Below are 72,089 nucleotides of genomic sequence, written 5' to 3'. Positions count from 1 at the left end.
CCTCATACACTAACTACTCTGAGTGCAGGCATCTCCTCATACACTAACTACTCTGAGTACAGGCACCTCCTCATACACTAACTACTCTGAGTGCAGGCATCTCCTCATACACTAACTACTCTGAGTACAGGCATCTCCTCATACACTAACTATTCTGAGTGCAGGCAAGGTAAAAGAGAGTGTATGATTAGACAATAACTTGTTACTGTTGTATCAAGGTAAAGAGAGTGTATGATTAGACAATAACTTGTTACTCTTGTATCAAGGAGGTAAAGAGAGTGTATATGATTAGACAATAACTTGTTACTCTTTGTATCAAGGAGGTAAAGAGAGTGTATGATTAGACAATAACTTGTTACTCTTGTATCAAGAGGTAAAGAGAGTGTATGATTAGACAATAACTTGTTACTCTTGTATCAAGGAGGTAAAGAGAGTGTATGATTAGACAATAACTTGTTACTCTTGTATCAAGGAGGTAAAGAGAGTGTATGATTAGACAATAACTTGTTACTGTTGTATCAAGGAGGTAAAAGAGAGTGTATGATTAGACAATAACTTGTTACTCTTGTATCAAGGTGGTAAAGAGTGTGTATGATTAGACAATAACTTGTTACTCTTGTAATCAAGGAGGTAAAGAGAGTGTATGATTAGACAATAACTTGTTACTCTTGTATCAAGGAGGTAAAGAGAGTGTATGATTAGACAATAACTTGTTACTCTTGTATCAAGGAGGTAAAGAGAGTGTATGATTAGACAATAACTTGTTACTCTTGTATCAAGGAGGTAAAGAGAGTGTATGATTAGACAATAACTTGTTACTGTTGTATCAAGGAGGTAAAAGAGAGTGTATGATTAGACAATAACTTGTTTACTCTTGTATCAAGGAGGTAAAGAGAGTGTATGATTAGACAATAACTTGTTACTCTTGTATCAAGGAGGTAAAGAGAGTGTATGATTAGACAATAACTTGTTACTCTTGTATCAAGGAGGTAAAGAGAGTGTATGATTAGACAATAACTTGTTACTCTTGTATCAAGGAGAGGTAAAGGTTAGAGAGTAAAGATAGATGATTAGACAATAACTTGTTACTCTTGTATCAAGGAAGGTAAAGAGAGTGTATGATTAGACAATAACTTGTTACTCTTGTATCAAGGAGGTAAAGAGAGTGTATGATTAGACAATAACTTGTTACTCTTGTATCAAGGAGGTAAAGAGAGTGTATGATTAGACAATAACTTGTTACTCTTTGTATCAAGGAGGTAAAGAGAGTGTATATTAGACAATAACTTGTTACTCTTGTATCAAGAGTAAAGAGAGTGTATGATTAGACAATAACTTGTTACTCTTGTATCAAGGAGGTAAAGAGAGTGTATGATTAGACAATAACTTGTTACTCTTGTATCAAGGAGGTAAAGAGAGTGTATGATTAGACAATAACTTGTTACTCTTGTATCAAGGAGGTAAAGAGAGTGTATGATTAGACAATAACTTGTTACTCTTGTATCAAGGAGGTAAAGAGAGTGTATGATTAGACAATAACTTGTTACTGTTGTATCAAGGAGGTAAAGAGAGTGTATGATTAGACAATAACTTGTTACTCTTGTATCAAGGAGGTAAAGAGAGTGTATGATTAGACAATAACTTGTTACTCTTGTATCAAGGAGGTAAAGAGAGTGTATGATTAGACAATAACTTGTTACTCTTGTATCAAGGAGGTAAAGAGAGTGTATGATTAGACAATAACTTGTTACTCTTGTATCAAGGAGGTAAAGAGAGTGTATGATTAGACAATAACTTGTTACTCTTGTATCAAGGAGGTAAAGAGAGTGTATGATTAGACAATAACTTGTTACTCTTGTATCAAGGAGAGTGTATGATTAGACAATAACTTGTTACTGTTGTATCAAGGAGGTAAAGAGAGTGTATGATTAGACAATAACTTGTTACTCTTGTATCAAGGTAAAGAGAGTGTATGATTAGACAATAACTTGTTACTCTTGTATCAAGGAGAGAGTGTATGATTAGACAATAACTTGTTACTCTTGTATCAAGGAGGTAAAGAGAGTGTATGATTAGACAATAACTTGTTACTCTTGTATCAAGGAGGTAAAGAGAGTGTATGATTAGACAATAACTTGTTACTCTTGTATCAAGGAGGTAAAGAGAGTGTATGATTAGACAATAACTTGTTACTCTTGTATCAAGGAGGTAAAGAGAGTGTATGATTAGACAATAACTTGTTACTCTTGTATCAAGGAGGTAAAGAGAGTGTATGATTAGACAATAACTTGTTACTCTTGTATCAAGGAGGTAAAGAGAGTGTATGATTAGACAATAACTTGTTACTCTTGTATCAAGGAGGTAAAGAGAGTGTATGATTAGACAATAACTTGTTACTCTTGTATCAAGGAGGTAAAGAGAGTGTATGATTAGACAATAACTTGTTACTCTTGTATCAAGGAGGTAAAGAGAGTGTATGATTAGACAATAACTTGTTACTCTTGTATCAAGGAGGTAAAGAGAGTGTATGATTAGACAATAACTTGTTACTCTTGTATCAAGGAGGTAAAGAGAGTGTATCAAGTGATGTAGACAATAACTTGTTACTCTTGTATCAAGGAGGTAAAGAGAGTGTATGATTAGACAATAACTTGTTACTGTTGTATCAAGGAGGTAAAGAGAGTGTATGATTAGACAATAACTTGTTACTGTTGTATCAAGGAGGTAAAGAGAGTGTATGATTAGACAATAACTTGTTACTCTTGTATCAAGGAGGTAAAGAGAGTGTATGATTAGACAATAACTTGTTACTCTTGTATCAAGGTAAAGAGAGTGTATGATTAGACAATAACTTGTTACTCTTGTATCAAGGAGGTAAAGAGAGTGTATGATTAGACAATAACTTGTTACTCTTGTATCAAGGAGGTAAAGAGAGTGTATGATTAGACAATAACTTGTTACTCTTGTATCAAGGAGTAAAGAGAGTGTATGATTAGACAATAACTTGTTACTCTTGTATCAAGGAGGTAAAGAGAGTGTATGATTAGACAATAACTTGTTACTCTTGTATCAAGGTAAAGAGAGTGTATGATTAGACAATAACTTGTTACTCTTGTATCAAGGAGGTAAAGAGAGTGTATGATTAGACAATAACTTGTTACTCTTGTATCAAGGAGGTAAAGAGAGTGTATGATTAGACAATAACTTGTTACTCTTGTATCAAGGAGGTAAAGAGAGTGTATGATTAGACAATAACTTGTTACTCTTGTATCAAGGAGGTAAAGAGAGTGTATGATTAGACAATAACTTGTTACTCTTGTATCAAGGAGGTAAAGAGAGTGTATGATTAGACAATAACTTGTTACTCTTGTATCAAGGAGGTAAAGAGAGTGTATGATTAGACAATAACTTGTTACTCTTGTATCAAGGAGGTAAAGAGAGTGTATGATTAGACAATAACTTGTTACTCTTGTATCAAGGAGGTAAAGAGAGTGTATGATTAGACAATAACTTGTTACTCTTGTATCAAGGAGGTAAAGAGAGTGTATGATTAGACAATAACTTGTTACTCTTGTATCAAGGAGGTAAAGAGAGTGTATGATTAGACAATAACTTGTTACTCTTGTATCAAGGAGGTAAAGAGAGTGTATGATTAGACAATAACTTGTTACTCTTGTATCAAGGAGGTAAAGAGAGTGTATGATTAGACAATAACTTGTTACTCTTGTATCAAGGAGTAAAGAGAGTGTATGATTAGACAATAACTTGTTACTCTTGTATCAAGGAGGTAAAGAGAGTGTATGATTAGACAATAACTTGTTACTCTTGTATCAAGGAGGTAAAGAGAGTGTATGATTAGACAATAACTTGTTACTCTTGTATCAAGGAGGTAAAGAGAGTGTATGATTAGACAATAACTTGTTACTCTTGTATCAAGGAGGTAAAGAGAGTGTATGATTAGACAATAACTTGTTACTCTTGTATCAAGGAGGTAAAGAGAGTGTATGATTAGACAATAACTTGTTACTCTTGTATCAAGGAGGTAAAGAGAGTGTATGATTAGACAATAACTTGTTACTCTTGTATCAAGGAGGTAAAGAGAGTGTATGATTAGACAATAACTTGTTACTCTTGTATCAAGGTAGGTAAAGAGAGTGTATGATTAGACAATAACTTGTTACTCTTGTATCAAGGAGGTAAAGAGAGTGTATGATTAGACAATAACTTGTTACTCTTGTATCAAGGAGGTAAAGAGAGTGTATGATTAGACAATAACTTGTTACTCTTGTATCAAGGAGGTAAAGAGAGTGTATGATTAGACAATAACTTGTTACTCTTGTATCAAGGAGGTAAAGAGAGTGTATGATTAGACAATAACTTGTTACTCTTGTATCAAGGAGGTAAAGAGAGTGTATGATTAGACAATAACTTGTTACTCTTGTATCAAGGAGGTAAAGAGAGTGTATGATTAGACAATAACTTGTTACTCTTGTATCAAGGAGGTAAAGAGAGTGTATGATTAGACAATAACTTGTTACTCTTGTATCAAGGAGGTAAAGAGAGTGTATGATTAGACAATAACTTGTTACTCTTGTATCAAGGAGGTAAAGAGAGTGTATGATTAGACAATAACTTGTTACTCTTGTATCAAGGAGGTAAAGAGAGTGTATGATTAGACAATAACTTGTTACTCTTGTATCAAGGAGGTAAAGAGAGTGTATGATTAGACAATAACTTGTTACTCTTGTATCAAGGAGGTAAAGAGAGTGTATGATTAGACAATAACTTGTTACTCTTGTATCAAGGAGGTAAAGAGAGTGTATGATTAGACAATAACTTGTTACTCTTGTATCAAGGAGGTAAAGAGAGTGTATGATTAGACAATAACTTGTTACTCTTGTATCAAGGAGGTAAAGAGAGTGTATGATTAGACAATAACTTGTTACTCTTGTATCAAGGTAAAGAGAGTGTATGATTAGACAATAACTTGTTACTCTTGTATCAAGGAGGTAAAGAGAGTGTATGATTAGACAATAACTTGTTACTCTTGTATCAAGGAGGTAAAGAGAGTGTATGATTAGACAATAACTTGTTACTCTTGTATCAAGGTAAAGAGAGTGTATGATTAGACAATAACTTGTTACTCTTGTATCAAGGAGGTAAAGAGAGTGTATGATTAGACAATAACTTGTTACTCTTGTATCAAGGAGGTAAAGAGAGTGTATGATTAGACAATAACTTGTTACTCTTGTATCAAGGAGGTAAAGAGAGTGTATGATTAGACAATAACTTGTTACTCTTGTATCAAGGAGGTAAAGAGAGTGTATGATTAGACAATAACTTGTTACTCTTGTATCAAGGAGGTAAAGAGAGTGTATGATTAGACAATAACTTGTTACTCTTGTATCAAGGAGGTAAAGAGAGTGTATGATTAGACAATAACTTGTTACTCTTGTATCCAAGGAGGTAAAGAGAGTGTATGATTAGACAATAACTTGTTACTCTTGTATCAAGGAGGTAAAGAGAGTGTATGATTAGACAATAACTTGTTACTCTTGTATCAAGGAGGTAAAGAGAGTGTATGATTAGACAATAACTTGTTACTCTTGTATCAAGGAGGTAAAGAGAGTGTATGATTAGACAATAACTTGTTACTCTTGTATCAAGGAGGTAAAGAGAGTGTATGATTAGACAATAACTTGTTACTCTTGTATCAAGGAGGTAAAGAGAGTGTATGATTAGACAATAACTTGTTACTCTTGTATCAAGGAGGTAAAGAGAGTGTATGATTAGACAATAACTTGTTACTCTTGTATCAAGGAGGTAAAGAGAGTGTATGATTAGACAATAACTTGTTACTCTTGTATCAAGGAGGTAAAGAGAGTGTATGATTAGACAATAACTTGTTACTCTTGTATCAAGGAGGTAAAGAGAGTGTATGATTAGACAATAACTTGTTACTCTTGTATCAAGGAGGTAAAGAGAGTGTATGATTAGACAATAACTTGTTACTCATGTATCAAGGAGGTAAAGAGAGTGTATGATTAGACAATAACTTGTTACTCTTGTATCAAGGAGGTAAAGAGAGTGTATGATTAGACAATAACTTGTTACTCTTGTATCAAGGGTAAAGAGAGTGTATGATTAGACAATAACTTGTTACTCTTGTATCAAGGAGGTAAAGAGAGTGTATGATTAGACAATAACTTGTTACTCTTGTATCAAGGAGGTAAAGAGAGTGTATGATTAGAGACAATAACTTGTTACTCTTGTATCAAGGAGGTAAAGAGAGTGTATGATTAGACAATAACTTGTTACTCTTGTATCAAGGAGGTAAAGAGAGTGTATGATTAGACAATAACTTGTTACTCTTGTATCAAGGAGGTAAAGAGAGTGTATGATTAGACAATAACTTGTTACTCTTGTATCAAGGAGGTAAAGAGAGTGTATGATTAGACAATAACTTGTTACTCTTGTATCAAGGAGGTAAAGAGAGTGTATGATTAGACAATAACTTGTTACTCTTGTATCAAGGAGGTAAAGAGAGTGTATGATTAGACAATAACTTGTTACTCTTGTATCAAGGAGGTAAAGAGAGTGTATGATTAGACAATAACTTGTTACTCTTGTATCAAGGAGGTAAAGAGAGTGTATGATTAGACAATAACTTGTTACTCTTGTATCAAGGAGGTAAAGAGAGTGTATGATTAGACAATAACTTGTTACTCTTGTATCAAGGAGGTAAAGAGAGTGTATGATTAGACAATAACTTGTTACTCTTGTATCAAGGAGGTAAAGAGAGAGTATGATTAGACAATAACTTGTTACTTAGTATCAAGGTAAAGAGAGTGTATGATTAGACAATAACTTGTTATCTTGTATCAAGGAGGTAAAGAGAGTGTATGATTAGACAATAACTTGTTACTCTTGTATCAAGGAAGTAAAGAGAGTGTATGATTAGACAATAACTTGTTACTCTTGTATCAAGGAGGTAAAGAGAGTGTATGATTAGACAATAACTTGTTACTCATGTATCAAGGAGGTAAAGAGAGTGTATGATTAGACAATAACTTGTTACTCTTGTATCAAGGAGGTAAAGAGAGTGTATGATGATTAGACAATAACTTGTTACTCTTGTATCAAGGAGGTAAAGAGAGTGTATGATTAGACAATAACTTGTTACTCTTGTATCAAGGAGGTAAAGAGAGTGTATGATTAGACAATAACTTGTTACTCTTGTATCAAGGAGGTAAAGAGAGTGTATGATTAGACAATAACTTGTTACTCTTGTATCAAGGAGGTAAAGAGAGTGTATGATTAGACAATAACTTGTTACTCTTGTATCAAGGAGGTAAAGAGAGTGTATGATTAGACAATAACTTGTTACTCTTGTATCAAGGAGGTAAAGAGAGTGTATGATTAGACAATAACTTGTTACTCTTGTATCAAGGAGGTAAAGAGAGTGTATGATTAGACAATAACTTGTTACTCTTGTATCAAGGAGGTAAAGAGAGTGTATGATTAGACAATAACTTGTTACTCTTGTATCAAGAAGAGTGTATGATCAAGGTATTGTAAAGGTAAAGAGAGTGTATGATTAGACAATAACTTGTTACTCTTGTATCAAGGAGGTAAAGAGAGTGTATGATTAGACAATAACTTGTTACTCTTGTATCAAGGAGGTAAAGAGAGTGTATGATTAGACAATAACTTGTTACTCTTGTATCAAGGAGGTAAAGAGAGTGTATGATTAGACAATAACTTGTTACTCTTGTATCAAGGAGGTAAAGAGAGTGTATGATTAGACAATAACTTGTTACTCTTGTATCAAGGAGGTAAAGAGAGTGTATGATTAGACAATAACTTGTTACTCTTGTATCAAGGAGGTAAAGAGAGTGTATGATTAGACAATAACTTGTTACTCTTGTATCAAGGAGGTAAAGAGAGTGTATGATTAGACAATAACTTGTTACTCTTGTATCAAGGAAAGAAGGTATGACAATAACTTGTTACTTGTATCAAGGAGGTAAAGAGAGTGTATGATTAGACAATAACTTGTTACTCTTGTATCAAGGAGGTAAAGAGAGTGTATGATTAGACAATAACTTGTTACTCTTGTATCAAGGAGGTAAAGAGAGTGTATGATTAGACAATAACTTGTTACTCTTGTATACAAGGAGGTAAAGAGAGTGTATGATTAGACAATAACTTGTTACTCTTGTATCAAGGAGGTAAAGAGAGTGTATGATTAGACAATAACTTGTTACTCTTGTATCAAGGAGGTAAAGAGAGTGTATGATTATAAGACAATAACTTGTTACTCTTGTATCAAGGAGGTAAAGAGAGTGTATGATTAGACAATAACTTGTTACTCTTGTATCAAGGAGGTAAAGAGAGTGTATGATTAGACAATAACTTGTTACTCTTGTATCAAGGAGGTAAAGAGAGTGTATGATTAGACAATAACTTGTTACTCTTGTATCAAGGAGGTAAAGAGAGTGTATGATTAGACAATAACTTGTTACTCTTGTATCAAGGAGGTAAAGAGAGTGTATGATTAGACAATAACTTGTTACTCTTGTATCAAGGTAAAGAGAGTGTATGATTAGACAATAACTTGTTACTCTTGTATCAAGGAGGTAAAGAGAGTGTATGATTAGACAATAACTTGTTACTCTTGTATCAAGGAGGTAAAGAGAGTGTATGATTAGACAATAACTTGTTACTCTTGTATCAAGGTAAAGAGAGTGTATGATTAGACAATAACTTGTTACTCTTGTATCAAGGAGGTAAAGAGAGTGTATGATTAGACAATAACTTGTTACTGTTGTATCAAGGAGGTAAAGAGAGTGTATGATTAGACAATAACTTGTTACTCTTGTATCAAGGAGGTAAAGAGAGTGTATGATTAGACAATAACTTGTTACTCTTGTATCAAGGAGGTAAAGAGAGTGTATGATTAGACAATAACTTGTTACTCTTGTATCAAGGAGGTAAAGAGAGTGTATGATTAGACAATAACTTGTTACTCTTGTATCAAGGAGGTAAAGAGAGTGTATGATTAGACAATAACTTGTTACTCTTGTATCAAGGAGGTAAAGAGAGTGTATGATTAGACAATAACTTGTTACTCTTGTATCAAGGAGGTAAAGAGAGTGTATGATTAGACAATAACTTGTTACTCTTGTATCAAGGAGGTAAAGAGAGTGTATGATTAGACAATAACTTGTTACTGTTGTATCAAGGAGGTAAAGAGAGTGTATGATTAGACAATAACTTGTTACTCTTGTATCAAGGAGGTAAAGAGAGTGTATGATTAGACAATAACTTGTTACTCTTGTATCAAGGAGGTAAAGAGAGTGTATGATTAGACAATAACTTGTTACTCTTGTATCAAGGAGGTAAAGAGAGTGTATGATTAGACAATAACTTGTTACTCTTGTATCAAGGTAAAGAGAGTGTATGATTAGACAATAACTTGTTACTCTTGTATCAAGGAGGTAAAGAGAGTGTATGATTAGACAATAACTTGTTACTCTTGTATCAAGGAGGTAAAGAGAGTGTATGATTAGACAATAACTTGTTACTCTTGTATCAAGGAGGTAAAGAGAGTGTATGATTAGACAATAACTTGTTACTCTTGTATCAAGGAGGTAAAGAGAGTGTATGATTAGACAATAACTTGTTACTCTTGTATCAAGGAGGTAAAGAGAGTGTATGATTAGACAATAACTTGTTACTCTTGTATCAAGGAGGTAAAGAGAGTGTATGATTAGACAATAACTTGTTACTCTTGTATCAAGGAGGTAAAGAGAGTAATGATTAGACAATAACTTGTTACTCTTGTATCAAGGAGGTAAAGAGAGTGTATGATTAGACAATAACTTGTTACTCTTGTATCAAGGAGGTAAAGAGAGTGTATGATTAGACAATAACTTGTTACTCTTGTATCAAGGAGGTAAAGAGAGTGTATGATTAGACAATAACTTGTTACTCTTGTATCAAGGAGGTAAAGAGAGTGTATGATTAGACAATAACTTGTTACTCTTGTATCAAGGAGGTAAAGAGAGTGTATGATTAGACAATAACTTGTTACTCTTGTATCAAGGAGGTGTATGAAGAGACAATAACTGTTACTTTGTATCAGTAAGAGAGTGTATGATTAGACAATAACTTGTTACTCTTGTATCAAGGAGGTAAAGAGAGTGTATGATTAGACAATAACTTGTTACTCTTGTATCAAGGAGGTAAAGAGAGTGTATGATTAGACAATAACTTGTTACTCTTGTATCAAGGAGGTAAAGAGAGTGTATGATTAGACAATAACTTGTTACTCTTGTATCAAGGAGGTAAAGAGAGTGTATGATTAGACAATAACTTGTTACTCTTGTATCAAGGAGGTAAAGAGAGTGTATGATTAGACAATAACTTGTTACTCTTGTATCAAGGAGGTAAAGAGAGTGTATGATTAGACAATAACTTGTTACTCTTGTATCAAGGAGGTAAAGAGAGTGTATGATTAGACAATAACTTGTTACTCTTGTATCAAGGAGGTAAAGAGAGTGTATGATTAGACAATAACTTGTTACTCTTGTATCAAGGAGGTAAAGAGAGTGTATGATTAGACAATAACTTGTTACTCTTGTATCAAGGAGGTAAAGAGAGTGTATGATTAGACAATAACTTGTTACTCTTGTATCAAGGAGGTAAAGAGAGTGTATGATTAGACAATAACTTGTTACTCTTGTATCAAGGAGGTAAAGAGAGTGTATGATTAGACAATAACTTGTTACTCTTGTATCAAGGAGGTAAAGAGAGTGTATGATTAGACAATAACTTGTTACTCTTGTATCAAGGAGGTAAAGAGAGTGTATGATTAGACAATAACTTGTTACTCTTGTATCAAGGAGGTAAAGAGAGTGTATGATTAGACAATAACTTGTTACTCTTGTATCAAGGAGGTAAAGAGAGTGTATGATTAGACAATAACTTGTTACTCTTGTATCAAGGAGGTAAAGAGAGTGTATGATTAGACAATAACTTGTTACTCTTGTATCAAGGAGGTAAAGAGAGTGTATGATTAGACAATAACTTGTTACTCTTGTATCAAGGAGGTAAAGAGAGTGTATGATTAGACAATAACTTGTTACTCTTGTATCAAGGAGGTAAAGAGAGTGTATGATTAGACAATAACTTGTTACTCTTGTATCAAGGAGGTAAAGAGAGTGTATGATTAGACAATAACTTGTTACTCTTGTATCAAGGAGGTAAAGAGAGTGTATGTGACTACTCCCCAAGCAGACAGGAAGTGACTGATGTAAACAAACCATCGCGTCCTTACCCCAAGTTTCTCCTTCACTATTGAACAAAAGATGAAAACAATGGCTTAATTTAGACATACAGACAGAAAACACAAATGATAACAATAACCTCTAACCTTTAAGTTATATGTGACGTATTTTTCATTCTCACAAATCAACACGAGCTTTTAATATGTTATCTATTACCAAAAGTTACCAACATTTTGAGAATTACAGTCATTTTTAATGCTTACGTTTTAATTTTACAAATACATTTAAGAGCTGAAAATGATTTTTGGTAGTTCTGCCAAAAATCATTATATTAACATCTGTAGTGAAGTGAAATGAGTCCATACGGTCGGACCATGAAGCCAAATCGTGGTCTACAATTTCATTTAACATTTTTATAGCGTTATTATAGTCATTGTAAAGTGATTTCTTCAGGTAACTTTCCATAGAAATATATATAAGGTATAAAAACAACAGTTTTAAAAGTACATAATTTCTGTGTTGCAACTAATGTTTATCACACATTTGAAGTCATTTGAATGATTTTCACAGCTTTATTCATCAAACTTTATGGTTTTCAATAGATTAGTGAAGAAAAAATAGCATGTCAAAATCTTCACCCAGTTACGGCACATACAACATTTAACTTTTACAAACAATGAATGTTTATCACATTGACAATGAATGTTTATCACATTTACAATGGATGTTTATCACATTTACAATGAATGTCTATCATATTTACAAACAATGAATGTTTATCACATTTACAATGAATGTTTATCACATTTACAAACAATGGATGTTTATCACATTTACAAACAATATATGTTTGTCACTTTTACAAACAATAGATGTTGATCACATTTACAAACAATGAATGTTTATCACATTTACAAACAATGGATGTTTGTCACTTTTAAAAACAATGGATGTTTATCACATTTACAAACAATGGATATTTATCACATTTACAAACAATGGATGTTTATCACATTTACAAACAATGAATGTTTATCACATTTACAAACAATGAATTTTTTATCACATTTACAAACAATAGATGTTTATCACATTTACAAACAATGGATGTTGATCACATTTACAAACAATATATTTGTTTGTCACTTTTACAAACAATAGATGTTTAACACATTTACAATGACTACGGATGTTTCTCACATTTACAAACAATGGATGTTTATCACATTTACAAACAATGAATGTTTATCACATTTACAAACAATGGATGTTTATCACATTTACAAACAATGGATGTTTATCACATTTACAAACAATGGATGTTTATCACATTTACAAACAATGAATGTTTATCACATTTACAAACAATGAATGTTTATCACATTTACAAACAATGGATGTTTATCACATTTACAAACAATGGATGTTTATCACATTTACAAACAATAAATATTTATCACATTTACAAACAATAAATGTTGATCACATTTACAAACAATGGATGTTGATCACATTTACAAACAATGGATGTTTATCACATTTACAAACAATATATGTTTGTCACTTTTACAAACAAAAGATGTTGATCACATTTACAAACAATGGATGTTTATCACATTTACAAACAATGAATGTTGATCATATTTACAAACAAAATGGATGTTTATCACATTAACAAACAATGGATGTTTATCACATTTACAATGGATGTTTCTCACATTTACAAACAATGGATGTTTATCACATTTACAAACAATGGATGTTTATCACATTTACAAACAATGGATGTTTATCACATTTACAAACAATGGATGTTTATCACATTTACAAACAATGAATGTTTATCACATTTACAATGGATGTTTATCACATTTACAAACAATGGATGTTTATCACATTTACAAACAATGGATGTTTATCACATTTACAAACAATGGATGTTTATCACATTTACAAACAATGGATGTTTATCACATTTACAAACAATGGATGTTTATCACATTTACAATGAATTTTTATCACATTTACAAACAATGCATGTTTATCACATTTACAATGGATGTTTCTCACATTTACAAACAATGGATGTTTATCATATTTACAAACAATTGCTGTTTATTATATTTACAAACAATAGATGTTTATCATATTTACAAACAATAGATGTTTATCATATTTACAAACAATAGATGTTTATCACATTTACAAACAATGGATGTTTATCATATTTACAAACAATAGATGTTTATCACATTTACAAACAATGGATGTTTATCATATTTACAAACAATAGATGTTTATCACATTTACAAATAATGGATGTTTATCATATTTACAAACAATAGATGTTTATCACATTTACAAACAATGGATGTTTATCATATTTACAAACAATAGGTGTTTATCACATTTACAAACAATGGATGTTTATCATATTTACAAACAATAGATGTTTATCACATTTACAAACAATGGATGTTTATCATATTTACAAACAATAGATGTTTATCATATTTACAATGGATGTTTATCACATTTACAAACAATGGATGTTGATCACATTTACAATGGATGTTGATGACATTTACAATGGTTGTTTATCACATTTACAATGGATGTTTATCACATTTACAAACAATGGATGTTTATCACATTTACAATGGATGTTTATCACCTGTTTGTTCCTTTCTCCATGTTTTATAATCCTGTTTAAAACCTGTTGTCCAGGTAAAACTATTTTCTCCGTTCTCGTCAACACTACCCTCATTTCCCAACAAACTGGCTTCTTCCTCCCCTTTATGTTGAAATGGCATGCTTGACTAAGTTTGGTGTAACCAGTATAGTCAATGTTCGGGTTTGTTAAGACTTATGGGCTCACATACAATTAGATCAGATACTGTCTGTACTACTAAGGCCAAGTAAAAACAAAATTTGGTTCAATCTCAGACCAACATACAGTTTATTAGAAAAGTGATGACAACATGTGACAAAAGAAAACCATAAAATATTGACAAACTATCTCGGTAGTAAGCCATGTGCTTTTCTCGTTAATTTTTCATAACAAATTGCGCGTTCTATTTTTTTCAATTTTTTTTTATTAGTGATTATCTGTTATCCTGTACTGACACACTGACTCTCCACCTATGGGTCTGATATTCTAACTCACTTAAAAGTAGTAGCCAGGTACTGACATAACTGGATGTACATGTAATTAATATTCTCTTGGACGCTAACTTTCCATCACTTCCTAAACCCGACACCTTGGCCATTAATAGGTCACAAAACAACTTAGGTTGTTCTTTAAAAGTCCAGCCAATCTAATGGTGTCCAATAAGTCTTTCAAACACATTGAATTAGAAATTGGTTTAACAGTTTTCTGAGAATCATCTTTTTACAATATAAATTGTTTTAACGGAGTTTTCTGAGAATTTTATCATCATAATTATTTCAAACTTGATTTAATTCATTTTGATGTTGAAAATTTTAATAACACAATAAAAATATAAATATGCAACAACAGTTTTTAATGAAACACAAAATTAAAAATCTTTGCCCTTTTAGCAAATCTAGATCGTAACGTTATCACAAACCAAGACTACCCCCAACAGGCTAAATAGCTATACATAATGATATGCTTGATACATGCTCATGCATATTGAAGCATTAATCTTGATCGCTTAATTCTGCTGTTGTTCTACGCACTAGCACCTGCTATGAACATTCATATAAAATATATCTACAAAATTTTAACAAATACTTATTTGTTTTATTGTAAAGAAATAAGCCAAAATGTTTGTTGGTTGAGTATATGTCACAATAAATAAATAATCTAACTGTTAACAGACATTATTTTTAAATCATGAATTTGTCCACCTTTATGACATGGTAGCCACCTAACCAACACTTATGTACATTATGCATGCTCATCCGTATTAATGTACAATCATGTACATTTTGTATATAGACACCTGGAGAAAGAGTAGCTAACACATACAAAGATGCCTGGGAAACATTTAATTACTGTCTACAATGTTATTACTTATTGAACTCAATTGTCAGTTGGGTTACTTCACATAATTTTTGTTTTTATTGAAATTTGGACACTGCCAGGCAGGAGGAACAACTAATCCTACCCTGCTATTACTACAGTGAGAATAACCATCTGTCAGAAGTAATCCATCATTCATTCAATGCTACATTAGGAGAAACCATTAGCCTAAGGTAAGTGTAACTTTGATGTAAGTATAAATTTGATGTAAGTATAACTTTGATGTAATAATGACTTTGATGTAAGTATAACTTTGATGTAATAATGACTTTGATGTAAGTATAACTTTGATGTAAGCATAACTTTGATGTAAGTATAAGTTTGTAAGTATACGAAGTATAACTTTGAAGTATGACTTTGATGTGAGTATAACTTTGATGTAAGTATGACTTTATGTAAGTTTGACTTTGATGTAAGTATGACTTTGATGTAAGTATAACTATGATGTAAGTATAACTATGATGTAAGTATCACTTTGATGTAAGTATAACTAAGTATATAACTTTGATGTAAGTATAACTTTGATGTAAGTATGACTTTGATGTAAGTATAACTTTGATGTAAGTATAACTTTGATGTAAGTATAACTTTGATGTAAGTATAACTTTGATGTAAGTATAACTTTGATGTAAGTATAACTTTGATGTAAGTATAACTTGATGTAAGTATAAACTTTGATGTAAGTATAACTTTGATGTAAGTATAACTTTGATGTAAGTATAACTTTGATGTAAGTATAACTTTGATGTAAGTATAACTTTGATGTAGTATAACTTTGATGTAAGTATAACTTTGATGTAAGTATGAATATTTGATGTAAGTATAACTTTGATGTAAGTATAACTTTGATGTAAGTATAACTTTGATGTAAGTATGACTTTGATGTAAGTATAACTTTGATGTAAGTATAACTTTGATGTAAGTATAACTTTGATGTAAGTATAACTTTGATGAAAGTATAACTTTGATGTAAGTATAACTTTGATGTAAGTATAACTTGATGTAAGTATAACTTTGATGTAAGTATAACTTTTGATGTAAGTATAACTTTGATGTAAGTATACTTTGATGTAAGTATAACTTTGATGTAAGTATAACTTTGATGTAAGTATAACTTGATTAAGTATAACTTTGATGTAAGTATAACTTTGATGTAAGTATGACTTTGATGTAAGTATAACTATGATGTAAGTATAACTTTGATGTAAGTATAACTTTGATGTAAGTATAACTTTGATGTAAGTATAACTTTGATGTAAGTATAACTTTGATGTAAGTATAACTTTGATGTAAGTATGTAATATATTTGATGTAAGTATAACTTTGATGTAAGTATAACTTTGATGTAAGTATAACTTTGATGTAAGTATAACTTTGATGTAAGTATAACTTTGATGTAAGTATGACTTTGATGTAAGTATAACTTTGATGTAAGTATAACTTTGATGTAAGTATAACTTTGATGTAAGTATAACTTTGATGTAAGTTAACTTTGATGTAAGTATATTTTGTGTAAGTATAACTTTGATGTAAGTATAACTTTGATGTAAGTATAACTTTGATGTAAGTATATTTGATGTAAGTATAACTTTGATGTAAGTATATCTTTGATGTAAGTATGACTTTGATGTAAGTATAACTTTGATGTAAGTATAACTTTGATGTAAGTATAACTTTGATGTAAGTATAACTTTGATGTAAGTATGATTTTGATGTAAGTATAACTTTGATGTAAGTATGACTTTGATGTAAGTATAACTTTGATGTAAGTATAACTTTGATGTAAGTATAACTTTGATGTAAGTATAACTTTGATGTAAGTATAACTTTGATGTAAGTATGATTTTGATGTAAGTATAACTTTGATGTAAGTATAACTTTGATGTAAGTATAACTTTGATGTAAGTATAACTTTGATGTAAGTATGACTTTGATGTAAGTATAACTTTGATGTAAGTATAACTTTGATGTAAGTATAACTTTGATGTAAGTATAACTTTGATGTAAGTATAACTTTGATGTAAGTATAACTTTGATGTAAGTATGACTTTGATGTAAGTATAACTTTGATGTAAGTATAACTTTGATGTAAGTATGACTTTGATGTAAGTATAACTTTGATGTAAGTATAACTTTGATGTAAGTATGATTTTGATGTAATTATAACTTTGATGTAAGTATGACTTTGATGTAATTATAACTTTGATGTAAGTATCACTTTGAAGTATGACTTTGATGTAAGTATAACTTAGTAAGTATATCTTTGATGTAAGTATAACTTAGTAAGTATATCTTTGATGTAATTATAACTTTGATGTAAGTATAACTTTGATGTAAGTATGATTTTAATGTTAGCATAACTTTGATGTAAGTATGACTTTGATGTAAGTATAACTTTGATGTAAGTATAACTTTGATGTAAGTAAAACTTTGATGTAAGTATGATTTTAATGTAAGTATAACTTTGATGTAAGTATAACTTTGATGTAAGTATAACTTTGATGTAAGTAAAACTTTGATGTAAGTATAACTTTAATGTAAGTATAACTTTGATGTAAGTATGACTTTAATGTAAGTAAAACTTTGATGTAAGTATAAATTTGATGTAAGTATAACTTTGATGTAATTATAACTTTGATGTAAGTAAAACTTTGATGTAAGTATGACTTTAATGTTAGCATAACTTTGATGTGAGTATAACTTTGATGAAGTATAACTTTGAAGTATGACTTTGATGTAAGTATAACTTTGATGTAAGTATCACTTTGAAGTATGACTTTGATGTAAGTATAACTTTGATGTAAGTATCACTTTGAAGTATGACTTTGATGTTAGTATAACTTTGATGTAAGTATCACTTTGAAGTATGACTTTGATGAAAGTATAACTTAGTTATTATATCTTTGATGTAAGTATAACTTTGATGTCCTTTGTACGAGTGTTAAAACTTTCGGGAGTAAATCATCTGAACATCAACATATTTGCTACTTTATAATGAGATAAGTTGTATAGCATGGAGAGCATTTAACATGATTTTTCCTGGTCATCATCACTCCTGAAATGTTGATATTTGTACAATGGTGAAACGTTTGCATATTTGGAAAATATTTTCTCAGTACAGTCATGGCCAGCAGATATTTAATGCATGACAAAATTCAAACATTACTTTATCAGTCAAGGGGCCATAAATCTATAAAACAGATACATTTAGCCAAAGAGGTAATCAATTGTAAGACATCTAATATCAATAAATTTAATGAATATTAGCTGAAAAGGACAGTTGTATGAGAAACTTCGGCATTTATCCTTGTTATCAAGTTTGAAGAATACTGGTTCACATTTGTTATAAATATCAAAATAGGATATCATTGATTGCAAAACACAATGGTTTTAGTCAAGGGCAGTAACTCCACAAATTATTGTCCATCGAAAATGCCAATAAAACTTGGGAAAACCCCTTACACACCAAGCATGTTCAACCACAGGTTTACGACGCGCAAAAAAAAAAAAAATAACTAAAAATACTGAAAGGTTGTTTACTTAGCCCTGTATCCCATTTCCAGAAAATTATCACCGATTGGTCCACTCGCTCCAAGGAGTCAATCAGAGAGCTTGTATCAAATCGGAGACGACAGACACAAAATGGCCGAGATCGGTGATCATCTGTTCTGGATGACAATAAATGGAGCGTGGGGATCGCTAAGGGATACCAATGTGCAATTTTTATAAGTAAGTGAGTTTATATTGCGGATCTGCACTTCAGGGATACATTCATTGAATGAATGGCGATTTTATTCGGCCTGTGCTCATTAGGGAATCGTGACCTGGGGATGTAGCGTGTACTTTTCCGACTAACGATTTTTACACGAATCCTCGTAATTCAACTTTCGATATGAAATAAAATTCGCCCATAATCCTAACATATCATATAACATAGTGACCAGTAAGTAATTGTCTTCAATGAAAGCTACTAAATATTCAGATCGGATGATTTTTGTGGTGTTCAGAGCATTTCAAAATTAATTACCCCATTTTCTGGAAATGGGATACAGGGCTAAGTAAACAACCTTTCAGTATTTCTAGTATTTTTTTTTTTTTTTTTTTTTTTTTTTGCGCGCGTCGTAAACCTGTGGTTCAACCATGTTACCAAATTAAAAGAAAGCCTTTTGCCATTGGATGCATTTATTGTTGGCCATTGGAAACAAGAGTGTGATGGACTGATTCAGCAGAGGATTAAAATATTAAATATCATATATGAACATCATTATTTTTTATCATTTTAGTGGAATAGACATCCTTGATATATACCAGTATACCTCAGAGATAAAAACATAATCCTTCGGTAGCAGTGTACAGTAGATTTTAAAAATTCAGCAAAAGAATGTGCAGGCTTTAATTATATATGTACACACTGCTACATAATTGAGTTTTTCTGTCTTAGATGCACATTCGGATACCCTCTTAACCATTAATCTGGAACCCATTTTGTTGAATTTCTAATCTTTATGCAAATGTGAAGCCTGCATATAAGTCTCTAGATTGAATTCACCAATTTTAGGATATATACTTTTTTATTTTTTATGCATATATTAAAACAGGGGCTTTCTGCTTAATAAAAATCTCATCCATGGCCATTCGGTCTAACTGTACACTGCTACCTTAACATGAAGACTTAATGATCATAGTTTTGTTTGGCAAATATTTTATATAAACTATAGTAATTTTGTTTGCAAATATATTATATAAACTTTAATGTTAGTTTGGTGGACATGTAACAGAAAAGAAGAAAATGAAGAGGCCAGAACTGTGTTATATTCAGACACTCATCCTGTGTTTTATGAATCATCAACTTGCAATCCAGCTTATTTGAAATGATTATAAGGCTTGGTTAAACAGACACCAAGTTTGACCTGAGAATGAAAGCCAGAAAAGAGCTCAAACCCAGGAGATGAATAAATAACCACCTTGGCTACAAGGAACTTTGTAGAGTTTTGTAGGTAGGTTAATTAGCACATCCAGAACTTGTAGTCATTAAGACCATCAGATCTACAAATGTACACCAAGACTCAGGGTCTAGGGCTTGGAAGGCCTTGAAGACAGGATGACACTGAAATGCATCGTAGATTTCATTGATAAAACTGTAAATGAAGGGACATCCAGTTATTTAGAGAAATTGCTGAGGTGTTAGTTGGGCATGGTTGTTTCTTCTATGCCGCCTTGCCAAGTTAGTCCTGTCATCAAATTCAGTGAAGAGTTCATCTATCTGTGAGAAGTAAGTTGAAGCATCCTTGTTTTCTAACAGTGGGATCAGAGCCTCCAACTCATTTGTTGTTGCTTTAACCTTTATGTCCACATTCACAAAATTCAAATCTGCATCTTGTAGAAAAAGGCTGAGTCTGTTCACAGGCTTGAGAACATCACAGAGCAGAAGGACCATGCAATGAGGTCTTTTTGCATGATGCAGTTCCGTAAACCATAAATTTCAGGTTCATTTCTATCCTCAAACAGGATATCTAGAGTATCTATTATAGATTGAAACCTGTTGATGAAGCGAATGTATGCTTTTCCATGGGAAAGCCATCGGGTTGTTGCTGCACGAATTGGTGACAATGCTTCCTCCCCATACAATTCTTGTACACTTTTTAATACATCGAATCTACGGGGAGAGTAGTGGAACAACTTCCAAACAGCTAAAAGCATCTCGTCCACCTGTTGCAGCAACTTGTATGTTTTCATGAGATGGCGCAAGCACAATGCAAGTCTATGATTTCTACAATTCATATACAGACACATTGGTGTGAGGTGCCTCATCCTCCTCTAGATCTGCAATCCCAGAAAATAAAAATAATGGATTATTTATTATGTAATTTCCTTTTTCTCTTTAAATTGTTTAAAATTATTATTAATCTATACTACAAATCCACTAATTATTATGAAATTTATAAGCATTCTGCTTTTTCAAAGTTTATAAGCTTAAGAAGACATGAATGAAAAAGACTTAGTAGCTAAAAAGATAGTATTATTATTTAATTTTTAAAATTTATTATAGTACTGACTGCACTTTTATAGTACTAACACCAAGATATTGTTAAAAAGTTCTATTGATGAAAATTTATTTGATGTCTTACCAGATATTTCGCCACTCATGGCATTTGTCCCATCGAACCCAACAAAACGCCATTTTGTGACGTCTACATTTTTGGCCTGAAGAAATTGCTGGATTCTCAATGCTAGAGTTTCACTATCCGTTTTCTCCACATGAACTATACCGAGAAAATGATCCACTGGTTTTTTCTCATGATCATCACCAACCCATTTTGCAAATATTGATAGCTGTTCCCTGTTTTGCTCATCAGTAGATTCATCTGCTAACAAAGCAAAATACTTGGCAGCCCTAAGTGATTCCAAAATCTCATTTTCTAAAACATCCCCAATGATGTACAGGAATTCAGTCACAGAGTAATTTGACATGTAGTGAGCCATGGATGGTGCATTGTCAATATGATACTGAAGGTCTTCAACCCCTAAGGAAGCAATGAACTTGACAAAATCACTAAAATTTGACTGGCCCCAATGTTTCCGTGTGATGAAATATGTTATACGGAATAGTTTCTTGAGAATTTCTCTATTTCTCTGTCCTTCCTTTTCATCATTTGTTCTTTTCATTGACACTTGCTGTGAATAAACTGATGGACTATTGTACACAGCTGACTTTGCAATTGCTAATTTATTGCAAGCTTCTTGATGATGACTACTGTCTTGATGTTTACTAAGTTTTCTTGTGGGGTGGTCCCCAAGCACCATTCCTATATCCACCCATTCTTTGATTCCAGATGGGAAAACTTCACAAGTTTTACAAAGGTAGCCAGATTTGACAACATTCCAGTATAGCCAGGGGTAAAGTACTTCATACTTACCAGCTGTAACAAGCCTTTGGTCTGTAGAAGGTTTGAAAAACAGGTTTCTCCGACTCGTCATCCGAAACAAACTTCCGTTTCAGGTTTACGTTAACGTTGATCCCACATTTATCATGATCGCTGTGAGTGACAGTCTCACTCTGACACGATCTATCGCGATCGTCAGATGCCAATGCAGATGGACATTCAACATCCAATAGCTTGTCAGACTCAGCATTTTGTTTGGTTTCACAAGATGAAAGTTCTGTCACATTACTAGATGTAGGAACATGTGTTGTTGGACACCCAGTTTCTGTTTGACTTTCAGGACAAGGATTGTCGGAATGTGGAATATTAACATCAGAACTTGACGTGGTGACTGGTTTAAAAAACGTAGTAACCTTCGCTAAATCCTTCGAGTCTTTCTGTAAAATCTTCTTAGTATAGTATTTCGAATTATGTGACATTTTTTCACATTGCGTTAACACTGTTTGACACGAGTAAAAGATCGACTCGACGTTACATGAACGCTTTGCACTATAGCATTTACCAAACCAAGTGATTCAAATGCAAACATGATTAGACTACCAAGCGCATCAATCAGAACTCATCGGATATATGGTACAACGGTTACATCCAAAACGTTCTGAATAGAGCTTGCATGTCAGGCTTCAGGAAATATACACTGAAAAAAAGTCGCGGAAAAATATACAGTGTCCGGTCTCTTTTACAAGATATTTATAACCGATGTCATAGGATGTGTAAGACATCATTTGGGTTTTTATTTTTTTACTGCGATTGGGAAAATACTGGCGGAATGTGGGAAAATACAGTATGTTTTTTCAATTGGGAATGGGTCCGTTTACCGGCCATATAAAGGCCTGGCAAAAACCCTGTCTTTGGTGTGGTTATAAACAACAGCTCTAATTTCTGTGCCAAAGAATCGAAGCTTCATTAGCTGATCAGTGATAACAAATCTTCACGTATCTATGACTCTATACTATGTATATATATATCAAATCAACTCGACCCTTTTTTTTACATATCAAGTTCAGGTGCCAAAAACAGTAAAGATACAAGTTTTGTTATTGCAAAGACAGACTTTAAAGTACAAAATAATTGTGTTGGTAGTGTGTATGCAGACCACCATGGTAAAATAAAGGTTGCGGTAACGATTATCACAAACACTGTCTCTCACTTATTGTTACATGTACAGTAGTAACTTAAAAGTAAGGTCATAATCACATGCATAACGTTACAGACTGACAGAAGATGGACCGCCAATGCCTTGTACTAGTCGTGTCCATGTGACTGTCATTGTGAACTTACCCATTATTATTGTGCTTCGTTGTCACCTGGATATGTGTGCATCGTAAAAAGGCGTTCAAATCTACAGGAATCGTTCTTTTTCTTTGGAGCAGGGCTTCAATCACTTTTCCATTTCGTGTGCATTAAGTAAACGATCAATGTCAAACAAACGCTTTAAATCTTAATCACGCAAACGCTTGCTGTTTTGCGACGAACAGCTAGAGCCCGCGAAAATTTAACATCACTGTGAACTGTGCACACACTGGTGACGACCATCAAAGATGGGTGCCGGCGAAATCGCTAAGTTTCGGTTTTTGGCTGATATTGATGGTTTAAGATGATTTCATTGCTCTTCGAAGGAAGAGTTTAACCTGCTGTATCTGAAAATCATATCGGTTTTTACTTTTAGTTTTAAAACGCAATAGACGCTAGAAAAGTACAATTTTTGTATATCCGAGATGACCGTAATGACCGTAATTATGCAATATAGATGACCGTAATATGCTTTGAAAGGTTTTTCCAACTGAAGTTTTTGATAGTTGTATTTCGATAGTTAAGGATTAACTTGATTATATGTTTTATGTTATGGAGATATAACACAAAAATCTGAGTGTAGGCCTACTCTAAATAAACCGCGAAGATGAGAGTACACTCAGAGTTTTGTGTTTTATCTCCATAACATAAAAAAAATCTATTCAAATTAATCCTTATAATTCAATTTACCTAAGATAATCTCTTCAATATTCGAAATTCATTTCGGAACTCTTTTGTCTATGAAAGCTTACCTGGTCCGAAGGACCAAAGTGAGCTTATGCCATACGTTGGCGTCTGCCGTCCGTCGTCCGTCCGTCCGTCCGTCAACAATCGACTTCTTCTTCTCCATAACCGCTGGTCGGAATTCAACAAAATTTGACTGGTAGCATCCTTATGGGTTACTGACTGAAAATTGTACAAATAATAGGGCTGACCCCCAGGGGCCTGAGGGGCGGGGTCAAAAGGGGTCAATTTGGCTATATCCATATAAACGACTTCTTCTCTGAAACTAAGCAAGGGATAGTACTCATAATGCAATGGTAGCATCCTTATAGGGTGGGGGATTCAAAATTTTACAAATGATGGGGCTGGCCCCCCGGGAGCCTGAGTAGCGGGTCAAAAGGGGTCAATTTGGCTATTTCCATATAAACGACTTCTTCTCTGAAACTAAGCATGGGGTGGGGCCAGGAGCCTGAGGAGCGGGTCAAAAGGGGTCAATTTGGCTATTTCCATATAAACGACTTCTTATCTGAAACTAAGCATGGGGTTGGGCCAGGAGCCTGAGGAGCGGGTCAAAAGGGGTCAATTTGGCTATTTCCATATAAACGACTTCTTCTCTGAAACTAAGCATGGGGTAGCACTCATAATGCAATGGTAACATCCATATAGGGTGATGATTCAAAATTGTACAAATGATGGGGCTGACACCCCCCTCCTTATTAATCATAATTGGCTGTGTAATATGGAATTTACTAAACAAGTTTTATAATTCGATATACTACGAGCCTTAATCAATTCGACTGACACATTAAATATCCAATGAGTATAATGAGTAGCACAGTATACAGGAGGAAATTTACACCAAGGACTTTTTAGTGCTTGATTTTGGTTTGTATATAAAACTATGTAGCAAAAAGTGTATTTATAGCGAAAACGATAGCATCACGAAACATTTACACATATAAATAGCAAAAATTAAACATTGCGATTATATTCACTTTCACAGTATTACATGGCCACGAGTGTGTGATTTACCTATACATTGTACATGTATATATCAGTTTCCGCTTTTGTTACATTTATTGACCTGTGTTATTACACATGTTTCGACATGGTCCTATAACATAAATGCAAGGATCAGCAAGGGAAAAATAAAAGTGATTGTTATAAAAAGTATGAAATATTACGGTCATCTATCCGATCATTAGCTTTCAATATTACGGTCATCATGTTTTGATATTATGGGCATCTCGGAGATATTTTTCTAGCGTCTATTGCGTTAAAAGTATACACTTTCAGTGTAAACCGATATGATTTTCAGGTAGAGTAGGTTAAACTCTTCCTTCGAAGAGCAATGAAAAACGTCGTCTTAAACCATCAAAATCAGCCAAAAACCGAAATTTAGCGATTTCGTCGACATTTATCTTTGATGACCGTAATATATATAACGGTCATCAGTTTGTGCACAATGACTTTCTGACATCGATAATGATTAAGTTTAAGTAATATGAATTTAAGACAAAGCCTTCGAAGAGCACAGCTACGTAATGTACATGTAAATACAGGATTGGTGTAACCTAAAAACTATAAATATATGTACATTTTAACGGCATTAATAGGGATGATCTCTTTAAAATGAGTCCCATCCTCAATACCGTTAACGTTAATCACTGACATTATATAATATCTACTGTGGTAGTGTTTCCGGCGTGCATTATTTTTTCGATAGGTGTTCCCTCTGTCCTGATTTGCTGTTTAGTCTCGGGTATTGAATAAATGAATGGAAGGGATCGTATACTGGGCAGTCTGACGGATTGGGTTCCTTTGTGATACCATCTCTTCTTTTATGTACATATGGGTAGGTTTAATAATTTACGAACGGGTAGGGATGGGACATTTCTTAGGCAATTAGATATGGGAATGGGACTGGTCATACATGTAGTATCTGTACGGTAGGATTGTCGGCTAGGCCTATGCTGTTGTCCGTATTCTTTGTGTTGTAGATATTTCATGTAGTATTTGTAACTGTTTGTTCTTCTTCTCAGCAGACATACAAGCGGAAACCATAACACCCGCCGAACCTGGGTTGATTTTATACACGGGGTCGAGTCGGGAGTAGTTTGATGTCATTTCAAACTGAGCCCAACACGCTCCTGTTACATAACAAACGCTTAGGTGAAAAATAGATACAAACATATATTTATGAAATTCCATCTGTTTCCCAACTTTAGAAATGAAACCACGGTCCGCGGGATTTTTCCTCATATTGATACAGAACACGCGGAAATGGAATGAAGCTGAGAAGAATGCTTTTGAGAAGTTGAAGAAGTGTTTATCTGCTCCACCAGTACTTGGTTATGCTCGGCCCAACTTACCGTTTGAACTACATACCGACGCGTGTGGACAAGGGATTGGAGCTGTGTTATACCAACGCCAAGAGAAAAATCTTCGGGTGATTAGCTTTGCTAGTAGAGGACTATCCAAGTCTGAACGAAATTATCCTATCCACAAACTAGAGTTTTTGGCACCATTGAGGGCAGTGACGGAGAAGTTCAAGGACTACCTATACGGACAACGGTTCACAGTATTCACGGACAACAACCTATGTGTTAACATCTGCAAAGTTTGATGCCACAGCACATCGATGGGTCTCAGCGTTGGCTGCTTTCGACTTCGATATTTACTATCGCACAGAAAAAGTCAACTCTGATGAAGACGCACTCATAAGGTTACCTATCACCATGGATGCTGTGCACACTGTTAACCAGTCCATTACTTCGCCACATACGCATATAATATAATATATTGAAAGTCTGTGTTCTCCTGCCCAGGTTGCTGATGTTCTAGATGATCCTTGCGTTGGTGACATAGAGAGAATGACATCAAAAGATTGGAGAAAAGCTCAACGTCAAGATGTATTACTTCGACCTTGGATGCAGTTGATATCAAAATACAAGCAACCAGGCCATCATGATTTCCCTGTGACGAAGGAGAATTCTCAGATGTTTAATATTGCTAGCAGTTTGACCATGCGTCGTGGAGTTCTGTTCACAGAAGTCAACAGAGATGGTGTATACAGCTACCAGCTGGTTTTAGCCTCTTCATATGTAAGCGTTAAAAGGATTCCATGATGACATCGGACATCCTGGAAGGGACAGAGTGTTATCTCTCCTCAGAGACAGATTTTTCTGGCCGAACATGACAAAGGATGTGGAGGAATGGATTAATAACTGTGCTCGTTGCATCAGAGCGAAGTCGTCTACACATGAACGTGCACCTTTCATCGGAATTCATACATCTCATCCACTGGAATTAGTTTGTATGGATTTTCTGTCATTAGAATAATGTAAAGGAGGAATTGTCAATGTACTTGTGGTTACAGACCACTTTACGAAATTATGCTCAGACGTTTTCAACTCGTGATCAGACCGCGAAGACTACGTCTGAAACTTTATACATCAATTTCTTTGTCCACTACGGTATACCACGACGTATTCATTTAGATCAAGGGCCAAACTTTGACAGTGAAGTCGTTGCTGAGTTATATGATCTGTTGGAGATGGAGATGTCTCATACAACGCCATACCATACCACCCCATTGGGAGTGGAATTACGGAACGTTTCAACCGTGCCCTCATTAGCATGTTGCGGACATTGAAGCCTGAGGAGAAGAACTGGAAAGCATATATCCCACCACTTGCACATGCTTATAACTGCACCCGCCATTAATATACCAAAGCATCACCGTTGTACCTGATGTTTGGTAGGGAGCCTCGGTTACCTTTGGATATTGTGTTTGGTTTGGGTGATCTTATTAACGAGGAACAAACCCTTTCTGATTACCCCAAGGACCTCAAGGAACGATTAACCTTCAACTACGACTTAGCATCAAAGATGTTGTCAAAGGCTAAAAGGAGACAAAAGGCATATTATGACTTGAAGGTTCGAGGATCCCCAGTCAAAGTTGGAGATAAAGTTTTGGTTAAAAGATGGCATTCGATGGGAAGCATACATTTGAAGACCTTTGGGAGGATGATGCTAACACCGTCATTAACCAGCAAAACTCGAACATTCCAGTATTTGTTGTAGAACTAGGACGATGAACAGAAACAACCCACTGCCTATATGATACATTCCTTGTGAGGATATAGATGCCAATGAAGGTGTTCATACCGAGATCAAGCCTATTGAATCAATACCGGAACCGCCCCATGCAAATCCTGATAGATCTGATATTGAGGATGAAGATGTTGTATTGGTGCCTTGTACAGCTGGCAGTTTGGAGTCAGCTGATGAGGAAGGCGACAAGGCAGTGCAGGAACCGGATGACGATCATGGCTCTCCTGTACTTGCCGCTGGTCCGCCTGGTGACGACCAGTTCTCTAGTGAGGAGGGAGGACCAGTAGATGATACAAATATACCAGATGTTCCAGAGTCAGTGGTTGCAGCTACTAGAGGTCCTACTGATGACACAGTTATCATCACAACTGATGGCGATTCAGATGACATAGACTCTCTTAGAGAGGAGGAACAGGTCACAGGGCGTCCCATGCCTCTTCCGTAGCGATCCACACGATCATCGAGACCACCACCGTGGCAAACCTCGGGGGAGTTCGTGATGGGAGGAGTAAAGAATATCAATACTGATATATCAACGTGGAAAAGAATTGCTGGAAAATCTAGCAAAGCAGGGTGTGTTTTCAGGTATACCCCCAGATGTTCTTACTGTGCTAATCAAAACCATTTGTGAAATGTAGATATATATAATTATTTTATGTTGTAGTATCTGGCATCATTGTTTTTAATTGTATATGTATCAGATTATTCCATGTTTTATTTACCAATTGCGCTGGTGAATCTTACATATTATTATACATATTTGATGGTGTATTTCCCTACCATGCATCTTTGTATATAATTCTTGACTATATTGATCAATAATTTTGTAATTTACTGTAGCTTAAAAGATAAATGTACCTTAAAAGGAAATAAGATTTGTATATCTGTTCTATGCTGTATAGAGCTATAGAGTATTATAGTATTTGATGTAGAAACATCACAGTTTATGATCGTGTTCATTGTATTGGTTACATTCGTTTTTACAGTACTATCGTCATGTAATAATTGCTGCTGTTAAAGTGACGAGGATGTCATTTTCTTAGCAGGGGGAGGATGTAACAGGGTGGTTTTCACTAATTCGTCTCGTTTGTCCCTGGTTGTGTATACCTGTGTACGTGTGTCCAGTCTACCTGTGTGACGTAGTCAATGTTTGTGTCCTTGTATTGTCTCGTTTCTGTTTTGTGGTCATTGTCTTTGTCCGGTGTTTGGTGGGGAAAAAGGAGATTTGAACAAAGTCCAGACGGACGTGATTATTTAGAAATTACTACGTATTTCCCCCAGACCCTTGACCCATTGTCAATGTAGGTGTTATTCATAGTATATATTTTAAAATAAATTGATTCAGATACTTTTATTAAGGATACATGTGAGAATTATCTATATTAGTTAGATTGATTTTGATATAATATAACTTATATAATCAAGTAGTCTACAGGTTATACAATAGTCTTTATTAATCTATTATAGGGTCTTTATGGTGTATTTGCATATTACAGAGTTAACTGACCTTGCGGGTAGGTATTGATTGTGACGTCATGTGTTTGCGAGCGTAACGTCATACTTTTCGGAGAAAACGACGTGAATTGCGCTCACAAAATATTGACGTAACAATTGGTACATACCCGCAAGGGAGCTAACTCCGTAATATGCAAAGACGGAATAGGAACGAATAAAGACCAGAAGGAACCAAGACAAGAGTTTGTTATTTCCCTCAATTTTACATTTCCAATCTTTATACCGATCTAAACAAGGACATATAAGTGTGTGATCTTACAAAGGCTTATGTTCTCGCCGAATACTTTCAAACGGTGTTTACCAGAGAATCAAACGAGGCAATGCCCGATATCGATAAAGTAAACATCGAACCAATTACAGGTCTCGATATTACTCCGGAAAACGTGCGATCAAAATTATCCAAGTTGAAAACTTAAAATTCTTCATCCAAGAGTACAAAAAGAAATATGTGATGCCATTTGTCAGCCATTAACACTATATTTCAAACATCGTTGTTAGATACCGGGAAATTTACGGAAGACTGGAAATGCGCTAGACCGTAAAGAAGCTTAAAACTACAGGCCAGTCTGTCTAACCAGTGTCAGTGTACATGTATGTGAGGTAATGGAATCAGTAAGTAGGAAAGAAATAATGAACCATATGAGAAGATATATGATGTTTAGCAAAACCCAGTTTGGTTTCATTGATGGAAGTTCTACGGTTCTACATCTGATAAAGGTTATGAATGAATGGGCAGGAATTTTAGATAAAGGTGGATGTATCGATGTAATTTAATGTGATTTTATGAAACCTTTGATAAAGTTCCCCATCAACGCTTAATATATATAAACTCGAAAAATACGGAATTTCTGGGAGGTTGTCTATCTGGATATCCAACTATTTACTCGGAAGAAAACAAAGGGTCGTCGTCAACGGAGCAAAATCAGAACGGAATCATGTAATAAGCGGTATACCACAATGGTCAGTTTTAGGGCCACCATTATTTGTCCTTTATGTCAACGACATGCCGGAAGTTACAAGTGAAGGGACGAGAACCGTCCTTTTCGCGGACGATACAAAGACATTTAGGGTAATTAACAAAGAGGACGATTGTAGAACCTTATTACAGAGAAAAAAACATTAATGCCCTACAACAGTGGTCAGAAATTTGGACACTCCGATTTTATCCAGAAACATGCAAATCGATGCGTGTTGGACATTTAAATAACAACCTGCTAAATTACAATCTCCATGACGATACAGCAGTTCTAGATTTCTCTTTGAAATAGATATCAGCGCCACTATAGACAGTATAATAACATTTGATAAACATACATGTTAAAAAGCCAACAAAGCCAATTCAGTTATTGGGATTTTACGGAGAGCAATATAGTACATGAGCTTGGGTAGATTTAAGTTGATTTACATACATGTAGCTTTTGTTAGATTACATATCGAGTATGGGGATCAAGTATGGAACCCTCATCTCGAATAACACATCGAAATCATTAAAAGTGTTCAGCGTCGAGCAACAAAACAAGTACCTGGGCTAAAGGTCTTGCCATATACCACAAAATTACAGAAACTGAAACTACCAACATTATCATACAGGAGATCACGCTAAGACACGGTCGAAGTCTACAACATACTGCAAGGAAAATATGATTGTGGGGTGTCAGATATTTTAAAAATCAGGAAAGATTCCTCAACACGTGGACATGGCCTCAAGGTTAACAAAACAATCTCGAAATTAAACGCAAGAAAATACTTATTTGACACAGAGAACTGTCGATGTATGGAACACTCGTCCGCCGTCCCATGTAGTGAACGCAAAAACTGACAAGTAATTCGAATATAAATTAGATTGACACTGGAATTACCAACCACAAAACACTGGTTTAAAGAAAAAAATCCAACAGCGAATGTTAGAATTATTTTTCAATTTCATAAAAATATAAGGATGGTATTACAGAGCTGCAAAGGAATACAGATTCCTTCTTTGTCAGAAAAAAACTATGCATCTATGTATAAGAATGTTACGAGTTGAAACCACAGGACTCTGATATTACAATCAGAACAAGAGTAACCGTCACAATATACAGCAAACCAATCGGTTCAGGAACTGTCCCATCTGGCAATAACAAGGAAACCCTACAAATAGTACAAAATGCAAGGAAAGAATACATGTTATACAAGAAAAGCTTATTATCTAATAGGCCCCGAGTTCCATGAAAAAAACCAGGATCATCGCAGTGTATCAAAGCTTGTCGTCCACATATCCCTTAACAAGGGCAGTTTATGGCATTGAAACAATCAACATCAACAATACGTCTTAGCGCTTTTAGGAATCTCTTGGAAGGTACTCATCAAAACCCAGCGAACAGACGACACTATCATCTAAAGAAATGCAGAAAATCGAACTGTTGAGTACAGAATACATCCACAAACTGCATCTACTACGGTGTACACTACATTTATTGACCACCCAAAATACTTGTACAAGTGACAGACCTTCCATGTGTACCCCAGCTCGAACTATACTACGTGACATTACCTAGAGAGAGTGACAGATCCTCCATGTGTACCCCAGCTCGAACTATACTAAGTGACATTACCTTGAGAGACTGACAGACCATCCATGTGTACCCCAGCTCGAACTATACTAATTGACATTACCTAGAGAGAGTGACAGACCCTCCATATGTACCCCAGCTCGAACTATACCAAGTAAAATTTACCTTGAGAGAGTGACAGATCTTCCATGTGTACCCCAGCTCGAACTTTACTAAGTGAAATTACTTTCAGAGTGACATACCCTCTATGTGTACCCCAGCTCGCACTATACTAAGTGACATTACCTTGAGAGAGTGACAGACCCTCCATGTGTACCCCAGCTCGCACTATACTAAGTGACATTACCTTGAGAGAGTGACAGATCTCCCATGTGTACCCCAGCTCGCACTATACTAAGTGACATTACCTTGAGAGAGTGACAGACCTTCCATGTGTACCCCAGCCTGAACTATACTATCTAGCTAGGTGACATTACCTAGAGAGAGTGACAGACCCTCCATGTGTACCCCAGCTCGAACTATACCAAGTGACATTATCTTGAGAGAGTGACTGACCTTCCATGTGTACCCAAGCTCGAACTATACCAAGTGACATTACCTTGAGAGAGTGACAGACCATCCATGTGTACCCCAGCTCGAACTATACTATGAATATACACTGAGAGAGTGACAGATCTTCCATGTATACCCCAGTTCGAACTATACTACGTGACATTACCTTGAGAGAGCGACACACCGTCCATGTGTACTCCAGCTCGAACTATACTAAGTGACATTACCTTGAGAGAGTGACAGACCATACATGTGTACCCCAGCTCGAACTATACTAAGTGACATTACCTTGAGAGAGTGACAGACCTTCCATGTGTACCCCAGCTCGAACTATACTAAGTGACATTACCTGAGAGAGTGACAGACCATTACATGTGTACCCAGCTCGAACTATACTAAGTGACATTACCTGAGAGAGTGACATGTTGACCATACATGTGTACCCAGCTCGAACTATACTAAGTGACATTACCTTGAGAGAGTGACAGACCATACATGTGTACCCCAGCTCGAACTATACTAAGTGACATTACCTTGAGAGAGTGACAGACCATCCATGTGTACCCCAGCTCGAACTATACTAAGTGACATTACCTTGAGAGAGTGACAGACCATACATGTGTACCCCAGCTCGAACTATACTAAGTGACATTACCTTGAGAGAGTGACAGACCATACATGTGTACCCCAGCTCGAACTATACTAAGTGACATTACCTTGAGAGAGTGACAGACCATCCATGTGTACCCCAGCTCGAACTATACTAAGTGACATTACATGAGAGAGTGACAGACCATCCATGTGTACCCCAGCCTCGAACTATACTAGTGACATTACCTTGAGAGAGTGACAGACCATCCATGTGTACCCAGCTCGAACTATACTAGTGACATTACCTTGAGAGAGTGACAGACCATCCATGTGTACCCAGCTCGAACTATACTAAGATGACATTACCTTGAGAGAGTGACAGACCATACATGTATACCCAGCCTGAACTATACTAGATGACATGACCTTGAGAGAGTGACAAACCATCCATGTGTACCCCAGCTCGAACTATACTAGTGACATTACCTTGAGAGAGTGACAGACCATCCATGTGTACCCCAGCTCGAACTATACTAAGTGACATTACCTTGAGAGAGTGACAGACCATACCAGTGTACCCCCAGCTCGAACTATACTAAGTGACATTACCTTGAGAGAGTGACAGACCATACATGTGTACCCCAGCTCGAACTATACTAAGTGACATTACCTATGAGAGAGTGACAGACCATCCATGTGTACCCCAGCTCGAACTATACCAAGTAACATTACCTTGAGAGAGTGACAGATCTTCCATGTGTACCCCAGCTCGAACTATACTAAGTGACATTACCTTGAGAGAGTGACAGATCTTCCATGTGTACCCCAGCTCGAACTATACTAAGTAACATTACCTTGAGAGAGTGACAGATCTTCCATGTGTACTCCAGTTCGAACTATACTAAGTGACATTACCTTGAGAGAGTGACAGACCATGTGTACCATGTGTACCCCAGCTCGAACTATACTAAGTGACATTACTTTGAGAGAGTGACAGACCTTCCATGTGTACCCCAGCTCGAACTATACTAAGTGACATTACCTTGAGAGAGTGACAGACCTTCCATGTGTACCCCAGCTCGAACTATACTAAGTGACATTACCTTGAGAGAGTGACAGACCTTCCATGTGTACCCCAGCTCAAACTATACTAAGTGACATTACCTTGAGAGAGTGACAGACCATCCATGTGTACCCCAGCTCGAACTATACTAAGTGACATTACCTTGAGAGAGTGACAGACCATCCATGTGTACCCCAGCTCGAACTATACTAAGTGACATTACCTTGAGAGAGTGACAGACCTTCCATGTGTACCCCAGCTCGAACTATACTAAGTGACATTACCTTGAGAGAGTGACAGACCATCCATGTGTACCCCAGCTCGAACTATACTAAGTGACATTACCTTGAGAGAGTGACAGACCTTCCATGTGTACCCCAGCCTCGAACTATACTAACTAGTGACATTACCTTGAGAGAGCGACACACCGTCCATGTGTACTCCAGCTCGAACTATACTAAGTGACATTACCTTGAGAGAGTGACAGACCATCCATGTGTACCCCAGCTCGAACTATACTAAGTGACATTACCTTGAGAGAGTGACAGACCTTCCATGTGTACCCCAGCTCGAACTATACTAAGTGACATTACCTTGAGAGAGTGACAGACCATTCCATGTGTACCCCAGCTCGAACTATACTAAGTGACATTACCTTGAGAGAGTGACAGACCTCCATGTGACCCCAGCTCGACATTACATTACTTGAGAGAGTGACAGACCTCCATGTGTACCCAGCTCGAACTATACTAAGTGACATTACCTTGAGAGAGTGACAGACCATCCTGTGTACCCCAGCTCGAACTATACTAAGTGACATTACCTTGAGAGAGTGACAGACCTTCCATGTGTACCCCAGCTCGAACTATACTACTAAGTGACATTACCTTGAGAGAGTGACAGACCATCCATGTGTACCCCAGCTCGAACTATACTAAGTGACATTACTTGAGAGAGATGACAGACCTACATGTGTACCCAGCTCGAACTATACTAAGTGACATTACCTTGAGAGAGAGTGACAGACCATCCATGTGTACCCCAGCTCGAACTATACTAAGTGACATTACCTTGAGAGAGTGACAGACCATCCATGTGTACCCCAGCTCGAACTATACTAAGTGACATTACCTGAGAGAGTGACAGACCATCATGTGTACCCCAGCTCGAACTATACTAAGTGACATTACCTTGAGAGAGTGACAGACCATACATGTGTACCCCAGCTCGAACTATACTAAGTGACATTACCTAGAGAGAGTGACAGACCATACATGTGTACCCCAGCTCGAACTATACTAAGTGACATTACCTTGAGAGAGTGACAGACCTTCCATGTGTACCCCAGCTCGAACTATACTAAGTGACATTACCTTGAGAGAGTGACAGACCATCCATGTGTACCCAGCTCGAACTATACTAAGTGACATTACCTTGAGAGAGTGACAGACCTCCATGTGTACCCCAGCTCGAACTATACTAAGTGACATTACCTTGAGAGAGTGACAGACCTTCCATGTGTACCCCAGCTCGAACTATACTAACTAAGTGACATGACTAGAGAGTGACAGACCGTCCATGTGTACCCAGCTCGAACTATACTAGAGTGACATTACCTGAGAGAGTGACCCATCCATGTGTACCCCAGCTCGAACTATACTAGTGACATTACCTGAGAGAGTGACAGACCATATGTGTACCCAGCTCGAACTATACTAAGTGACATTACCTTGAGAGAGTGACAGACCTACTATACCCAGCCTGAACTATACTAGTACCCCAGAGAGTCGACAGACCGTCCATACCCAGCCTGAACTCGAAGTTATACTGAGGTGACATTACCTTGAGAGAGTGACAGAACCATCCATGTGTACCCCAACTCGAACTATACTAAGTGACATTACCTATTGAGAGAGTGACAGACCATACCATGTGTTTTATGTTACCCCAGCTGCTCGAACTATACTAAGTACACATTACCTTGAGAGAGTGACAGACCATCCATGTGTACCCAGCTCGAACTATACTTAAGTGACATTACCTTGAGAGAGTGACAGACCTTCCATGTGTACCCCAGCTCGAACTTATACTAAGTGATGCACAGAGTTACCCTTATGTGACCCCAGATCGCACTATACTCAAGTGACATTACCTTGACCTGACATCCATATGTGTACCCCAGCTCGCACTATACTAAGTGACATTACCTTGAGAGAGTGACAGACCTTCCATGTGTACCCCAGCTCAACTACTATACTAAGTGACATTACCTAGAGAGAGTGACAGACCTTCCATGTGTACCCCAGCTCAGAACTATACTATCTAGCTAGGTGACATTACCTAGAGAGAGTGACAGACCCTCCATGTGTACCCCAGCTCGAACTATACTAAGTGACATTACCTTGAGAGAGTGACAGACCTTCCATGTGTACCCCAGCTACCCCAGCCTCTTGAGACGAACTAATCGAAATAAGATAGACATGACCTTGAGAGAGTGACAGACCATCCATGTGTACGCCCAGCTCGAACTATACTAAGTGACATTACCTTGAGAGAGAGTGACAGACCATCCATGTGTACCCCAGCTCGAACTATACTAAGTGACATTACCTTGAGAGAGTGAGACAGACCATCCATGTGTACAGATCCCAGCTCGAACTATACTAGATGACATTACCTTGAGAGAGTGACAGACCTTCCCATGTGTACCCCAGCTCGCACACTATACTAGATGACATGACCTTGAGAGAGTTGACAGACCGTTCCATGTTCCATGTATACCCAGCTCTGAAGCTATATACTAAGTGACATTAACCTTGAGAGAGTGACAGACCATACATGTGTACCCCAGCTCCGAACTATACTAAGGGGGGTGACATACCTTGAGAGATTGACATGACCATACATGTGTACCCAAGTCCTGAACTATAAGCTAGATGACATGACCTTGAGAGAGTGACAGACCCATTGTGTACCCAGCTTCCATTGTGTACCCCATACATCGAACTAAACAAGTGACATTACCTTGAGAGAGTGACAGACCATCCATGTGTACCCCAGCTCGAACTATTACTAAGATTACATTACCTTGAGAGAGTGACAGACCTTCCATGTGTACCCAGCCTGAACTATACTATGAAGACATTACCTTGGAGAGAGTGACAGCACCCATCCATGTGGTACCCAGCTCTGCACTATACTAGATGACATAACCTTGAGACGTGACATAACCGTCCCATGTATACCCAGCCTGAACACTATACTAGATGACATGACCTTGACAGAGTTGACAGACCAACCATGTTGTACCCTCAGCTCGGAACTATACTAAGTGACATTACCTTGATATAGTGACAGATCCCAACTCGAACATGTAGTACCCCCCAGCCGAGTCGAACTATGTGTACTAGTCGAAACTATGAAGTACATGACCTTGAGAGAGTGACAGACCGTCCAACCCATGTGTACCCCAGCCTGAACTATACTAGATGACATGACCTTGATGGAGAGTGGACAGACCGTCCCATGTGTACCCAGCCTGAACTATACTAAATGACATGACCTTGAGAGAGTGACAGATTCTCCCATGTGTACCCCAGCTCGCACTATACTAAGTGACATTAACCTTGAGAGGAGTGACAGACCATACCATGTGTACCCGCAATCCCCGAACTATACGAGGATGACATGAGCCTTGAGAGAGTGACAGACCATCCATGTGTACCCAGTCCTGAACTATTAATATCTAGATAACATGATTAACCATGAATGAGAGTGACAGACCTTCCATGTGTACCCCAGCTCGAACTATACTAAGTGGACATTACCTTTGTATAGAGTGACAGACCATACATGTGTACCCAGCCGAATACTATACTAAGTGACATTACTGTACTTACTGATTTAACCTGACTGACCAGGACCTTCCATGTGTCACCCCCAAGCTCGAACTATAACTAATGACATTACCTTGAGAGAGTGACAGACCGTACCCATATGTACCCAGGCTCGAACTATACTAAGTGAAACATTACCTTGAGAGAGTGACAGACCATTCCATGTGTACCCCAGCTCGAACTATACTAAGTAACATTACCTTGAGATAGTGACAGACCATCCATGTGTACCCCAGCTCGAACTATACTAAGTGACATTACCCGTTGAGAGAGTGACAGACCATCCATGTGTAACCCCAGCTACGAACTATACTAAGTGACATTACCTTGAGAGAGTGACAGACCATAACATGTGTACCCCAGCTCGAACTATATATACTAAAGTGGACATTACCTTAGAGAGAGATGACAGACCTTCAATGTGTACCCCAGCGCCCTGAACTATACTAAGAGTGACATGACCTTGAGAGAGTGACAGACCATCTCCCATGTGTTACCCAGCTCGAACTATACTTTAGTGACATTACCTTGATAGAGTGACAGACCATCCCATGTTGTACCCAAGCTCGAACTATACTAAGTGACATTACCTTTTTAGAGGAGAGTGACATGACCTTCCTTGTGTACCCCAGCTCGAAACTAATATATATGAAATTACACTGAGAGAGTGACAGACCCTCCATGTACTCCGGTACCCCCAGCTCGAACTATACAAAGTGACATGTACCTTGTGAGAGAGTGACAGGACCTTCCATGTGTACTCCAGCTCGAACTATACCAAGTAACATTACCCCTGAGAGAGTGACAGAGTCATCCATGTGGTGTGTACCCCATTCGAATCCTATACATACGTGACATTACCTGAGAGAGCGACACCCATCGTCATGAGTGTACTCCAGCTCGAACTTATACATTAAGGAGAACATTACCTGTGTACCAAGCCTGAGATAGTGAAATTACCTTGAGACAGACCCGTTCCAAATGTGTACCCCAGCTCGAACTATACTAACTAGCCTAGTTTGACATTACCTGAGAGAGAGTCGACAGACCCTCTATGTTGTACCCAGCTCGAAACTATAACCTATGAGACATTACCTTGATAGACTGAAGACTGACCTTGCCGATGTGTACCGCCCAGCTGCGTGCGAACTATAACTAGTAGTGACATAACCGCTGAGAGAAGTGACAGAACACTATCCCATGTGTACCCCAGCTCGAACTATACTAAGTGACATTACCGATGAGAGAGTGACAGAAGACCAGATGCCATGTGTATCCCCAGCTCGAACAAATACTAGATGGACAATTACACCGTGAGAGAAGTGGACATACCATCCTTGTTGCAGCCCCACACGAACTATAACTAGAGTGACGATAACGTTCGAGAGAAGAGAGTGACAGACCTCTATGTGTACTACCAGCTCTGAAACTATAGCTACTGATGACATAACCTCTTGAGAGAGTGACAGACCATGACATGTGACCCAAGCATGAGTACTATCCTAGATGACATGACCCCTCAATCCTCCCGATTCTGAGAGAGTGACAGACCATACTTGTGTACCCAAGCTCCGAACTAACCTAGTAGTGTGACGAATACCATAGAGAAAAGGCGTGAAAGACCTATTACGATGTTGTACCCCAGCACTGAAACTATTACTAGTTGACCTAACGAACACCTGGGAGAGAGTGACAGACATCATAAAACCCAAGCTCGAACATGTGTGACATATACCTTGATAGAGTGACCATACATATATACCCCAGCTCGAATGACATGCACCTTTGAGAGAGTGACAGACCATACCATGTGTACCCTCACCTGAGCTAATACTAGATGACATTACCTTGAGAGAGTGACAGACCATTCCATGTGTACCCAGCCTGAACTATACTAGATGACATGACCTTGAGAGAGTGACAGACCATCCATGTGTACCCCAGCCTGAACTCTATACTAGCAATTGGACATTACCTTGAGAGAGTGACAGACCATACATGTGTACCCCACCAGGCTCGAACGCTATACTAAGATGACATTACCCGCATGAGAGATTGACATGACCATCCATGTGTACCCAGCCTGAACCCAGCCATAGATGACATGACCATTGAACTATACCAAGTACATGTGCTACACCAACTTATATACTAGGTGACAATTACAATTAGATAGTGACAGATCTTCCATGTGTACCCCCCAGACTCGAACCCCAAGTAATGCCTTGAGAGTAGTGACATTACCTTGAGTAACATTACCTGAGTGTGACATGACCTTCCTTGTGTACCCCAGCTCGTACTTTACTAAGTAAAATTACTTTCAGAGTGACATACCCTCTATGTGTACCCCAGCTCGCACTATACTAAGTGACATTTACCCTTGAGAGAGTGACAGATCCTCCATGTGTACCCCAGCGCGCACTATACTAAGGTGACATTACCTTGACGAGAGTGACAGACCTTCCATGTGTACCCCAGCTCAAACTTCTATACTAGGTGACATTACCCTTGAGCAGAGTGTGTACAGATCGCACTCCCTTGATGTACCCCAGCTCGCATAAAATATACTAAGTGACATTACCTTGAGAGAGTGACAGATCTCCCATGTTGTACCCCAGCTTTATCTTGAAAGTATACCAAGTGACATTACCTTGAGAGAGTGACAGACCATCCATGATGTACCCCAGCTCGAACTATACTATGAATATACACTGAGAGAGTGACAGATCTTCCATTGTATACCCCAGTTCGAACTATACTAACGTGACATTACATTAGAGAGCGACACACCGTCCATGTGTACTCCAGCTCGAACTATACTAAGTGACATTTACCTTGAGAGAGTGACAGACCTTGATACATGTGTACCCCAGCTCGAACTATACTAAGTGACATTACCTTGAGAGAGTGACAGACGCATACATATTAACCCCAAGCTCGAACTATACTAAGTGACATTACCTTGAGATAGTGACAGACCATACATGTGTACCCAGCTCGAACTATACTAAGTGACATTACCTAGAGAGAGTGACAGACCATACATGTTGTACCCCAGCTCGAACTATACTAAGTAACATTACACTGAGAGAGTGACAGACCATCCATGTGCACTCCCCCAGCTCGAACTATACTACGTGAACATTATCTTGAGAGAGCGACACACCGTCCCATGTGTAACTCCAGCTCGAACTATACTACGTAAGTGACATTACCTTGAGAAGTGACAGACCATACATGTGTACCCCAGCTCGAACTATACTAAAGTGACATTACATTGAGAGAGTGACAGACCATACATGCTGTACCCAGCCTGAACTATCCTAAGATGACATTGACCTTGAGAGAGTGACAGACACATACATGTGTACCCAGGCCTGAAACTATACTAGATGACATGACCTTGAGAGAGTGACAAGACCATGACATGTGTACCCAGCCTGAACTATACTAGATGACAATGACCTTGTCCGAGAGTGACAGACCTGTCCATGTGTACCCCAACTCGATATATACCATAACTAGGTGACATTACCATTAGATAGTGACAGACCATCCATGTGTACCCCAGCTCGAACTATACCAAGTAACATTACCTTGAGAGAGTGACAGATCTTCCATGTGTACCCCAGCTCGAGACTATACCAAGTAACATTACCTTGAGAGAGTGACAGACCTTCCTTGTGTACCCCAGCTCGAACTTTACTAAGTGAAATTACTTTCAGAGTGACATACCCTCTATGTGTACCCCAGCTCGCACTATACTAAGTGACATTACCCTTGACAGTGACAGACCTTCCATGTGTACCCCAGCTCGAACTATACTACGTGACATTACCTAGAGAGAGTGACAGACCTTCCATGTGTACCCCAGCTCGAACTATACTAAGTGACATTACCTAGAGAGAGAGTGACAGACCCTCCATGTGTACCCCAGCTCGAACTATACCAAGTGACATTATCTTGAGAGAGTGACTGACCTTCCATGTGTACCCAAGCTCGAACTATACCAAGTGACATTACCATGAGAGAGTGACAGACCATCCATGTGTACCCCAGCTCGAACTATACTATGAATATACACTGAGAGAGTGACAGATCTTCCATGTGTACCCAGCTCCTTTATGTGTACCCCATACCCTCTAGTGTCGCACTATACTAAGTGACATTACCTTGAGAGAGTGACATACCCTCTATGTGTACCCCAGCTCGCACTATACTAAGTGACATTACCTTGAGAGAGTGACAGATCTCCCATGTGTACCCCAGCTCGCACTATACTAAGTGACATTACCTTGAGAGAGTGACAGACCTTCCATGTGTACCCCAGCCTGAACTATACTATCTAGCTAGGTGACATTACCTAGAGAGAGTGACAGACCCTCCATGTGTACCCCAGCTCGAACTATACCAAGTGACATTATCTTGAGAGAGTGACAGACCTTCCATGTGTACCCAGCTCGAACTATACTAAGTGACATACCATGAGAGAGTGACAGACCATCCATGTGTACCCAGCAGCTCGAACTATACTATGATGATACACTTGAGAGAGTGACAGATCTTCCATGTATACCCCAGTTCGAACTATACTACGTGACATTACCTTGAGAGAGTGACAGACCGTCCATGTGTACCCAGCTCGAACTATACTAAGTGACATTACCTTGAGAGAGTGACAGACCATCCATGTGCACCCCAGCTCGAACTATACTACGTGACATTATCTTGAGAGAGCGACACACCGTCCATGTGTACTCCAGCTCGAACTATACTAAGTGACATTACCCTGAGAGAGTGACAGACCATACATGTGTACCCAGCCTGAACTATACTAGATGACATGACCTTGAGAGAGTGACAGACCATCCATGTGTACCCAGCCTTAACTATACTAGATGACATGACCTTGAGAGAGTGACAGACCATCCATGTGTACCCCAACTCGATATATACTAGGTGACATTACCATTAGATAGTGACAGACCATCCATGTGTACCCCAACTCGAACTATACCAAGTAACATTACCTTGAGAGAGTGACAGATCTTCCATGTGTACCCCAGCTCGCACTATACTAAGTGACATTACCTTGAGAGAGTGACAGATCTTCCATGTGTACCCCAGCTCGAACTATACTAAGTGACATTACCTTGAGAGAGTGACAGATCTTCCATGTGTACCCCAGCTCGAACTATACTAAGTGACATTACTTTGAGAGAGTGACAGATCTTCCATGTGTACCCCAGCTCGAACTATACTATGTGACATTACCTTGAGAGAGTGACAGATCTTCCATGTGTACCCCAGCTCGAACTATACTAAGTGACATTACCTTGAGAGAGTGACAGATCTTCCATGTGTACCCCAGCTCGAACTATACTAAGTGACATTACCTTGAGAGAGTGACAGACCTTCCATGTGTACCCCAGCTCGAACTATACTAAGTGACATTACCTTGAGAGAGTGACAGACCATACATGTGTACCCCAGCTCAAACTATACTACGTGACATTACCTTGAGAGAGCGACACACCGTCCATGTGTACTCCAGCTCGAACTATACTAAGTGACATTACCTTGAGAGAGTGACAGACCATACATGTGTACCCCAGCTCGAACTATACTAAGTGACATTACCTTGAGAGAGTGACAGACCATACATGTGTACCCCAGCTCGAACTATACTAAGTGACATTACCTTGAGAGAGTGACAGACCATACATGTGTACCCCAGCTCGAACTATACTAAGTAACATTACACTGAGAGAGTGACAGACCATCCATGTGCACCCCAGCTCGAACTATACTACGTGACATTATCTTGAGAGAGCGACACACCGTCCATGTGTACTCCAGCTCGAACTATACTAAGTGACATTACCTTGAGAGAGTGACAGACCATACATGTGTACCCCAGCTCGAACTATACTAAGTGACATTACATTGAGAGAGTGACAGACCATACATGTGTACCAAGCCTGAACTATCCTAGATGACATGACGTTGAGAGAGTGACAAACCATACATGTGTACCCAGCCTGAACTATACTAGATGACATTACCTTGAGAGAGTGACAGATCTTCCATGTGTACCCCAGCTCAAACTATACCAAGTAACATTACCTTGAGAGAGTGACAGATCTTCCATGTGTACTCCAGTTCGAACTATACTAAGTGACATTACCTTGAGAGAGTGACAGACCTTCCTTGTGTACCCCAGCTCGAACTTACTAGTGACATTACCTTGAGAGAGTGACAGACCTCCTGTGTACCCAGCCGAACTATACTAAGTGACATTACCTTGAGAGAGTGACAGACCTTCCATGTGTACCCCAGCTCGCAACTATACTAAGTGACATTACCTTGAGAGAGTGACAGACCTTCCATGTGTACCCCAGCTCAAACTATACTAAGTGACATTACCTTGAGAGAGTGACAGACCTTCCATGTGTACCCCAGCTCAAACTATACTAAGTGACATTACCTTGAGAGAGTGACAGATCTCCCATGTGTACCCCAGCTCGCACTATACTAAGTGACATTACCTTGAGAGAGTGACAGACCTTCCATGTGTACCCCAGCTCAAACTATACTAAGTGACATTACCTAGAGAGAGTGACAGACCTTCCATGTGTACCCCAGCTCAAACTATACTAGGTGACATTACCTTGAGAGAGTGACAGATCTCCCATGTGTACCCCAGCTCGCACTATACTAAGTGACATTACCTTGAGAGAGTGACAGACCTTCCATGTGTACCCCAGCCTCGAACTATACTAAGTGACTAGGTACCTATACACTGAGAGAGTGACAGACCATCCATGTGTACCCCAGCTCGAACTATACTACGTGACATTACCTTGAGAGAGCGACACACCGTCCATGTGTACTCCAGCTCGAACTATACTAAGTGACATTACCTTGAGAGAGTGACAGACCATACATGTGTACCCCAGCTCGAACTATACTAAGTGACATTACCTTGAGAGAGTGACAGACCATACATGTGTACCCCAGCTCGAACTATACTAAGTGACATTACCTAGAGAGAGTGACAGACCATACATGTGTACCCCAGCTCGAACTATACTAAGTGACATTACCTTGAGAGAGTGACAGACCATACATGTGTACCCCAGCTCGAACTATACTAAGTGACATTACACTGAGAGAGTGACAGACCATCCATGTGTACCCCAGCTCGAACTATACTACGTGACATTATCTTGAGAGAGCGACACACCGTCCATGTGTACTCCAGCTCGAACTATACTAAGTGACATTACCTTGAGAGAGTGACAGACCATACATGTGTACCCCAGCTCGAACTATACTAAGTGACATTACCTTGAGAGAGTGACAGACCTTCCATGTGTACCCCAGCTCGAACTATACTAAGTGACATTACCTAGAGAGAGTGACAGACCATACATGTGTACCCCAGCTCGAACTATACTAAGTGACATTACCTAGAGAGAGTGACAGACCATACATGTGTACCCAAGCTCGAACTATACTAAGTGACATTACCTTGAGAGAGTGACAGACCATACATGTATACCCAGCCTGAACTATACTAGATGACATGACCTTGAGAGAGTGACAAACCATCCATGTGTACGTCAGCTCGAACTATACTAAGAGACATTATCTTGAGAGAGCGACACACCGTCCATGTGTACTCCAGCTCGAACTATACTAAGTAACATTACACTGAGAGAGTGACAGACCATCCATGTGCACCCCAGCTCGAACTATACTACGTGACATTATCTTGAGAGAGTGACAGACCATACATGTGTACCCAGCCTGAACTATACTAAGTAACATTACACTGAGAGAGTGACAGACCATCCATGTGCACCCCAGCTCGAACTATACTACGTGACATTATCTTGAGAGAGTGACAGATCTTCCATGTGTACCCCAGCTCGATCTATACTAAGTGACATTACCTTGAGAGAGTGAAAGACCTTCCATGTATATCCCAGTTCTAACTATACTAGGTGACATTGCCCTTACAATTTTCATCTGAACAGTGATACTGGGTATTTGTTTGAGAAATTTGTATGAAGAAAATTAGAACGAATATACGTACCCGGCCTACTATACCTTTCGGCCGGGTACGAATTGGTCCCTATGTGTCGTAGTGGAGCACTGCCTCCGAAAATCACTCGGGCATAGTTTTCTATACTTTTTTGTAGGTTTCCAATTATTTTATGCGTATACATCCATTTACATATTATTTTTATCCAAAACTAACATAACTACCATTCTTAATATCTATCGTACCGCTCACAAGACGTCAAATTCATAATTTGTGGACTTGCCGTATAAATTCCCTCCAGAAAGACCTTCATATGTATTATGTAAAAAAATAATGCCTCGATGAGAATTCGATATATTGTTCAGTTCCATTGCCTAGTAAGTAAGCGATATCAAACAAGTACGATAAAAGTGCAAACAAACGTTTTATAATGGTTTGCATAATCATTACTTTGCTCCATTAGCAGTAATAGGCACCAATTGTAGCTCTAAAGACGACATCATTTTCTGTCAAAAAGTCTTTTGAGCTACACTATTGCAGGTAGAAGAAAATGTGTTATCTACTCCAGAACTACTACATTGAAGTAGTAGTGCATCGACAAATCAACGAGGGAATCTAACCTGAACCTGATAGTACTGTGTATTTTCTCTATATATAGTGAAGTGCGTCGTGATAAAATCTTCCATGCGGTCCCACCTAGTCCTTATATTGGTATACATAGGTATATAAGTCATTACCCTGGAATCAGGAAGTGAAATGAACACCAACGCGACGGTACTCAGGGTCAAACCAATTACCTAGAACGATTAATTAATGATGATAATTAATGACAAAGAAGCCGTTTGAATAGCGGTGGTATAGGGGTACACACGACAGAATGCCCGACCAAGTTCCTCTTTGCATACAATATAGGTGTATATAAATAGAGACGTGTTTTGTATGAGCTTAACTGTATAAGTACTGTTCAAAACTAAATAAACATATCATTTTTGTGCTGTTGCTTTGTTCGTGAACAAGATACATATTTACAGAACAAGTGTGCTGGTTTGTTTCTGTAAAAACCGGGATTGTTTGTAAACTGTGATAAAACTAGTGGACACTAATAAATATGATTAGATCCTTTATACATTATTAAAGTGACCCTTTCTAGAATTCAAATATTTTGAAAATTTAACGAATTTAGGATAATGTTAGATTCCGTTCAGTACTTTGCAAAAAACGATGGATTATGTAGACTCCAAGGGTTGCCGTAACTTTTACTGTCAATAGGTAAGCCAGTCGTCCCACTTTCTGTATACTGAACATGACGAAGGGACATATTTTACTACTAAAGGGACTACGACCTTTGTAAGGGACAGAACATAGAGCCTTCATGACCGCGCCGAGCGCTTAACTCCAGATCAAAAGTCACTTAGTAAGAAGAGAAAAATGATATCCCAAATTCATTTCTCTTTTTCAAGGCGATGGGTGTAGCTGGTAGAATTCTAACGTCTTGTACTCTGACAACTAGGTACCATTGAAGACAAAATATTATTTTAGGTTATTCCTTAATACAACTAGACTATTATGAACATTCGAGACACGCTAAACCAGTGTGATAAACAAAACAAGAAACAATGATTACTTTAGAAAGACGGTAGACAATTGAAACCAAAATCCTGGCATAGGATAACACTTTAGAGCCCTTCATATTTAATACAGCACCAATAAAAAAGTCACTATTCAATGGAACCGTCTGCAATTGGTGCACGTGCTTCCCCATGTATTGCCAATTTTATGTCTTTGGTCACATGTACACCAGCCGGGATGGGAATCACAGAAATAAGGCATAAAAACCAGGAACTAATAAACAAAAGATCGATACAGGTCACCAACGGAGTATATAAACGGGAGTTTTATATCTACTGGTGACAATTGTTCTTGTTCTTGATCACGAACTAAGAAAATAACATAAAGAACCGACCGAAATAATACAATTGAATTTGTTTCCACGGACATAATTTTTATCTCGCAGACATGGTTTCGCCGCACCTGTCTCTGCTAGGCACGTTTAGCTAAAACGTGATAGGTGGCACGTGATGTTAAGAGCAAGGAATTGAATTTTGATATGTTTTTAAAGTAGCTTTAAACAAAACAATATAATTATGAAATAGCTAGACTATTTCATGGTCCAATACATTTGCTTTTTGTGCTAAACTGAGAGGTTAAATGTACTTAATGGGATATATGTTATATTTTTTTTAATTTTTTTTTTAATTTTTTTTATTAATAGAAATATAAACCAAATTAGATCTATATCACCGCCAGAACAAAGGGCAAATACTCTGGTTTGCAATTCTCAATTTGTTGTCGCTAGACGACATTAACTATTTGCTGTAAATAATATTAACCCTTTTATCTATTCCGACACAGGTGGGGTACTTACCTGTGTAATTATATATAATGTGGCCTTAACCGTAGATTTAAATATTCTGATTTTCTCATCATACATTGTATATAAATGACGTAACTAATGCACTGCCAAGACAAACCTGATTGGTACTGGGCCCACAAGTGTACCCCGACAGTGATATGGCAGGTGTAAAATATTCTTCTTTCCTTCTGATCGCTGTATTCCTTATCCGAAGATCAGTTTGCGCTCCAACATCTAACATTGAGGAAAGTGAGGGTAAATATATCATACCTTTTTATATGTTTTACTGTGTTGTTTCTGAACTGTGATATAAAGCTGCTAAGACTTGTTAAATGTTTTGCGACTGCTTCATAGTTAACTCACACTCACGAACTGACATAATGGACTTAAAACTAATGACCCCCATTCCAACAATGAACTTATTCAATCAGATTCAAAAGCATTCAATATTCTCGCTGTATAAACGTTTGATTTATTTGATTAAACATATTTTCTTTGCGCATTATATACAAATGGGGTTAGACACAAGTTGTAAACATAATCCGCCTTCTCCCGTAAAAAATAATGATGATATATACATGTACATATAATTACATTAGGTAAAACCATTTGAATTTCCTTTTCGTGTTCGCGTGTCTGGTAATGGTAGGTTGAAACAGATTAAATATTCAAGAGTGAATCTAAAAGTGGCAAGTCACTGTCTTACAATTGAATATAATGGGAATTCGTGCACACAACATCAAACTACCTGATTGAAATCAAAGAGATAATTCCCTTGGTATGGTAATCGTTCCACCCATATGTTTACGCGATTTTCCTACTGGTTTAAGTGTTAGAAGGTTTCTGTTGTTATTTACCAACTCATATGGTGATTTTTATTCCTTTCTGTTTTAAATCCAATCTTTTCAAGTAATCATTGTTCTGACATTATGCTGTCATTTCATTGTTATACACACCAGGTAACACACTGTAGCACCATTAACGATCCATCGTAAAACTGAATACTTTAATCGTCCGATTTTATACGTTTTTGTATTTCACTTTCCAGTATATTGTTACCTAATTCCGCTTTATTTTTCTTATCGTTTAATTTTTTTGTTTGTTTGTTTATTTGTCGGGTTTTTTTTTAACAATAATTAATCTTAATTGATTTCTAAAATCAAAGTGTTTTTGCATTATTTTTAAGCGTTTTTAGACACTTCGGATGGACAAAAGGATCCCTCTAGAATAGATATACTTTGGTTTAAGTGTTTTGTCGTTAAACTAGAGGCCCGATACACAAATAGCAAACAATCTACATATATATCAGGCAAAAAATGCATTTAACATATTGAAATAAAAGATTACCATTACGAAATTTGCATTTAATGGTTTTACACTTTCATTTCTCGAGTGATGTGAGTGTGCCATGCTTTCTTTATTGGTTTCCATGTAACTAAATGTTTGAATTATGTTAATTGTATTTCCTCAAAGGTCGCTATGCATTAAAACCCATGTAAGTTTACGTTAATATCGTGTACTCAACTGGTTCGAATTTAAAACACACAAAAAAACTCAATAAAATACAAAATACTAAATAAACATTGTTTCATTTGCTGCACAGACGATATACACGTAATGAAAATTGTAATCGTAATTAGAATATTTCTAAACATCATACCATGAATATCATGAACTCGATGGCGTGTTTCCCCTTAACTTTAGGGGAACCACAGTTATTTAACTTATAAACGGTAAAGTATAGGACATGGTTTTGCCAGATTGAATATTAATATGATTTATTTTGACCAAATGTTCCATTGAACATTAAAATCATGCCTTATTTTTTTCCAGATGTTCCCTTGAATGTTAATACCATGCATCTTTTACCAAATGGTCCATTGAACATTAAAATCATGCCTTATTTTTTTCCAGATGTTCCCTTGAATGTTAATACCATGTATCTTTTACCAGATGTTCCATTGAACATTAAAATCATGCCTTATTTTTTCCCAGATGTTCCCTTGAATGTTAATACCATGTATCTTTTACCAAATGGTCCATTGAGCGTTAATATCATGCTTCATTTTGACTAGATTTTCCATTTATCATTAATTTATACCATGGTTGATTTTGACCAGATAGTCTATTGGCGGATGAACTTTAATGCTGTGGTTAATTGTTGTTTAATATAGACCAGTAAAGGAAATATGTTATTTAGTTTAGTTTAAACATGTTATAATGCAATATGGATCGGGCACAAGTTTATTTCAACTTACAAACGCCATCTCCATTACAATTTACAACACATATATACCTGTAATATATACATTATAAGATGGCTTTATATCACTAATATTATATCATAATTATTTTCTTAAAGCGGAACAGATAAGAGAGCAGAAAGAGATAGATAGATAGAGAGGAAGAAGGGTGGATATAACATCAAAAGATCACATGTTATTTACAATCATTGGGGCATATTTTGTATACGGTATACTAAAGTAGTTAAAAAAAGAAACTTTGTGCCACCAGTACAGACGACACTTAAAATATAATCAACATTGAACTTCTCTAAGTGTTCGTCACATCCCGAGCTAAAGGCGGCTTTCTCCAAACATCCCATGCTTCCATATAAAAACTGGTCCATACATATATGGTTATTTAAATACCGCATCAACATTAAAATACTAGTATTGATTTTCCTTTTGTAAATCCTTCAGTAGCTACTATATCAATTTGTTAATTTTTTTTTGTGCTTAGTTTATATAAAAAAACAATTCATTATTTCACAATTACACATACAATTTATAAATAAATGGAATTGTGAAACCAATATAAGGCGTTATCGATACACATGTCCAGAATCTATGATGATTCACACGAGGAGTTAATCTGGCGTTCAACATTTTTCATTTATAGATGAAATAATGAAACTGAAGCAGCTCCTTCAGAATCTTATCCTTCATCACGGATCTCACGATGATGACATTACAGATCCAAGTACAGCAGGGCCACACACAAAGGTAAGTATATATAGACTGTCGAGTCGTTTTGGCCAAAGGTTAGATTTGTTTTAGATAACGGTACTTTGAGCAACTCCCTACCTTTGAGTTATATCTGGCTTTCGTCTGAGCCTCTCCCCAACTTTGAGTTATATCTGGCTTTCGTCTGAGACTCTCCCCAACTTTGAGTTATATCTGGCTTTCGTCTGAGAGTTATATCTGGCTTTCGTCTGAGACTCTCCCCAACTTTGAGTTATATCTGGCTTTCGTCTGAGACTCTCCCCAACTTTGAGTTATATCTGGCTTTCGTCTGAGACTCTCCCCAACTTTGAGTTATATCTGGCTTTCGTCTGAGACTCTCCCCAACTTTGAGTTATATCTGGCTTTCGTCTGAGACTCTCCCCAACTTTGAGTTATATCTGGCTTTCGTCTGAGACTCTCCCCAACTTTGAATTATATCTGGCTTTCGTCTGAGACTCTCCCCAACTTTGAGTTATATCTGGCTTTCGTCTGAGACTCTCCCCAACTTTGAGTTATATCTGGCTTTCGTCTGAGACTCTCCCCAACTTTGAGTTATATCTGGCTTTCGTCTGAGACTCTCCCCAACTTTGAGTTATATCTGGCTTTCGTCTGAGACTCTCCCCAACTTTGAGTTATATCTGGCTTTCGTCTGAGACTCTCCCCAACTTTGAGTTATATCTGGCTTTCGTCCAACTTTAGTATATTGGCTTTCGTCTGAGACTCTCCCCAACTTTGAGTTATATCTGGCTTTCGTCTGAGACTCTCCCCAACTTTGAGTTATATCTGGCTTTCGTCTGAGACTCTCCCCAACTTTGAGTTATATCTGGCTTTCGTCTGAGACTCTCCCCAACTTTGAGTTATATCTGGCTTTTCGTCTGAGACTCTCCCCAACTTTGAGTTATATCTGGCTTTCGTCTGAGACTCTCCCCAACTTTGAGTTATATCTGGCTTTCGTCTGAGACTCTCCCCAACTTTGAGTTATATCTGGCTTTCGTCTGAGACTCTCCCCAACTTTGAGTTATATCTGGCTTTCGTCTGAGACTCTCCCCAACTTTGAGTTATATCTGGCTTTCGTCTGAGACTCTCCCCAACTTTGAGTTATATCTGGCTTTCGTCTGAGACTCTCCCCAACTTTGAGTTATATCTGGCTTTCGTCTGAGACTCTCCCCAACTTTGAGTTATATCTGGCTTTCGTCTGAGACTCTCCCCAACTTTGAGTTATATCTGGCTTTCGTCTGAGACTCTCCCCAACTTTGAGTTATATCTGGCTTTCGTCTGAGACTCTCCCCAACTTTTTGAGTTATATCTGGCTTTCGTCTGAGACTCTCCCCAACTTGAGTTATATCTGGCTTTCGTCTGAGACTCTCCCCAACTTTGAGTTATATCTGGCTTTCGTCTGAGACTCTCCCCAACTTTGAGTTATATCTGGCTTTCGTCTGAGACTCTCCCCAACTTTGAGTTATATCTGGCTTTCGTCTGAGACTCTCCCCAACTTTGAGTTATATCTGGCTTTCGTCTGAGACTCTCCCCAACTTTGAGTTATATCTGGCTTTCGTCTGAGACTCTCCCCAACTTTGAGTTATATTTGGCTTTCGTCTGAGACTCTCCCCAACTTTGAGTTATATCTGGCTTTCGTCTGAGACTCTCCCAATTATGGCTTGTTGTCTCCAACTTTGAGTTTCGTCTGATCTCCCCATTTGATATACTGGCTTTCGTCTGAGACTCTCCCCAACTTTGAGTTATATCTGGCTTTCGTCTGAGACTCTCCCCAACTTTGAGTTATATCTGGCTTTCGTCTGAGACTCTCCCCAACTTTGAGTTATATCTGTCTGAGACTTCCCCTGGATTATATCTCTCCGTCTGAGACTCTTTTGAGTTATATCTGGCTTTCGTCTGAGACTCTCCCCAACTTTGAATTATATCTGGCTTTCATCTGAGCCTCTCTCCAGTTTGACAGTTTGAATTATTTCTGGCTTTCAAAATATGAGTTAATTATTTCTCAATATTTCGAGGATTACAGCGATGTCCTAAGAAATCGTCGCCAATTACCTTCTGTGGTATAGGAGACAATTGTAAAATTGTAATAAAACTTTTTGTATGAGAGAACAATACTTATATTGTGGATATGGATGACATATACCCCTGGGATCACCAACTATTGTACAACACTGGCCAATACTCGGGTTTTACATCATGTTACCCTTCACAGATTCTGTACTAGTACCCAAGAGATGACCGCGTTACAGAACTCCATGTGCACTGCAAAGCTGGGAATGTAGTGACGTCTGATAGTAGGATTGGTTTGGGTATTGCATTGCCGAAGTCAACTTGCTTTACATCCAATTCACATTCTATGGTCATCTCAGGACTTGATCTGCTTTGGGGAGAGTATGTGCAAAAGCAGTTACTTATATTTATGATGTATTGCTAAAAGAATTTTAATATATGCATATAAGAATTTGGATAAAATGTATTGAGTATAATATTCAATATAATTTTTTCCAGGGTATCCCAAACCCACACCAGATGATATTTACAAGTGGCGGTTTACAGAAGGTGAGTAGCTTTAATATGTCTTCTATTATACGACATTTCTAATGAATGTGTTTGGTGTGTTGTATTCTATGTTGTTGTCACTTTTGTATAATCAGGAAAGTACAATTTTAAAGACAAAGGTTTGGCATCATTCGGAGCTCAAATAAATAGATTTAACATAACAGACTTAAGGATGTACACCTCTGAGAAGTCAAACTTTTTTTCTCATGTAGATTTTTGGAAAAAAGGAGTTCATACCATAAAAGAAAATGGAAGAAAAAACTTGTGTCCGTGTGCTCGTTTTTGAGGTTTTGTCACTCAAAGACACCTAGTTGACAAAATATTGGATTTTATGGGAATTTTGCCGTTTTGACCATATAAGATAGACATTAAAGCCATTATTTCTTAATGAGGTTTTTGATATGTTTCAATGTTTGTAGAATTTATTTTCCAGTAGTCTTCGTTTAAAATATACTAGTTTTGATCAATTAGACTAACTTTTTTTCTCAGAATAACAACATATGCTACCCCTACCCCTTAATTTTGAGCTACAAAATGCACCATTTTCAGCCATTTTTGACGAATTTAACCCTTTATTGAAAAAGTTCTGGTATTAAACTTTTGTTATTATTTTGCATATCAATAGGGAAACAGTTGTTCTTTCTAAAACAGGAAGAAAAATTGGGGGTCCGTATGCTTACTTTTTTGCCCGATTTGAATTTTTGTTATTTTTCAGTATTTTAGAGTAAAAAACAAAAGCGCCCAAACTACCGTTAAATGTAAAAATAAAGTCACAAAATGTATCGTTTCACATATTAATGCTCAATATTTTAATTACTACGAACCTAGTAACGATTTGCAGCAAAACTTAGCTAAATACAGCTAAAATTGCTGGCGCAGTGATGATTTAAGAAAAAACAATTTTAGTAAAAAATGGTAAAACTGTGGCTCTACTTGAAGCGAAAGAAGACACAATTTCAAAATGGCCACCAAATGGGCCATTTCTTAAAATCCCCGTATAAAAAATCTACTAAAAATACAAACGCAATTTTTTGACAAAATTTGCATCTGGCAACTTGCTACAGATACTGATAAATCATATTTGAGAATCTCATAACTTCTTTGATCTATGTTGAAACGAGTCTTCAACGTAACTGAAACCTCAGAAGAATACATCCTTAACATTATTCTATTGTTATTCCAGCCTGAGATCAAAGAGAATAGCAACGCCTGGCTAGTGGAGGATCTAACAACACAAATGGTAGGATCGCAGGTTTATTGTTTTGTTTTTGTTTGACATCCTATGAATACACATGATTACAAGAGGATGTTTTAGGTGTTGGAAGTGGCGTGTAGTTGAAGACAACCACCGACCTAGTGTCTTACAACTGTACCACGTGCTTTAGGTCTAGTGTTAGGATTTGTGGACACATTATCCACTCCAGCTGAGAGACTTTAGGTCTAGTGCTAGGGTTTGTGGACACATTACCCACTCCAGCTAAGAGACTTTAGGTCTAGTGTTAGGGTTTGTGGACACATTACCCACTCCAGCTAAGAGACTTTAGGTCTAGTGCTAGGGTTTGTGGACACATTAACTACTCCAGCTAAGAGACTTTAGGTCTAGTGTTAGGGTTTGTGGACACATTACCCACTCCAGCTAAGAGACTTTAGGTCTAGTGTTAGGATTTGTGGACACATTATCCACTCCAGCTGAGAGACTTTAGGTCTAGTGCTAGGGTTTGTGGACACATTAACCACTCCAGCTGAGAGACTTTAGGTCTAGTGCTAGGGGTTTGTGGACACATTAACCACTCCAGCTGAGAGACTTTAGGTCTAGTGTTAGGGTTTGTGGACACATTAACCACTCCAGCTGAGAGACTTTAGGTCTAGTGTTAGGGTTTGTGGACACATTACCCACTCCAGCTGAGAGACTTTAGGTCTAGTGTTAGGATTTGTGGACACATTATCCACTCCAGCTGAGAGACTTTAGGTCTAGTGCTAGGGTTTGTGGACACATTAACTACTCCAGCTGAGAGACTTTAGGTCTAGTGCTAGGGTTTGTGGACACATTAACCTCACTCCACTGAGAGACTTTAGGTCTAGTGCTAGGGTTTGTGGACACATTAACCACTCCAGCTGAGAGACTTTAGGTCTAGTGCTAGGGTTTGTGGACACATTAACCACTCCAGCTGAGAGACTTTAGGTCTAGTGCTAGGGTTTGTGGACACATTAACCATTCCAGCTGAGAGACTTTAGGTCTAGTGTTAGGGTTTGTGGACACATTACCCACTCCAGCTGAGAGACTTTAGGTCTAGTGTTAGGGTTTGTGGACACATTAACCACTCCAGCTGAGAGACTTTAGGTCTAGTGTTAGGGTTTGTGGACACATTAACCACTCCAGCTGAGAGACTTTAGGTCTAGTGTAGGGTTTGTGGACACATTAACCACTCCAGCTAAGAGACTTTAGGTCTTTAGGGTTTGTGGACACATTAACCACTCCAGCTGAGACTTTAGGTCTAGTGTAGGGTTTGTGGACACATTAACCACTCCAGCTAAGAGACTTTAGGTCTAGTGTTAGGGTTTGTGGACACATTAACCACTCCAGCTGAGAGACTTTAGGTCTAGTGTTTAGGGTTTGTGGACACATTAACCACTCCAGCTGAGAGACTTTAGGTCTAGTGTTAGGGTTTGTGGACACATTAACCACTCCAGCTGAGAGACTTTAGGTCTAGGTTAGGGTTTGTGGACACATTAACTACTCCAGCTGAGAGACTTTAGGTCTAGTGTTAGGGTTTGTGGACACATTAACCACTCCAGCTAAGAGACTTTAGGTCTAGTGTTAGGGTTTGTGGACACATTAACTACTCCAGCTAAGAGACTTTAGGTCTAGTGTTAGGGTTTGTGGACACATTAACCACTCCAGCTGAGAGACTTTAGGTCTAGTGTTAGGGTTTGTGGACACATTAACTACTCCAGCTGAGAGACTTTAGTCTAGTGCTAGGGTCACATTAGCTGAGAGACTTTAGGTCTAGTGGGGTTTGTGGACACATTAACTACTCCAGCTAAGAGACTTTAGGTCTAGTACTTAGGGTTTGTGGACACATTAACCACTCCAGCTAAGAGACTTTAGGTCTAGTGCTAGGGTTTGTGGACACATTAACCACTCCAGCTAAGAGACTTTAGGTCTAGTGTTAGGGTTTGTGGACACATTAACTACTCCAGCTGAGAGACTTTAGGTCTAGTGCTAGGGTTTGTGGACACATTAACCACTCCAGCTGAGAGACTTTAGGTCTAGTGTAGGGTTTGTGGACACATTAACCACTCCAGCTGAGAGACTTTAGGTCTAGTGCTAGGGTTTGTGGACACATTAACCACTCCAGCTGAGAGACTTTAGGTCTAGTGTTAGGGTTTGTGGACACATTAACCACTCCAGCTAAGAGACTTTAGGTCTAGTGTAAGGGTTTGTGGACACATTAACCACTCCAGCTAAGAGACTTTAGGTCTAGTGTTGGGGTTTGTGGACACATTAACTACTCCAGCTAAGAGACTTTAGAGTGTTAGGGTTTGTGGACACATTAACTACTCCAGCTGAGAGACTTTAGGTCTAGTGTTAGGGTTTGTGGACACATTAACCACTCCAGCTGAGAGACTTTGGGTCTAGTGTTAGGGTTTGTGGACACATTAACTACTCCAGCTGAGAGACTTTAGGTCTAGTGTTAGGGTTTGTGGACACATTAACTACTCCAGCTGAGAGACTTTAGGTCTAGTGTTAGGGTTTGTGGACACATTAACCACTCCAGCTGAGAGACTTTAGGTCTAGTGTTAGGGTTTGTGAACACACTAACCACTCCAGCTGAGAGACTTTAGGTCTAGTGTTAGGGTTTGTGGACACATTAACTACTCCAGCTGAGAGACTTTAGGTCTAGTGTTAGGGTTTGTGGACACATTAACCACTCCAGCTGAGAGACTTTAGGTCTAGTGTTAGGGTTTGTGGACACATTAACTACTCCAGCTGAGAGACTTTAGGTCTAGTGTTAGGGTTTGTGGACACATTAACCACTCCAGCTAAGAGACTTTAGGTCTAGTGCTAGGGTTTGTGGACAAATTAACTACTCCAGCTAAGAGACTTTAGGTCTAGTGTTAGGGTTTGTGGACACATTAACCACTCCAGCTAAGAGACTTTAGGTCTAGTGTTAGGGTTTGTGGACACATTAACCACTCCAGCTGAGAGACTTTAGGTCTAGTGTTAGGGTTTGTGGACACATTAACCACTCCAGCTGAGAGACTTTAGGTCTAGTGTTAGGGTTTGTGGACACATTAACCACTCCAGCTGAGAGACTTTAGGTCTAGTGTTAGGGTTTGTGGACACATTAACCACTCCAGCTGAGAGACTTTAGGTCTAGTGTTAGGGTTTGTGGACACATTAACCACTCCAGCTGAGAGACTTTAGGTCTAGTGTTAGGGTTTGTGGACACATTAACTACTCCAGCTGAGAGACTTTAGGTCTAGTGTTAGGGTTTGTGGACACATTAACCACTCCAGCTGAGAGACTTTAGGTCTAGTGTTAGGGTTTGTGGACACATTAACTACTCCAGCTGAGAGACTTTAGGTCTAGTGTTAGGGTTTGTGGACACATTAACCACTCCAGCTGAGAGACTTTAGGTCTAGTGTTAGGGTTTGTGGACACATTAACCACTCCAGCTGAGAGACTTTAGGTCTAGTGTTAGGGTTTGTGGACACATTAACCACTCCAGCTGAGAGACTTTAGGTCTAGTGTTAGGGTTTGTGGACACATTATCCACTCCAGCTGAGAGACTTTAGGTCTAGTGCTAGGGTTTGTGGACACATTAACCACTCCAGCTGAGAGACTTTAGGTCTAGTGTTAGGGTTTGTGGACACATTAACCACTCCAGCTGAGAGACTTTAGGTCTAGTGTTAGGGTTTGTGGACACATTAACCACTCCAGCTGAGAGACTTTAGGTCTAGTGTTAGGGTTTGTGGACACATTAACCACTCCAGCTGAGAGACTTTAGGTCTAGTGTTAGGGTTTGTGGACACATTAACCACTCCAGCTGAGAGACTTTAGGTCTAGTGCTAGGGTTTGTGGACACATTAACCACTCCAGCTGAGAGACTTTAGATCTAGTGCTAGGGTTTGTGGACACATTAACCACTCCAGCTGAGAGACTTCAGGTCTAGTGCTAGGGTTTGTGGACACATTAACCACTCCAGCTGATAGACTTTAGATCTAGTGCTAGGGTATGTCGACATATTAACTACTCTGCCTCGGTAATTTTTGATCTGACATAATTATTCAGCAGACTTCGACCACCGTTTACTTTATAAATATGATACAATGGACGATGAAGAAACTGGAGACTTGTGTTAACTTGTGTAAAGTGTACGTGTTATTTGTTTTATGAACATTGTATCATATATTGCATCTCCCGAACGATGAAATTATCATGTTATGTCTTTATGTTATTATCTGATGATTTGTGAAAACAAGAGGCCCAGAGGGCCTATATAGCTCACCTGGTTATTAAGCGATGTAGTTTTGAGATGATTCCCACTACAGTTCACATTCACAGCTCATTCTCACATCCGCTTATTTAATGTCTTATAGGTGGCTAAACAAAAAATATACTTGGTATCCGATTGAAGTTTTTCTTGACCAAGAATGCACATTCAGTGTGATATTTGTAATATTACAAATGTATTCAAATGGCATTAATGGCTAATATAAACTCTTTACAATTACAGGTGTTATTCATTATTGCAACTCATTTGCATCCAACTCTTTGCAAAGTAGTTTGTTTTCATAGGACCAGACTTCATCACACAGACTATCTACTAGGCAAACAAATTTAAAAATGGAATTAGGAAGCAGAAATCAATGTTGCATTAAATGAGCGAGTTAAAGAAACAACTTTAAATCATATATGCATGTATTTCACTTTTCTGGATAGAGGTTGAATAATCACGAGAAACACCGTTGAAAAACGCACAGTAGAACCAAAAACTTATTGTGGCTAAAACTCAAGCAGATCTGTCGAATTGTGATTTCATTTTTTATGTTTCTATGTCACTTAGTTTCAATACTACTTAGACTATACCAGAAATAAATACGCAATATATAATGGCGGCCATTTTGAAATTTAATCCAAAACGAGATTTTGCCATGGAGGGATTCGGGTGGACATTTTTCATGTGACAAGAGGTATAAGCACTGTATCAATTTAAGTTGTTAGCATTTTTGTTCAACATCTAATGGGAAAAAAGATATGAGGAAGTAGAATACTTTGACTATACAATCAGATTCACGACAACAAATAGGTACAAGATGTCATGTTGGTAATCGATATATAAGGACATTGTTTAATAGGAACTACTTTTATGCAGCCTTGTCTAAGGTTACTAGTTTATGAAACAACTGACTTTTTTAGGAAGACAAGAGGAACTTCAAAGGTCAAACAAAACTATGGGATAAAGGATTGATTCCATATACGTTTTCCACATCCCAGCCGATCAGTAAGTATACTGTGGGTACTTTAAAAGGTAGACAAAACACCTGAATTATCGTTGGCAATGCAGGTATTTAATAGAACGGCTGTAAAACGTATGGCAAACATGTCAAATTGATCAACATTAATGTATTGCCAAAAATATTGAACCGCCTCCTGTTCCGAATAACAAATGTAATTGTTATATTCGCACTAGAGACATCACCTCGTGTAGGTTCTCACTAGAGACATGATCTTGTGTAGGTTCTCACTAGAGACATGATCTTGTGTAGATTCTCACTAGAGACATTACCTCGTGTAGGTTCTCACTAGAGACATGACCTCGTGTAGGTTCTCACTAGAGACATGACCTCGTGTAGGTTCTCACTAGAGACATGACCTCGTGTAGGTTCTCACTAGAGACATGACCTCGTGTAGGTTCTCACTAGAGACATGACCTCGTGTAGGTTCTCACTAGAGACATGACCTCGTGTAGGTTCTCACTAGAGACATGACCTCGTGTAGGTTCTCACTAGAGACATGACCTCGTGTAGGTTCTCACTAGAGACATGACCTCGTGTAGGTTCTCACTAGAGACATGACCTCGTGTAGATTCTCACTAGAGACATGACCTCGTGTAGATTCTCACTAGAGACATGACCTCGTAGAGATTCTCACTAGAGACATGACCTCGTGTAGATTCTCACTAGAGACATGACCTCGTGTAGATTCTCACTAGAGACATGACCTCGTGTAGATTCTCACTAGAGACATGACTCGTGTAGATTCTAGAGACATGAGTATTCTCACTAGAGACATGACCTCGTGTAGATTCTCACTAGAGACATGACCTCGTGTAGATTCTCACTAGAGACATGACCTCGTAGAGATTCTCACTAGAGACATGACTCGTGTGTAGGTTCTCACTAGAGACATGACTCGTGTAGATTCTCACTAGAGACATGACCTCGTGTAGATTCTCACTAGAGACATGACCTCGTGTAGATTCTCACTAGAGACATGACCTCGTGTAGATTCTCACTAGAGACATGACTCAGGTTCTCAGAGACATGATCTCGTGTAGATTCTCACTAGAGACATGACCTCGTGTAGATTCTCACTAGAGACATGACCTCGTGTAGATTCTCACTAGAGACATGATCTCGTGTAGGTTCTCACTAGAGACATGACCTCGTGTAGATTCTCACTAGAGACATGACCTCGTGTAGATTCTCACTAGAGACATGACCTCGTGTAGGTTCTCACTAGAGACATGACCTCGTGTAGGTTCTCACTAGAGACATGACCTCGTGTAGATTCTCACTAGAGACATGACCTCGTGTAGGTTCTCACTAGAGACATGACCTCGTGTAGATTCTCACTAGAGACATGACCTCGTAGAGATTCTCACTAGAGACATGACCTCGTGTAGATTCTCACTAGAGACATGATCTCGTGTAGGTTCTCACTAGAGACATGACCTCGTGTAGATTCTCACTAGAGACATGACCTCGTGTAGATTCTCACTAGAGACATGACCTCGTGTAGATTCTCACTAGAGACATGACCTCGTGTAGATTCTCACTAGAGACATGACCTCGTGTAGGTTTCACTAGAGACATGACCTCGATGTCGTGTAGGTTCTCACTAGAGACATGACCTCGTGTAGATTCTCACTAGAGACATGACCTCGTGTAGATTCTCACTAGAGACATGACCTCGTGTAGATTCTCACTAGAGACATGACCTCGTGTAGATTCTCACTAGAGACATGACCTCGTGTAGATTCTCACTAGAGACATGACCTCGTGTAGGTTCTCACTAGAGACATGATCTCGTGTAGATTCTCACTAGAGACATGACCTCGTGTAGATTCTCACTAGAGACATGACCTCGTGTAGGTTCTCACTAGAGACATGACCTCGTGTAGGTTCTCACTAGAGACATGACCTCGTGTAGATTCTCACTAGAGACATGACCTCGTGTAGATTCTCACTAGAGACATGACCTCGTGTAGATTCTCACTAGAGACATGACCTCGTGTAGATTCTCACTAGAGACATGACCTCGTGTAGATTCTCACTAGAGACATGACCTCGTGTAGATTCTCACTAGAGACATGACCTCGTGTAGATTCTCACTAGAGACATGACCTCGTGTAGATTCTCACTAGAGACATGACCTCGTGAGATTCTCACTAGAGACATGACCTCGTGTGTAGATTCTCACTAGAGACATGACCTCGTGTAGATTCTCACTAGAGACATGACCTCGTGTAGATTCTCACTAGAGACATGACCTCGTGTAGATTCTCACTAGAGACATGATCTCGTGTAGGTTCTCACTAGAGACATGACCTCGTGTAGATTCTCACTAGAGACATGACCTCGTAGAGATTCTCACTAGAGACATGACCTCGTGTAGATTCTCACTAGAGACATGACCTCGTGTAGATTCTCACTAGAGACATGACCTCGTGTAGATTCTCAATAGAGACATGACCTCGTGTAGATTCTCACTAGAGACATGACCTCGTGTAGATTCTCACTAGAGACATGACCTCGTGTAGATTCTCACTAGAGACATGACCTCGTGTAGATTCTCAATAGAGACATGACCTCGTGTAGATTCTCACTAGAGACATGACCTCGTGTAGATTCTCACTAGAGACATGACCTCGTGTAGGTTCTCACTAGAGACATGATCTCGTGTAGGTTCTCACTAGAGACATGACCTCGTGTTGATTCTCACTAGAGACATGACCTCGTGTAGATTCTCACTAGAGACATGACCTCGTGTAGATTTTCACTAGAGACATGACCTCGTGTAGATTCTCACTAAAGACATGGCCTCGTAGAGATTCGAGCTATATTGCAAAGTGTTGATTCACAGGACGTTTACACTTTCGGGACACTTGGATCTAATCAAATTGACATTTTTCGGAAAGACTCAATATATATATTTGATTTGATTTAATTTGGCACTAATTGTAAATGTTACTGAATTCTGTTATCATGTCTATATTTCTAATGACTTCACGTCTTGTTTGTGAAATAAGCATTCATAGTTAGTATTACATTTTAGGTGATGGCAATAAAAAGAAGATTCGGGATATGATGATGAAAATAGAGAACTCGACCTGTATAGAATGGAAGTATGTAGAGCCCGACTCGGAGGAGTATCGAGTAATAATCGAGGACGGATCAGGGTGAGCGTACTTAATCACCTATGATTTACAAGTAGGAGACAAATTTACATTTATCGAGTTGTACTATGTCAGAAAAGGATACGTCACTGTAAAATTGACTGTTTCACAATCAATGTTCTCTTGCTATTCTGGAGTACGTGGTCTTCTAGCAATTTCACTCTTTTAATTTCATCCTTTTGTGTCATTGACATATTTTAGATATACTTGTATCATTTAGATGCCACAGCCGGACGGGGAATATCAATTCAGACCATGGATATCAAATACTCTCACTGAAACAAGACGTGTGCATGCAGGTAAGTTAGAGTCTGACCATGGATATCAAATACTCTCACTGAAACAAGTGCATGCAGGTAAGTTAGAGTCAGACCATGGATATCAAATACTCTCACTGAAACAAGACGTGTGCATGCAGGTAAGTTAGAGTCTGACCATGGATATCAAATACTCTCACTGAAACAAGACGTGTGCATGCAGGTAAGTTAGAGTCTGATCATGGGTATCAAATTCTCTCCCTGAAACAAGACGTGTGTATACAGGTAAGTTAGAGTATGATCATGGATATCAAATTCTCTCCCTGAAACAAGACGTGTGCATGCAGGTAAGTTAGAGTCTGATCATGGATATCAAATTCTCTCCCTGAAACAAGACGTGTGTATACAGGTAAGTTAGAGTATGATCATGGGTATCAAATTCTCTCCCTGAAACAAGACGTGTGTATACAGGTAAGTTAGAGTCTGACCATGGGTATCAAATACTCTCCCTGAAACAAGACGTGTGCATACAGGTAAGTTAGAGTATGATCATGGATATCAAATTCTCTCCCTGAAACAAGACGTGTGTATACAGGTAAGTTAGAGTATGATCATGGATATCAAATTCTCTCCCTGAAACAAGACGTGTGTATACAGGTAAGTTAGAGTATGATCATGGGTATTAAATTCTCTCCCTGAAACAAGACGTGTGTATACAGGTAAGTTAGAGTCTGACCATGGGTATCAAATACTCTCCCTGAAATAAGACGTGTGCATACAGGTAAGCTAGAGTTTGACTAAGAGTTTGACCACGGGTATCAAACACTCTCCCTGAAACAAGACGTGTGTATACAGGTAAGTTAGAGTCTGACCATGGGTATCAAATTCTCTCCCTGAAACAAGACGTGTGTGTACAGGTAAGATAGAGTTTGACTTAGAGTTTGACCACGGGTATCAAACACTCTCCCGAAAACAAAATGTGTGCATGCAGGTATGTTAGAGTCTGACCATGGATATAAAATAATCTCCCTGAAATAAGACGTGTGCATGCAGCTAAGTATGAGTCTGATCATGTGTATCAAATACTCTCCCTGGAACAAGACGTGTGCATGCAGGTAAGTTAGAGTCTGACCACGGGTATCAAACACTCTCCCTGAAACAAGACGTGTGTATACAGGTAAGTTAGAGTCTGACCATGGGTATCAAATACTCTCCCTGAAACAAGACGTGTGTATACAGGTAAGTTATAATCGACTAACTACTGTAATCGCAGAATAAGTCGCGACGAGGATCCCAAAATATTAAGACGTGAACTTATCAAATAGTGCAATATTGGACACATGATTCGTTAAACTATAGAAACACAGCTATAAACCTTAAATTAACTGGATTCATTATGGCATTGCCAGGATGGTACCATTTTGCATGAGCTGGGACACGTTGTCGGTTTGGAGCACGAACAGAGCAGGCCCGACCGTGACAAGTATATCATCATCCACTGGGAAAACCTGAATGGTGGGGAAAACAATCCAAACTTCGCCATAGAGGATAACGACGCCATGACGTACAATGTTCCTTTCGACCACAGCTCCGTCATGCTCTACTCACCTTATGTAAGTGTCGTGACATTTGATATGTAATCTCATTGTGTAATAGCTTGCTAATGCCACGCCTATTCGCCCCTCCCCCTACCACACACCACACACACAAATAAAAATGATAAATAAAATTTATTCTATGTGGTACTCTTTCTAGACAATGGCCAGACACCAGGGATCGAAAACGTTTGAAGCCAAGGACCGTTTTCTTGAGGAACTGGCGATGGAAGATCGTCATGACCTATCCTTCTACGATAAACTCCTCATTAGTAGAGCGTATGATTGTACAGGTAATGAGTTAAATAGTATAATTCCTTAGGACAAGCAGAACACCAGATACAAAATACAAACAATTTTATTACTTACATTACGATACCACTGTTACCACCCACTTGTTTTCAAAGTACGTTAAATAGGGTGCAAACTCAAAGCACCTTAGAAAAAAATCAAAGTTCGTTAAATCCAGTGCAAATCAAAGCACTTTAATTTTTTTTCAGATGGCGTTGAGTTTGCACTGTATTTAACGTACTTTGAAACAAAAATCAAAAAGTGTTTTTGTTTCAAAGTGGGTTGTAAATTACCACGATTTATTGATGATGTTTGGTGTAGACTGGAGTCTACTACGAAATAACCGTCTTGTAGATGAATTCCCATTTCCTCAGTCATAGTGCCTGGGTACTTTTCTTGTGTCACTGTGAATTTTTGCTAATGACAATATACATATTGCAGCTCAAGATCTAGCTCGTTACAAGTCACCGTTTAATTAAAAGACACAATTATGATGAGTGTTGCTAATGTGCTCTCAGTGATTTCAATCTGATAGGTTTGCTCTGCAATACAAATAGCAAATACTCAATCTTATATCCCAGCCTTCTAAATAGCACTAAAACTGTTAAAATGATTGATTCAATATGAAAACACCCACTAACTATACGAATCATTACATGAAGCACGTTCCGTGTTAGTTTTGATATTTGTTGGGATATACTTGTGTTATAGAACACTGTGACCCCAAAAGCTGTATCCACGGTCACTTCCTGGGTAAGAATTGCACATGTGTGTGCCCGAATGGTCTGACGGGAGACAACTGTGACTCTATCATACAGGAAGGTAAATACTACTCATTATACAATTAACTCCGAGATAGATATAAACGGCAAAGTTTTGAGAACTCAGATAACATATTAGATCACAGACAATTCCCCATTGTTTTATTACGTTTGATCTATATTGTTAACCCAGGGCACTGTCACAGCGAAAACCGCCTTGTGATAGGTTCCGTTGGCGATAATGTAACAGTGGAGTCCCCCAACTATCCAAACCGGTACCAAACAGGCTCAGTCTGTCGCTGGCTTATCGAGGTAAGACGCCCACTCTACTATACCTACAATACAAGTCATTTCATTTTTTTTGTTAGTAACATCATTTTTAAAATTAGATTTACCTGAGTAAGGTCACAAAAATTCAATAAAAATGGAAATACATTTAAACCCATCTATAACGTGCATGCTTATAACGTTATAACGTAGGAAGTCCTCGTCAAGGCTCCTATGACATGTCTGCAGTATTTATATAACGAACTATACTAGGGATTAGTTATGACCGTATTATTCCACTTTCTAATAAAACTGTATATTATATGACTATGTAGGGCCCAGTAGGAAGCAAGTTACGGGTGACTATACTGGACATGGACATTGCAGAAGCGGATGGCCATTGTATTCATTGGTTGGAGCTTCGTTGTAACCTGATAGCACAGCCTGGCCCAGAGTAAGAATTCTATCAAAATCCTGTTTGATCCAGATAGATATTACAGCCTCAATGTACAAAGTAAAATGGCATCTTTCAAACAAATCTGTATGATACATAGCTCAGGATTGCTCAAAGTAAGATAGGATCTATCAAACAAATGTGTATGATACGTAGCTCAACCTGGTCAAGAGTAAGTAATCTATCAAAATCTTGTATGATCCAGATAGATATTATAGTCTGGCTCAAAGTAGAATAGCATATATCAAATAAATCTGTATGATACATAGCTCAGCCTGACCGATATTGAAGTTTTCCTTTTTAAACCTGTCCTACCTTTTTGTACGACGTTCGTGATTTTATATCCTACATAATGAATCCTTACTTAGGCTTTGTGGAGACAGCCAAGGACAAATGGTGTCCTTTACAACCCAGGACTATTCAGAGGCGAATACCATGATGCTCAGCTTCATCGCCACAAACAATGCACCGTCATTTGACTCACGTGGTTTTAAGCTTGAATTCAAAGCCATACCGGGTAACGATGGTAAGTTTTAATACAAATGCCCTCCCCTCCTAAGTAACATTGTATTTGTTTAGTAAATTAAGCATATGTTTTTATGTCATCTAAAACAAAATGCTACTTTTGCCTTCCATATTTTTTTTTATTATTTTAGCAACTAAACCGGTGAATTTTTGTGAGAATGTAGAATGTCAAAATGGTGGAACATGCCAATACAATGACAACAATTTTTGGTGTAGCTGTGTGAATGAATTCCGAGGACGCCACTGTGAAGAGTCTTCCGACGTTTCGACAGACCCAGATACAGGTAGAGATATATTATAAGACTGATGTCCTGGTGTACATGCAGTTTTCTCAGGGGAAGATTGTGGAATCGCATGTCGGTCATTTATTCTATGCCAATGGAAATGAAGTTGTTTACGTGAAATAGCATATAGACATTAACGGTATAAAAATGTGTTTTCATTGAATTGGTTGGCTTAATGGATGATTGGGTCTTATCCTCACTGATATTTCTGAGAAGTACAAATAATACTATTAAAAACATTATAACAAACGTGTCTGCTGCCCCTTACTTTCAGTGTTTTCCTGTGCCAGTGACAATGCCATCACAGATGAATGTGCTCATATTGATCTGGGAGACTGTTGGGATTATATAAATGGACACTTTAAGTTGAAAGAAGGCCAGAAGGTAGGTTTTTATGACTGGTATTGTATGGTAGATACTATTGTACTACTTAGATGGTACGTTTGAGATGAGTGCCTGCTGGTGGTAGAGCGCGACTGAAAGAGTCGTCTTGTCGAACCTTTGATATCCATTGTGTAAATAATGATACAGTTCCAAGAGATGCATTCTATCTCAAAGGTAGCTTTTGGATTTGAAATATTTTCTGGTTTTTTTTTCTTATCTTTCTCCGTTTCTTCTGTAGATTGTCTATGACATTAGCTTTGTTGCAAAGACAAGTAACATTTAACATAAACGATAACAAGTTTTAATATTTAGTGTATGATAATTGATTACTGGCACATTTAAGATGATTGGCGATCAAACTAGAGCAACAATCTTTTTAAGGGCACCGCGAACCTCCAGATCCCTTACCTCATCAGCCGGTTAGATCAGCAGTACTGTTTACACTTCAAAGTCAGCCGGGCTGGAACACAGGAGCAGACCTGTCCCCATCTCAGATTCATCGTCACCAAGGAGATGGTGTTCTATGGCTTTCTGTTGGTATATGAGGAATACTTACTGTTTGATGACAACTGCTCACGCAGAACCGACACTGGCGAATCTCTCAGCTTTACATCACAGTCAAAAATCACCGAGGTCAGTTCTTGTGTTTGTCTCTTCTTGTGTTTATAATGATGGCGTAAATAGATGTTCGTGCTATCTCAGATTTTAAGTAAAATTTCTTGAGTGAATGTTTTCTTGTATCGACAATAAAATCCCAAGCCATATTGATTAAACAACACATATATAAACAAAATCTATGTTGAAATTTCTTAAATCAGATGCTCCGAACAAATAGTTTGTTCAAAGGAAATATGTACTACTTTTGACAAGTGTGCTGGACCACATAGCTGATTCGTCCTTTATGAAAAATCTATTCCCAAATGGAATAGTGATGTCACTACAATATAAGTTTAATTATCAATATACATATTGGTCTGTTATGAATGTCTTACGATAGAACATTTTTATTTATCGAATCGGCATATAAGATATTTTCATATTGAACACGTAAATCAATTTGAGACAGGTAATTTCAGTCAGTTACTGTGTTGTATTTTAATTCAGACGATCAATTTTGTCTTATTTCTGTGTTAAATTCTTTTCATTTTTAACAGATGAAGTTCAGAGTTGAGAACATTAACGACGATGGCAGTACGATCGAATTGAGTCATTTCCAGCTGCAATTAGGGACTTGTTCATAATCGACTCGAGACTACCGAGCTGGATTCTGGTTCATTGGCTCACGACCATTTACTTAAATCAATCAATCAATCTTTTTATAACCAAAAGGCCTTAGGCTCATAGGTACAAAACATGTATGCATGTGCATTATTACAATTGTAGATACATTTACAATGTAGTTTAGACAGTGTAGAATGACATCAAATACAAATGTAAATACAATTTCAACTTTGACATAGACAAGGTACATATATCTTCGATCATCGTCTCTGAAAAGCTAGATACAAGTATATCCCTTTTGATAACTCTCTAACATTTCCTATACTAAGCAATTGTATCATTTTAAATATCGATGTTTTTCTGCAATAATACTATTTAATTTATGGGCGCCAGACATCAATATAAAATGGAATTATCAAAATAAAGTGAACCTGGTTCTATATCTCTCAAATTACATTTGTTACAAATTCTGTTTCTTTTTATCACATTTTGATGCCTCCCATTTCTATATTTAATATATGAGCAGATATCCTAAACTTAGTTAACATTTGTTTGTGTTTATTTTCGATCGGTTTACACAAATAAAATTGTATACAATGACTGTCTACCAGGAGTTGGTATAAAAATCCTTTAGGGGATGTGGTTACATTTGATAACATGTTTTGTTTTGAAGTATCAATTAGTCTTTGTTCTAATATTTTAAACGCAACATAAAAATGAAGATTCAAACATGTAATTAAATAAAATTCTAGGACTGCTAACTCGTTTTTTACATTTCTTATCCACACATCATCTTGTCTCACACATTCATCATAGCATGTTTTCAATATCAAACTATCCGTTTGCTTTAATTTTAGCCAATATCTCAACACTTTTAATTTTCGACATACAATTAAAGGTAACCGTCCTAACTCACGCTATATCAAATAATCACAGGTAGATTTCCTTATCTTTAATTTACTTTTACAAAATTTTAAATGGACACTTTCTACATCCGGGGCTTTATGTTTACCAAAACAACTGACTACCGATATCCCTCGATAATTATTTGTATCATTCACACAACCTTATTTAAGGTTCCGGTAAAGACATTTTGAGACCAATAATAAAAACACCACATGTTATTCATTTCTGATGCAATGGTAATGATTTTATAGTTCAAAATGTTCAGTGGAGTGAGAACTATACATTGGTTGCTGTATAAAAATACAGTACAAAAGCAAAAAATATTTTATAACACTGTTTTTCTCAAGACATAGGAAAATAATTTTGCCAAATAATTTTAACCAATTTTTCAATAAATGACAATATCGAAAGTCAATAGATGTAGTAGGGTTTTCTTTTAAAGCTTTAAAATGTATATTGCTATGAGTTCTTGTCTTCAAACGTCGTATAAAATGAAGAAATTAAAGGAAGGAAGCAGCCATCTTGGAACTACTTTCTGCAGTATGGAGGATCATAAAGATGAATTTGCATTTTTTGATGAGAATTTATTGAAATAAAAAGGTCACTGACACGAAGCAAAATTTAAAAAATAGCTTTACGAATAGTTTTGGGTGTTGTGTCGTCGGCGAATGTCAAGTTGACGAGGGCACATTTCGCCCAGATAAATGGATTTTGACAAAGAAACGGACGTACGATTTAAGTATCGTATATACCGAATGAATATTTTCATTCAGCTTTACTTAGCTAAAGTAGATGCGGCGTCGGGCTCCTCTTCGATCTCGTTATTTTGCTGGAGTTTGTACGAAGTGTT

General features: G+C 37.6%; 1 protein-coding gene and 1 pseudogene across 2 annotated transcripts; one reads left to right on the top strand and one right to left on the bottom strand.

The window, feature by feature from the left end:
- Nucleotides 1-19,006: 19,006 nt before the first annotated feature.
- LOC138314170 (protein SpAN-like) lies at nt 19,007-71,424 on the top strand. 2 transcript variants are annotated; one of them, XM_069254358.1, is made up of 17 exons: nt 19,007-19,068; nt 51,949-52,052; nt 54,558-54,608; nt 55,792-55,848; nt 61,033-61,117; nt 64,174-64,297; nt 64,515-64,593; nt 65,961-66,164; nt 66,307-66,439; nt 67,149-67,259; nt 67,392-67,510; nt 67,801-67,919; nt 68,288-68,445; nt 68,576-68,728; nt 69,003-69,112; nt 69,494-69,745; nt 70,267-71,424. In XM_069254358.1, the coding sequence occupies exons 2-17, from the start codon at nt 51,957-51,959 to the stop codon at nt 70,351-70,353; spliced, it is 1,938 nt and encodes a 645-aa protein (XP_069110459.1). In that variant the 5' UTR covers nt 19,007-19,068; nt 51,949-51,956; the 3' UTR covers nt 70,354-71,424. The 2 variants fall into 2 exon arrangements, with proteins under 2 accessions (XP_069110459.1, XP_069110458.1); XM_069254357.1 differs by lacking the exon at nt 19,007-19,068 and adding an exon at nt 49,125-49,302.
- On the bottom strand, nt 19,068-23,431 carry LOC138314172 (zinc finger MYM-type protein 1-like; annotated as a pseudogene).
- Nucleotides 71,425-72,089: the final 665 nt, after the last annotated feature.

Source organism: Argopecten irradians, chromosome 2, assembly GCF_041381155.1.
Source record: "Argopecten irradians isolate NY chromosome 2, Ai_NY, whole genome shotgun sequence".
In the NCBI taxonomy this organism is placed as follows: domain Eukaryota; kingdom Metazoa; phylum Mollusca; class Bivalvia; order Pectinida; family Pectinidae; genus Argopecten; species Argopecten irradians.
The sequence above is the reverse complement of the archived record's forward strand: the minus strand, read 5'-3'. Positions and strand labels throughout refer to the sequence as shown.

What these genes read in the sequence shown, in the direction of transcription:
- LOC138314170 (XM_069254357.1), top strand. Translation starts at nt 49,206, where the DNA reads ATGGCAGGTGTAAAATATTCTTCTTTCCTTCTGATCGCTGTATTCCTT. An exon ending in TCATGCTCTACTCACCTTAT is followed by an intron (nt 66,165 to 66,306) that starts GTAAGTGTCGTG and finishes TACTCTTTCTAG; the next exon opens with ACAATGGCCAGACACCAGGG. An exon ending in AGCCATACCGGGTAACGATG is followed by an intron (nt 68,446 to 68,575) that starts GTAAGTTTTAAT and finishes TTATTATTTTAG; the next exon opens with CAACTAAACCGGTGAATTTT.